The 72,089-nt window shown below is 40.2% G+C and overlaps 2 protein-coding genes across 4 annotated transcripts; both read right to left on the bottom strand.

The window, feature by feature from the left end:
* Window positions 1-35,672: 35,672 nt before the first annotated feature.
* Window positions 35,673-42,884, bottom strand: LOC133800831 (potassium transporter 11-like). Of its 3 annotated transcripts, none has more exons than XM_062238897.1 (8): window positions 41,793-42,884; window positions 41,241-41,466; window positions 40,351-40,596; window positions 38,698-38,748; window positions 38,320-38,580; window positions 38,042-38,209; window positions 37,381-37,596; window positions 35,673-36,766 (listed from the first exon to the last, which is right to left on the bottom strand). In XM_062238897.1, exons 1-8 carry the CDS (start codon window positions 41,916-41,918, stop codon window positions 35,721-35,723), a joined length of 2,340 nt encoding a protein of 779 aa, XP_062094881.1. In that variant the 5' UTR covers window positions 41,919-42,884; the 3' UTR covers window positions 35,673-35,720. The 3 variants fall into 3 exon arrangements, with proteins under 3 accessions (XP_062094881.1, XP_062094880.1, XP_062094882.1); XM_062238896.1 differs by having other exon boundaries at window positions 37,381-37,635; window positions 41,793-42,882; XM_062238898.1 differs by lacking the exons at window positions 40,351-40,596; window positions 41,241-41,466; window positions 41,793-42,884 and adding an exon at window positions 40,028-40,091 and having other exon boundaries at window positions 37,381-37,635.
* Window positions 42,885-46,051: 3,167 nt separating this feature from the next.
* LOC133799877 (uncharacterized) lies at window positions 46,052-46,897 on the bottom strand. Its single transcript, XM_062237863.1, has one exon. The coding sequence runs from the start codon at window positions 46,895-46,897 to the stop codon at window positions 46,052-46,054; it is 846 nt and encodes a 281-aa protein (XP_062093847.1).
* Window positions 46,898-72,089: the final 25,192 nt, after the last annotated feature.

Here is a 72,089-nt window from a genome sequence, read left to right as displayed (position 1 = left end):
GGGCCTTGATTAGTGTGCCAGAAGGGCGTAATTGGTATTTATGTGAATAAATGATTAAATGCATGATTATGTGACATGCATGATCCTATGATTATATGGATATGTTAAACACATGTTTATGAGTATTAAATATGCATGTGGGCCTTGTTTAGCTTGTACGGGCATATTTGTCATTTTGGCCTGCTGAGGGCATAAATGTAATTATATGTGAAAAATTGTTGAGACCACATTATTATGTGGATATATTTGCAGCATGAGGCTCGAGACGGTCTTAGTGAGCAGTTTGGCAAAATAGTCACAGCGGGGATTTATACCCGGCTCGGGGGAGCCTAGGGGTATTTCTGGGAATTTGGGTAATATATTGGACATTTTAAGACATTAGGGGAATTAATTGGTGATTAATTGGCTGACAGGATTTAAGTGGTAAAGGTTAGGGACACTCGAGGAATTAGCTAAAATTTGGAGCAAATGACCAAAATGCCCTTAGAATGATTCATAGGCTTAGAATTCATTGGGAGGGCAAAAGGGTCTTTTGCTTACTAAGGGAATGACTGATATATTAGACACATTTAGATTTTAGTGGAAGTGGTAGAAAGGGGCTAGAAGTTGGGAAAGGAAAGAAGGAAAAGCAGAACACTCAATTCACCTCTTTTTCTTTCTTTCTCTCACGATTTGCTCTCTCTCACTTTGCCTTGAGGAATTTTAAACTATGAACTCAAGAGGAAGCTTGGGCTAGGTTTGGGACTTTGATCCCTGGAGTAACTAAAGAATTCAGCTGGAACTAGTTCTAAATTAAGTTAAAGTGTAACGTGTTATCTGAGTTTCTCTGGGCTTTGTTATATATGGTTTCTGACTTTGGTTTTGGGATGGAAGTTTAAGGATGTAAACTTGGCAATTGGAGGAATCAAAGCTGGGGGGAAACAGTGAAGGCAACCTAGGGTCAGATTCAATAATCAGAGGTAACAATATCTGTCTTTTATTTTTTGGGTATTTGGTTTTCAGATGATGTTCTTGAGCTTTAGAGCTCAAGTGTGATTTATGTGTTTGATAATGTTTTTAGCTGAGCTTTTGATGTTGTTGGGTTGTTTGGTTGAACTATAGGGAATTTTAGTTTCAATTTTGAGTTTAGTTGAGGTTTGGAGTGGGTTTGTGGAGTTATGTCTCGGGAGAATTCCAAGGAAGAAAACCCAGAATTTGTCAGCTCTGGTGCTAGCGTTGTAGCGCTAGCCTGCATTTCTGGGAGGCTTAGATCTCTGTTTGTAGCTCTGTAGTGCCCCTCTGGTGGCGCTGTAGCGCTACCCTGCTTCCAGAACTGGGTTTTTAGGTACTTTTTAGGGTTTTTCTTGGGGGCTCGGGGGGACGGTTTCATCGCTTTGTTTTGTGGAATTAGAGGTCCCGAGAGCGTGAGTTTGGTCCCTGAATAGTCCTTTGGAATTTAAACTCATCAAAGTACTATTTATGGATTGTGACTAGGTTTATCGCCAAGGCTCGAAGCTAAGGACCGTATTCGGAATCAGTTTATCTCCTCCGCTTGAAATCAAAGGTAAGAGAACTATACCCAGTTATGCGGTTATGTTGGGACCAAGAGTTCCCTATACTTGCATGTGATGTCATATGAAGGTATTATGCCATGGGGACATGAGATAAACGGCCTAAGAGTGCCTGAATCTATATTTGCGCACAGGACGCGGCTCGACCACTAGTAGCAGAGGTTAACTAAATAATCAATAAGCTTGGCCTAAGCGAGCCAGAGTTAGTGGGTTGAACACTGGGCTCGGCCTAATTGAGCCAAAGACAGTGACTTAAACAGAGAGTGTGGCCTAAGGGCGTCGACCTTAGATATTGTGTGATATGTTTAGTGATGTTAATCTAATGAATATGGCATGCTTATTATCTAAATGGTTAATCATTTGTTTGTTGACTGATATCAATGATTGTGTGAACAATGTGGTCTATTGAGTATTTGATTAATGATCTATGAGCTATCTGATTACTATTGTTGATTATGCTATGCATTATAGCTTTCTTGCTGGGCCTCGGCTCACGGGTGCTACGTGGAGCAGGTATTGGCAAGGATTTGATGGTTCAACCATGAGTTGGAGAGCTCTGAGGGCGAGGTGTACATTGTCAACTGCTTGGCCGCCATGGTTGAGGGTTTGTACAGGGATCGAAACCTAAAATGTATATTTTTCCATTAGAATGGCCTTGTTTATTTATGACTTTTGGAATTTTATTAAATATGTCCTTTAAACCCTGTTTTGGGATCCCATGTACTAAACAATTATTTTTATGAAAATTATTTGCTTATGACCAAAATCTTCTAAACTTAACCTATTTATGACTATAGGATCACGTTTTCATTTGAAAAACTTGATTAGCAAGCCCTGCACTATTTTAAACACACAGTGTAACGAATTTGGTTATCTAGGGTGTTACAACTTGGTATCAAAGCGGTCTAGGTTTAAAGGTTCCTGAAGACTAGCTGTACATTTACACTTGCCCCTAAAGACAAGCTCGACTCGGGGTTTTGTAATTGAATACATGAGATTATATCCTTAAGTGCTTGAATGAAATATGAATGCATTAATTTGTATGTTTAATAGGAAGCATGAGATTCTGATAGGGTCTGGCCCTTGACTGCTGTATGATGATATTGAGGCGTGCTGATTAGCATTGCTATTGCATGTGGATGAATATTTGGATAATGGTTTGTATACTGATTGCATGTGGTGAATTGTTCAAATTGAACTTATATGTTGTATCTGTTTATTGGTATATGGAAGGCATGGTAAGAGTGAATGTACTTGGTAGCAATGAAACTTGACAAATAAATGCATAGTACTGTTGGTTGGCATTTATTATGCTTTATCTGTGCATGATTATTGTGGTTGTTTGTGCCTGGCCGTGGGATTGTTCTGCGTATGAACATCAGGGCTAGGGAGTTTAGTCGGTGATGGCAGATGAATTCAGATTGTTTGTGCATAAGATGGTTAAGTGGACCTAGTATGGTTATAGTAAGGGTTGAAGATGGTAGCTAGGGTTGGAATCCTCCATCTGCCCCTGAAATTCACAACAGACACTCGCTGGTGTGTGGGAGAAGCTATGAGGTCTGATAGAGAAGATCGGATGGGTAAAACAATGGGTCTTGCTGGGGAAGAGTTCCCTTGTGTATATTGATAGTAGAGGCACCAGTGTTGGGTTAACTTGAAGATATAGACAGATAAGAGTACTATATGGAAGACTTAGAAGGTATTATCCTCTGGTTTGAGGAGGGTTTGGATTTGCCTAAGAATTGGTCAGTGGATGGGCATAGCCAATCTCATTCTTGATTATATGAAGATGATAGGTAGTGACAGAGTGGTTGCGTTAAGTAGTTGTGGTAGAAGGATAGTCGGAAGTGGTACTCAGACCAAAAAGGTTGTCATAACGGGTTGAGAGGAATTCAGGCACTGATTTAATAAAGGGGTTATAACGACGTAGTCTGAGCTGCGGAGACTAATGAGTTGGTAAATTTGGTTTAGAATGGTAAAGCAATGATAGAGTATGTCAACAAGTTTGGAGAGTTAGTCAATCCGCTTTGGAAGTGGATACAAGCAGATGTAGCCAGGAATGATGGCTCATTCAAGGATTAAACTCTGGGATGGCCAAGAGCATCAGGGCCGCTCTAGTGCATGAGATGTTTATTTGTGCTTGGACAGCAGGGAGGGCCATGTTACTTAAGGTATACGGGATGAGGTGTGGAGCGTATATGTCGTAGGGCAAGTGATGCAGATAACAGTATTCCCATGGGTGGAAATTAGTAAGGACAGATTCTTGGTAATTTGAATAAAAGGACCCCTGATAGTTTTAAGGCTCCTGATTCAGACAGGAAGGGGTCATGTTTACAGGTTAGCCGTCAGGGCAGTGTTAAGACCTAGTAAAGTTATTTAGTATGCATCAAAAGCAGGAGACACCATCTAGAAAGACACCAGGTAAGGGCACGATTTCTACATGGAATGGTTTAGTATGTCAGGTTGGACTAAGGGTGATTCAGGATCAGAGAATGGAAGATTTGAATGCCTTGTTTCACTTGAAGTCGAGGCTTGTTCCTTGGAGGAAACCAATTGACTTATAATCTTCGTTCTTGGTTATATAAGAGTTGAAAGAGGTTAGTGTTGCGTACCTCTCAGGAGAGGTTCAGATATGAAGTTTATGTCTTAAGGCTATTGTATGAGGGACTTGAGATGATAGTTCTTGTTAAGGATGAATTAGAAACTTCTAGAGAAGCATTGGAACACAAGTAGTAGAAGAGAGTTTGTAGTGAAAGTAATTGAGTTCGTCTTATGAGTGCCTTGATAAGGGCTTGAGTGAGAGCTAATATGTTAGATAAGGGACAACTCTAGATTATAAGGGATATCATTTAAATTATTTTAATTGGACTGATGGAAATTGAATTGGTCAGTAAAGATTCAGATGAGTGTGTAAGGAGTGGTTGGGTTTGCTTCAGGTTTCGACTATGGATAGACTCGGTATCAGGGACACTACGAAGAATGGTATTAGTTAGGCAGAAAGAATTACTGATTCAGTTGAAGAAGTTTTGATTTAAGGATGGCTTACACGGAGCATTGTATCTTGGGAATCGTTGACATCGCTTGTAAAGGATAAAGAGTTCAAATACTCAGTTACAAGACAGGATAATGCCTCCAGAAATTAATCTTCGATCTGGTTATTATCAGCTGAGGATCAAGGAAAGAGACATTTTAAGAGTTATTACTTGTACCCAGTGGGGTGTGGTGGATTATTAGTAAAGGTTCTTAACAGAGAGTGTAGGAACAGTTCAACAACCAGAGAGTGCAGGAACAGTTTGGATGACGCACCTTCAGGTTTGTTAGAGATGCGTTGATCTAGTTCACAGTTAGAAGCAGAATATGGACGACTATTACACTGATGATACTAAGACTGAAGCAGTAGGGTCATAGGTAAGGTTCCAGAAGATATTAGTTTCATTTCCTCAAGGGTATTCAAGGCTATGCTATAGGAAGAGAAGGGGTCAAGTAAGGAGAAACTCAATCAGAAGCCACTAAGAAATTACTGAAGAACGTCTGAAGGATAGGAAGCACAGCAAGACCGGTGAACACGACATCTGCTACATAAGTATCTTTGAAGGCAGTTACACCAGCGATTGGAATAACAGAAAAACTTGAAGTTAGACTGAATGGACAACTTTGGATCAGATCTCTAGAAGACAAAATAAAGGATCGGTTAGCACCCTGTTGTATAGGAGTTCACATGTAATGGATGGATACCAGAGGAGTACCGTGAAGGACCTTGTCTTTGTTAAGACATGAAACTATGAGCAGTGCATCGAAGGCTTAGACGCGCCCAGTTATAGATTGATGGGATGATGGTTTGTGCCTCGCGGGAGTTGAAAGAATGGGAACATGACCAATATACATGGAACATTAAGTTAACAATGAATGCATAGCATAAGGGATTTGAGCGCTCAGTCAATTGTAAGAAAGATAACCCTAAGACCAAGATTTAGTGAGACTCAATGGGTGATTCGTATTAGAAACCCTTGACTGCACAAGGGGAAAAGTTATTTGGAAGCTTACCTTCTACTTGGGAAGATTTTTGTCAATGGATAGGATGCCATCGGTTACAGTAAGGTCGGACAGGGTAATGATTGAGATTGGTATAGTACCTATAATTGGTTATGGACATATACATATCTCTTTGGACAATGGAATCCAGAGTGAGGATCTTGTGGAAATGGGGAAGAACCCCATTAGTGTACTATGAGTTAAGATACAAAGATCGAATGAGTGGTCCGATGGAGTTTGGTATGGAGATGAAAGTTCCAAATGAAGATGGTACTACCTTCTTAATTATATGATAGTTAAGAAGTTTAAATGGATGATAAGGTTTAAAATTTACGTATGGAAAGGTAAAATGGTATAGTCTGGAATGTAGGAATGGACCACATTAGACAATACATGAGATGATTGGACAAAGACGGTTGCAACTCAATAGATCGGGTTAACACAGTTTGGTTTGTGTGAGCGAGTGACGTGGCATGATAATTGATAGTGCTGGGTTGAGACCCTTTAGTTTTCCAAGTTTTTGGAAGAAATTAGAGAACGAAGGGAATAAGATTGGAACCTGGAATTATTTGTTGATTACAAATAGTATAGCAATCTGAAGACTTAATGATTATTCTAATGGATTATGCATTGAAGGTGTTAATGCTTGAGATATTAAGGAGCGTATAAATCCTTGTTGAATTAGTCACAGTAATGAATGCCGGATTACAGCTAAGGTAATACAGCATAAGATATGGTAAAATAGAAAGCGAGAGGTGCTAGTTCTAGGTGAAGGAATGGAAGGCAGTGGATATTATGGTTTGGTATTGGTTTGGGGGGAAAACCAATGAAGCTGCTAGAATTATTAGGGTAGAAGTATCTACCTATCTGAAAGGACATAAGAGTTTGCAAATTGTACACTTCGGATCACGAAGATCCAAAATAAAAGACAAACAAGAAAGAGTATAATATTATGTGGAAGAAAGGGGAGTTTCGGCTCCCGATTCGGTAAGAGTTCTGAGATAGTACCAAGGTTTAGGCCAAGGGCCTACAAGTTAACCTTACCATAGTATGGGTGATGGCTTATAAGTATTACTAGCATCAATGACAAGATAGAAAAATGGCCGCTGATGAGATAAACAGACCCTAAGGTTTCAGCAGAGTTGTTATACCGGGAAGGGTTAATGAGATTATAGTTGTAAGAAGAGATCTTATAGAGCAAGATTGTTACTCTAGCAAGGGTGTTATTAAAGGACAAAAGATAAAGAGTTGGACTTTGGAGTTATGGTCAGAGGTATGAGTTTTATCACCTGATTTGTTCGCATAAATTTCAAGGACGAAATTGTTATAAGGAGGGGATAGTTGTAACGACCCAAAATCGCTAATAAGTCTTAAGGGCCTTGATTAGTGTGCCAGGAGGGCGTAATTGGTATTTATGTGAATAAATGATTAAATGCATGATTATGTGACATGCATGATCCTATGATTATATGGATATGTTAAACACATGTTTATGAGTATTAAATATGCATGTGGGCCCTGTTTAGCTTGTAAGGGCATATTTGTAATTTTGGCCCATTGAGGGAAAATGTAATTATATGTGAAAAATTGTTGAGACCACATTATTATGTGGATATATTTGGAGCGTGAGGCTCGAGACGATCTTAGTGAGTGGTTTGGCGAAATAGTCACAGCAGGAATTTATACCCGGCTCGGGGGAGCCTAGGGGTATTTCTGGGAATTTGGGTAATATATTGGAGATTTTTAGGCAATGGGGGAAATAATTGGTGTTATACCCAAAAATTGGAGAATGCATCCTAGGAGGCTAAGGAGAATGCATTCTAGGAGAGCTAAGGGGAGTGGTCCTGGGAGACCCCAAGGAGGATGTGGTCCTAGGAGACCCCAAGGGAGTGGTCTTAGGAGACCCCAAGGAGAAAGTGGTCTTAGGAGACCCCAAGGAGGATGTGGTCCTAAGAGACCCCAAGGGTGTGTAGGAGGCAAGCCTCCCAAGGTTTTCTAAGTGTTGGCTCGAACGTGTCCAAGGTAAGTAGCTAAGGAGGAGGAGTCTCATGCAAGAGGATGGAGACTTAGATTTTGATAAGGAGAGCCTATACAATGTTCGATCGAACATGTTTGGGAGATGCTAAAGGAGAATGCCTTGAACTTGTCCAAGGTGAGATTTCATGGAGGAGGTTGCCTCAATGTTGTCCAAGGTGAGATGTCATGGAGGAGGTTGCCTCAATGTTGTCCAAGGTGAGGTGCCAAGGAGGTTGCCTCGGACCACCTTGGTCCGAGGAGAAGCCAAGGAGATTGGTTCAAGGAGGAACATGGCATGCTAGAGGAGAGTGCCATGTTAGAGGAGAGAAGTGCATGTCCTACCACCATGCACGTTCAACCCACGAAAACATGTCCTACCACCATGCACGCCGACCAACACTTGCATGGGTGGTCAGTAGGAGGTGGATCAACTAGCTAGAGGAGACTAAGTCAAGATTCCCAGAGACAGCTTCAACAACATACGCGGGAATCTCTCATTCTTCCCACAAATGGGGGGTTTGTTACATTTCGAATTTTGAATGTTTAAATGTAATAAATATAATAAAATATCCCTATCATAAGGGGATATTAGTTGAGGATCCCAGGCCTATAAATAGAGAGCTGATGGGATGAGAGAAGGGTCTTCTTCTGCTTCTTCATTCTAGAGAGAGAAAATTGGGACTGTGTATTCTAGAAAGAGAAAGTTGGGTCTGAGTATTCTAGAGAGAGAATTCTTGTATTTTTGCAATTTTTACTGAAGAAACTCAGTTGGCTCAGTCCATCTGATCTTGAGTACAGGTTTATAAATCACAACTCTAAGTGGATTAGGCTATTACCGACAATCGGGGCTGAACCACTATAAAATCTCTTGTGTTATTTACTTTTTGTTCATTAAACCGTCTGTGTCGTTTTTTATTTCTCTTGAAGGCTTGTCGTAATTGACGTTCTCACGTCGTTGGCTAAAAACGCAGTCAACAATTGGTGATTAATTAGATGAAGGGATTTAAGTGGTAAATGTTGCGTACACTCGAGGAATTAGCGAGAATTTGGAGAAAATGACAAAAATGCCCTTAGAATGATTAATAGGCTTGGAATTAATTGGGAGGGCAAAAGGGTCTTTTGCTTACTAAGGGAATGACTGATATATTAGACTCATTTAGATTTTAGTGGAAGTGGTAGAAAGGGGTTAGAAGCTGGGAAAGGAAAGAAGGAAAAACAGAACACTCAATTCACCTCTTTTTCTCTCTTTCTCTCACGATTTGCTCTCTCTCACTATGCCTTGAGGAATTTTACACTAAGAACTCAAGAGGAAGCTTGGGCTAGGTTTGGGAATTTGATTCCTGGAGTAACTAAAGAATTCAGCTAGAACTAGTTCTAAATCAAGTTAAAGTTTAAGGTGTTATCTGATTTTTCCTGGGCTTTGTTATATATGGCATCTGACTTTGGTTTTGGGATGGAAGTTTAAGGATGTAAACTTGGAAATTGGAGGAATCAAAGCTGGGGGGAAATAGTGAAGGAAACCTAGGGTCGGATTCAATAATCAGAGGTAACAATTTCTGTCTTTTATTTTCTGGGTATCTAGTTTTCAGATGATGTTCTTAAGCTTTAGGGCTCAAGTGTGATTTCTATGTTTGATGATGTTTTAACTGAGCTTTTGATGTTGTTGGTTTGTTTGGTTGAACTATAGGGAATTGTAGGTTCAATTTTGATTATAGTTGAGGTTTGGAGTGGGTTTATGGAGTTTTGGCTCGGGAGAATTCGAAGGAAGAAAACCTAGAATTTGTCAGTTCTAGGCTTAGAGCGCTACATCGCTAACCTGCATTTCTGGGAGGCTTAGGTCTCTATTTGTAGCGTTGTAGCGCCCCTTTGGTGGTGCTATAGCGCTACCCTGCTTCCAGAATTGGGTTTTTAGGTACTTTTTACGGGTTTTCTTTGGGGCTCGGGGGGACGGTTTCACTGCTTTGTTTAGTGGAATTAGAGTCCCGAGAGCGTGAGTTTGGTCCCTGAATTGTCCTTTGGAATTTAAACTCATCAATGTACTATTTATGGATTGTGACTAGGTTTATTGCCAAGGCTCGAAGCTAAGGATCGTGCTCGGAATAAGTTTATCTCCGCGGCTTGAAATCAAAGGTAAGAGAACTGCACCCGGTTATGTGGTTATGTTTGGACTAAGAGTTCCCTATACTTGCATGTGATGTCATATGATGGTATTATGCCATGGGGACATGAGATAAACGGTCTTAGAGTGCCGAAATTTATATTTGCACACAGGACACGGCTCAGCCATTGGTAGCTGAGGTTAACTAAATAATCACTGAGCTTGGCCTCAGTGAGCCAGAGTCAGTGGGTTGAACACTGGGCTTGGCCTAAGTGAGCCGAAGACAATGACTTAAACAGAGAGGGCGGCCTAAGGGCGTCAACCTTAGATATTGTGTGATATGTCTAGTGAGTTAATCTGATGAATATGGCATGCTTAATTATTGGTTTGTTGACTGATATCACTGATTGTGTGAATGATGTGCTCTATTGAGTATTTGATTAAAGATCTGTGAGTTATCTGATTACTATTGTTGATTATGCTATGCATTATAGTTTTCTTGCTGGGCCTCGGCTCACGGGTGCTACGTGGTGCAAGTAAGGGCAAGGATTTGATAATTCAACCATGAGTTGGAGAGCTCTGGGGGTGAGGTGTACATTTCCAGCTGCTTGGCCACCACGGTCGAGGGTTTGGACAGGGACGGAAACCTAAAATGTATATTTTTCTATTAGAGCGGCCTTGTTTATTTATAACTTTTGGAATTTTTGTAAATATGTCATTTAAACCCTGTTTTGGGAACCCATGTACTAAACAAGTATTTTAATGAAAATTATTTGCTTATGACCAAAATCTTCTAAACTTAACCTGTTTATGACTATAGGATCACGTTTTCATTTGAAAAACTTGATTAGCAAGTCCTGCACTATTTTAAACACACAGTGTAACGGCTTTGGTTATCCAGGGCATTACATAAGTGTTCCTCGTTCGACTTCGTCCTTGGAGTATACCAATATATCTTCAATCAATACCACAACAAATTTTTCTAGGTAATCCTTGAAGACCCTTAAGTCCATAAATGTGGCTGGAGCGTTGATATGACCAAAATACATAAATAGGAACATGTAATGTCCGTATGGAGTCCTAAAAGTTGTCTTTGGTATATCTTCTTTCTTTACCATGAGGTTGTGATAACTGGAATGTAGATCGATTTTTGAGAATATAATCACTCCTCATAGTTGATCAAATATGTCATCAATCCGAGGTAGCGAGTACTTGTTCTTAATTGTACCCTTGTTCAGCTCATAATAATCGATACACATCCGCATGCTTCCATCCTTCTTCTACACAAATAGAGCATGTGCCCCCCATGGCGAATGGCTTGGTCTGATAAATCCCATGTCTAATGGCTCTTATAACTGTGTTTTCTGGACACGCCACAACATTTGGTAGAAAACAACACCAAAACCTCGACGGAGTAAATGGAGACTAAGGAGGTGGAGAGGCAAGTGAATCCACGATAACATATTTTAACATAGAGGACAATGACAAGCTACGAACCGATGCAACAATGAGGATAAGTAATGAGTTGTAACATCACAATATAAGACAAAGGATAACTAGTACAAGCGAAGGTTTTCTAGGGACAACAAGATAATTAGCAATCTTAAAGATGGATGCTAGAATTTGGTGGGATGTGGGCTGACTTTGTACAAGTTTTTAGCAAAAAGTACTACAACACTACAGTACTAGCAACAAGAGTTAATGAGTTTGTGACACGGACATAAGGTAGTCTTCCAGTCACAGAGTATGCCCAGAAGTTTGACAGAATGGCAAGGTTTGCATCTAAGATATTCCTAACAAAGGTCATGAGAGTTCAAAGATTCATAAAGGGACTGAAGCCTATGATTTCCAGGGATGTCAAAATGACCAGTACAGAGCTAGTTAGCTATGGTGAGATTCTGGACAAAGCTTTACACACTGAGTACATGTAGAGTTGTATATGGAAGGATTGTGCTGCAACGAGAGAGGCTAATAAGAGTAAAGTCTTTCAAGAGAGTAACAAGAGGAGGCCTAATAAGGTCAAAACCATGGCACTAACAAAAGGCCCAAGGTCGCAACTCCCAATGGAAACCACAACAATAATCATAATCGTGGAAACCATCAGAACTATAAGACCAAGTTCCCCAATTATCCCAAGTGTTCGCGTAGACATTTAGGATAATGTCAGGTAGGCACACACAAATGCTACGAGTGCGGTCAAGCATGCCACTTGAAGGAAGATTGCCCACAGTGGAGGGCAGAAGCTGAACAAGGAAACAATGGTAATCTAGTTCTAGCTAGAGTGTTTTCTTTAACCCAGGGAGAGGCAGCCAACAATAACACGATTGTCATAGGAGAGATTTTCTTGTCATCTAGGTGGTTATAATTAGCCTCTATAGTAGTTGAGGGTAGAGAGTGCCCAGCAGACCTCATAGAGCTAGACATACCAGATTATGATGTTATACTTGGCATGGACTGGTTAGCAAAATACAGAGCAACGATAGACTGTCGGAGAAAGATAGTAGAGTTCAAACCTGAATAATGGGAACTTTTCTTTCAAAGGAAAAGTAACGAAATTTCGCACACCTATCATATCTGCATTAGAAGCTCGGAACATGATGCAAGATGGGTGTTCATCGTTTTTGTCAAATGTTGTAGATAATTCTAGAGAGACTGAGTTGTTGAAAGTGTTTTCGAGGAATTACCCCTGGACAGAGAAATTAAATTTGTTATTGAACTTGCACCAGAAACAACACCAATATCTAAAGCACCCTATCGAATAGCACCTGCAGAGTTGAAGGAACTCAAGACCGAGCTATAGGAATTGTTGGATAAGGGGCTCATAAGACCTAGTCATTCGCCATGGGGGCATCAGTCCTATTTGTGAAAAAGAAGGATGGAAGCATGAGAATGTGCATCGATTTTCGAGAACTCAATAAGGTTTCCATTAAGAACAAATATCATTTGCCTTGGATAGATGACCTTTTTGATCAACTGCAAGGGACAGCAGTATTCTCAAAGATTGATCTACAATTCGGGTACCATCAATTGAAAGTAAAGGAGGGAGACATTCCTAAAATGGTTTTCAAAACTCGCTACGGGCACTATGAGTTCCTAGTGATGTCTTTTAAACTCGCTAATGCCCCAGCATCATTCATGGACACGATGAACAGCGTATTTAAGGACTACTTGGATAAGTTTGTAGTAGTGTTTATAGATGATATCCTTATCTACTCAAAGACCAAGGAGGATCATGAGGAGCACTTGAGGATGACCCTAAACAGACTACGCGAGCATCAGTTATACGCTAAGTTCTCTAAGTGTGAGTTTTGGTTGAAACAAGTGACTTTCCTAGGGCATATAGTGTCCAATAATGGAATAGTAGTGGATCCGGCAAAGATCGAGGCCATTAGAGACTGGCCCCAGCCAAAGAATGCCTTAGAGGTTCGAAGCTTCTTAGGGTTAGCGGGTTATTACCAAATTTTTGTCGAAGGTTTTCCAAAGATTTCCACATCCTTGAACAACTTGACCTGCAAACATCAGAAGTTCACATGGACTGAGAAATGTGAAGAAAGCTTTCAGACTATGAAGGATAAGTTGATCTATGCACCTATCCTTTATGTTCAAACATAGGACGGGAAATTCGTGGTGTATTGTGATGCATCAAAGAATGATTTAGGGTGTGTATTAATGTAGGATAAGAATGTGGTAGCTTATGCTTCTAGACAACTCAAGGACTATGAGCAACGGTATCCCACCCATGATCTTGAGTTAGCAGTAGTGGTGTTTGAACTAAAGATATGGAGACATGACCTTTATAGGGATAAGTGTGAAATTTACGCTGATCACAAGAGTCTGAAATACTTCTTCACTCATAAATAACTAAATATGATACAACGGAGGTGGTTATAACTAGTGAAAGACTATAATTGCAAAATTCTATACCACCCAGATAAGGCCAATGTCATGGCAAATGCATTAAGTAGGCGAGGACATGGAAGTGTCTCAGCTCTAAGCACAATAGAGGTGCCTCTGCAGACAGAGATTATAAACGTCGGTATTTAGTTGTGACAGGGGGCCTAGCAAACCTCATGTCACAATCCTCCCCACTGAAACAGATTAGAGAAGGACAGAAAGTGGATAAGCCCTAATAAAGCAAGAGGCCTTGGTACAAAAAGGTGATAGCGGCGACTTCACTATGTCTACTGGTGGATTGTTGCGATATAAGGATAGGATATGTGTGCCTAACAATGATGAGATTAGGAAAAGTATTATGAAAGAGGAGCATACAACACCCTATTCCTTACATCCAAGGTCGACAAAGATGTATAAAGAACTTAAGGCGTTGTACTGGTGGCATGGAATGAAGAAGGACGTTGCTGAATTCATTTCCAGATGTTTGACATGTCAACAAATCAAGGAAGAACACCAAAGGCCTGCAGGGTTACTTCAATCGCTTTATGTTCCAAAATGGAAATGAGAAGATATAGCAATGGATTTTGTAGTAGGGTTACCTAGGACCACAAAACAACATGATTATGCTTGGGTAATAGTGGATAGACTCACTAAGTCCGCTCATTTTCTACTAGTTAAGCCACCTACTCAGTGGATCAGTATGCAAAGTTGTATGTGAGCGAGATAGTGAGGCTTCATGGGGTTTCAATGTGACAGTCAGAATCCCATGATCTGCAGGGAGAAAGACCAGGTAAAAGTTGTGCAATATCACATCGCCTCGGGAAGGTCAAGTGTGATGATTCTTAGACTATGTAGGTATGAGACTACATAGTTGAAGAAGGGTTAAATGGATTTATGAGTACTACCTATGCTAACAAGATGCATCTTCTTTTCGGTAGCCCATCACTTGAGAACTCCAAAGTTAAGCGTGCTTGACCTGGAGTAGTCTCATGATGGGTGACCAACTGGGAAGTTTTACCAGGAAGCGTGCGAGTGAGGACAAAGCACGCTAGAAAGACTCGTGTTGATTTGCAGGGCCACTCGTCATTCCAGGATGCAGCCATAGTGACGTGGGGCGTTACAAATGGTATCAGAGTTTTTACTGAGTTGGAAGTATGGCCGAGGGGGGCATTGGACCCCTAAGCGGGGGTGATTGTGATAGTCAGAATCCCGTGCTTTGCGGGGGGAAAGACCGGGTAAAAGTTGTGCAATCCCACATCGCCTGGGGAAGGTCAAGCGTGGTTATTCTAAGACTGTGTAGGTATGGGACTACATAATTGAAGAGGGCTTAAATGGATTGATGTGTACTACCTATGCAAACAAGATGCATCTTCTTTTCGGTAACCCATCACTTGAGAACTCCAAAGTTATGCGTCCTTGACCTAGAGTAGTCTCATGATGGGTGACCTACTGGGAGGTTTTCCCAAGAAGCATGTGAGTGAGGACAAAGCACGCTGGAATGTTGGTTTGCAAGGCCAGTCGTCATTCCAGGAAGGAGCCATAGTGATGTGGGGCATTACATTCAAAGTCGATTATTTATGATCAAGGGTCAATATTCACATCGAACTTTTGGAAGGGATTACAGAAATCCATGGGTACATGGTTAAAGTTTAGTACCACTTTCCATTCCCAGACCGATGGGCAGTCTGAGAGGACTATACAGATTCTAGAGGACATGTTGAGATGTTGTGCATTGGACTTTTCATAATCTGGGAGTCGATATCTACCCCTGGTGGAGTTCTCCTATAACAATAGCTATCAATCCACTATTGGGATGCCTCCCTATGAGATGCTTTATGGGCGCAAATGTAGATCTCCCTTACACTAGGATGAGGTTGGGGAGAAACAAATATTAGGCCCCGAGGCAATTAGGGAAGCCAACGAGTCGATTGAGAAAATTCGCCAAAGAATGCTTACCGCTAAAAGTAGGCAAAGAGTTACGCGGACCTTAAGAGAAGGGACACCGAGTTTTTAGTGGGCGAGTTTGTGTTCTTGAGAGTCTCACTAATGAAAGGTGTTATGCATTTTGGGAAGAAAGGGAAGCAGAGCCCAAGATACATAGGTCCATTTGATATTTTGCACAGAGTATGGCAAGTTGCGTACCGTTTAGCACTGCCCCTAGCACTAAATGAAACACATAACGTCTTTCACATCTCGATGTTGCATAAGTATGTGTCAGGTCATTCTCATGTTCTGAGTTATGAGCCGTTACAACTGAAGCAAGACCTGAGCTACGATGAACAGGCTTAGTGTGTTATCGAAAGGGGAATCAAGGAACTGAGATCCAAAAGGATTCCTTTATTTAAGGTCCTGTGGAAGAATAGCAAGGAAAGAGAAGCAACACGGGAGCTGGAGCAAGACATGAGAGAAAGATACCCTGAATTATTTGGTAAGAAATAATTTCAGGATGAAATTCCTTTTAAAGAGGGGTATATTGTAGCGCACTAATTTTTTTTTTAGTTTAATTAATTTTGTGCTTTAATTTTTTTTAATTGTTAAGTGTTAGGAAAAAAAAAACTTTAAGTTTGAATTGTTTGGTAGAAATTATGTGAATTTATTTTTGTTAATTGTTTATTTAATTTTTTTTAATTTGTAAGTGAATGGGTGTTGGTTGTATACACCAAAGTGCATGGTTAGTAGAAATGCACCTTAGCACTTGTGTGTGTGCACAACATGATTGCATGGTGAGCATGCAATAGTTTTCCCATACATTATTTTAGATATTTCCTTTTATTATTAAAAGGTAAATAATGGGAATAATAAAGAGAGAAGGCTCTATAAGGCTTGTGTTCACACAAGAAAGAAGTGGGAAACAAATGGTAAGAAGTTATAGAGTTGTCATATTTGAATTCCCGTAACCCTGAAACCAGCCTCAGTAAAATAGGCATAACTTGGGCTGCGTATATCTGATTTAGACACAATTGTTACCGTTAGAAAGCTAATTAAATTTCTACAAATTTTGTGAAATAATGTTTTCCCTAAAACACAACGAAAACGGGTCAAAACCCAGCTCCAAATTGCAGGACCCTAGAGGTACGAGAATAACATAAATTCCTTTATTAGCCATGGACAGTTAAGGAAGGAAAGAGATAAATTAGTGTGTTGTCAATTATCAAAGGTATTGATTGGCTGAGTACAATTATTATTTGATTTTATTTTGTTGATTTAGGGGAAAATAAAGGAAAATGATAATTACCTTTATCCTTAGCTAGGTTTCGGTGATTATGGCATTTAAATAGAAAATAAGAAAAAGCTCGAAGGCTCATTTGGCTTGGTGGCTTCCGTGTGCTTAGAGAGAAGGGGGAGGGAGAGCCCGTGAGTTCTAGAGAGAGGGAGAGAAGAAAAACGTGAAGGAGAAGAGAAAAGAGGAGAAGGCCAAGGCTAGTGATCTTAAGGTATGGGTTGAGTTTCATAGTTTTATTTTTCTTTGATTTTCTCTCTTCTTCTTGATTCTAAGCAAGGAAAATTATGGTGATGATAGGTTTGATTGTTGTAACGACCCAAAATCACTAATAAGGCTTAAGGGCCTTGATTAGTGTGCCAGGAGGGCAGGTTGGGATTTATGTGTGACTTTAATGAGTTAAATGCATGGTTATGATTTAAAGCATGTTATATGACTATTTGTTTATCTGAGATGCATGACTATGTATATTAGTATGCATGTAGGCCCGGATCGTGTTAGAAGGGCATAATTGTAATTTTGGCCATGTTGGGCATAACTGTTTTGATATGTGATGATTGTTGAGATCACAGTGGTATGTGGGTGCATCTGCGATTTGTGACTCGAGACGATCCCAGTGAGCAGGCTAGCGGAAAAGTCATGGCGGGAATTTATACCCGGCTCGGGGCGAGCCTGGGGGTATAAGCAGGAATTCAGAGAATAGATTGAGGTTTATTTTGATATCGAGGATTATAATTTGGTGATTTATCAGGTGTTGGAAAGCAACGGGAAAATATTAGAGACACTTGAGGATTAGCGGGAATTGGGTAAAATGACTAAAATGGCCTGTTTGGACAAAAGGATTTAGAGTTAATAGGAAGGGCATTTTGGTCATTTGGCTTTTAGAGATAGGTTTTTATAAGGCTTTATATAGTGAGTGGGATTGTTAGAGAGTGAGAGTGCTGAAGAAAAGAAAGAAAAAGGAAAGAAAGAAAAGAGAGAAAACAGGGGGGTTTTCCAAAGGATCGGTTTGTGCATTTTGCACCATTCCTCTCCATTTTTCTTGGGGCAAAGCTTAGTGGAGAGCAAGGATAGGCTGAGCATCAAGGATCTTGGATTAGACTTGAAGATTTGGCAAGAACACATCAACTTTTGAGGTAAGTTTTAGAGATTTCAGTTTTAAGGGTTTTTGATGGTTTGAGCTGTATTTTGAGCTAAGTTGATGGGAATTTTAGGGAATTTCTGGGCAAGCTTTGATGATGAACAAGCTAAGGAGGCCTAGGGTTGAATCAAGGTCGAAATTTGCATTAATGGTAAGAATTCTAAGCCTTTAACTTGTTGTTGATTGAATTTTGAGTTTAGGGTTGATCATGGTAGATTTTGAGATTTGGGATAAATGTTCTTGGGATTTGAGGATTTGGGATGCTTGGGATGAATGGAGAGTGTTCATAAGCTTGATTTTGAGTTTGGTAAAGATTTGGGGAAGTTTGGTTTGAGATTGGTTGAAAGAAATGGCAGAAATGCGATTTTGGGTTTTCTGGGCTGCAACTAGCGCTACAGCCCTAGTCAGTGGGCGCTGTAGCCCCTGTTCTTGGGGGGGGGGGGGGGGGGGGGGTGTTTTGCTTGTAGCGCTACAGCGCCCTCTTTTGAGCGCTGTAGCGCTGCACTGTTCACAGAGGTGGATTTTTGGGTTTTTGATGAGGGATTTTGACCTAGGGTTCGGGGTTCGATTCCGCCACTTTGTTTTGGGGATTTAGGACTTCCCGGGGGCTCGGGATTGGTCCCGAGGCTAGGTATTCGGACTTGGGGTTCGGTGTTGACTTTGGCCTATGTTTGTGCCTAGGTGTGCGCTAAGGTTCGAGTGGGATCGTGCTCAAGGAGTCAGGTAATCTAAGCTATTGATTGGAAAGGTAAGAAAACTATAACACCCGTAGGATAGGGCATGGGCCCATAGTGTGATTGCGGGGCACGACCCTATGTTGCATGTTGCATGATGAGATGATTGCCGGGCATGGCCCTATATTGCATGACATGTTAGGATGCAGACTTAAATGAATTATTATTCGTTGGAATGTTGTTGTGTTATACTATATGTGTGATTATAATAAAATGAACGGCAAGGGCCGAGAGCGGCGTAGGCCGGGTGCGGCAGCAGGGCTGGAAGTAACACTTAGCACATGGGATGCTATAGTCAGAGCAGGGCCCGGTGGATACATGTGTTATCCTTACGGTGTGAACCGATACCCCAGGCTTCGGTAAGGCTTCTGAGGCGGCATGGCCGTGTTTGCTTAGTCTAATGGTTGACTTGTTTATCTGTGGACTATCTAATATGATTAACTGTATATTTGCATATGTTATGTTCTGCATGAGTTTTCTTGCTGGGCTTCGGCTCACGGGTGCTCCGTGTTGCAGGTAAGGGCAAAGACTGAGTCAACCAACCATGAGTACGGAGAGCGTGAAGCGACGCGTACATGTTTGGCCTGCCCGACTGCTTTGGTTGGGGGTTTGATTGAAAATGGCTGTAATAATCTATGATTTTTATAACTGATCAATTGTAAACTTATTTTAAGATGTAAATAGTTTTCAAACCTTATTTTGGGATCCCAAATGTTAAATACTAGAAGTTTTATTGAAACAACGCATTTTTCTAAGATTACAGCCTGAACTTTTAATTAGTCACACTTTTGTTTCAAAACCTCGGTTAGCGAGTTCATTGCACACTGTTTTGTCTTAAAACTAACTTGGTAACGGCTCTAAGGTAGTAGGGCGTTACAATTGTGTTTCAAAAAAACTCAGAAGGTTGGTGGCTAGGGTTCGAATCCCTAGGGTAAGTATTTGGTTTATGGTGTTTTGTTAGTTTCTACTTACTCTTGAATCCAAGATTCATGATTTTTTCTCTTCTTTGTGTGGGTTTCGAAACCCTAGGGGTAATCAAGTGGTTGCTGAATTTTGAGTCCTTGATTTCTAACAAGGAAGGTAATGGATTTCTCTAGCTATGTTGATTGGATGAGTTTATTCTTGGTTATGATTTTGTGGTGTTTAATGGTTTGGTAAATATAAGTTGACGATGGAAGGCTGTTGTTATGATTTCTTTGGTTGTGATGTTTGTGTATTGTTTATTGCTTGAATGGGTTTGTCCTTTCATGTATTTTGTTGATTGTTCTCCATTGGGTAAATTCATAGAAACATCAAAAGGGTACACATGTGGTTTATGTATGAGTAGTTTTCTATGAATAAAATTGCTATAAGTATGTGTATTCATGTATATGGCCTAGGTGTGTGGGTGTGTTTGGGCGTGTGTGTGTGTTTGGGCAAACATGAAGAATTAAAGAAATAAACATTTAAATGTGAGTAAAGTATGTAAGAAAATATGGATATGAGTTGCTATGTATATATATATATATGTGTGTGTGTGTGTGTTAGAATTTGATGCCTTGGTAATAAAGATTTATAATGGAATATTGTTGTTCTTTAAATCATGATGTCTTGGGTAATCAAAATGCAAGAATGCTATTAGACACATGCTAGGGCATAAGTTTGGCTTGGTATTATGATAATGTTGTCTTATAAATATTCTTGTAAAAATGCAAAAGAAACCTGAAATGTTGATCATGAGGGTTTCAAGGTCTTATTTGATGTTTGATTTTATGTTGATTAAATTTCATGCTAGATGTTTATCCATAAATCAGCTACTGATGACGTGGCAAGGATTTTCGACACGTGGCGGACACATAGCAGAGATACGGCTCGCCTATCGACCAGAATTATTTCCACATGGAAATGTCACGATTTATATACGACCAGACTGGTCGTATACTTCGTTCATTTATGTAAAGATCTGTACAGTTGTAATGATATCCGAGAATATCTCCTCATTATGACCTGCAGATCCGATCATTAAGGATAGATATTATTTCCTAATTCATGTAACTCTTCCTGAGCCTATAAATACACAAGAGATAGCTCAGGGAAGGGGATCGATCTTTTTCTTTCAGCATTATATTACTATTATCCATCATTGTATTGTTTTCTTCTTCCAAGGTTTGTGAAACTCAAGAACCCTAGTTCTTTGATCACACCTTTGGAGCTCAGTACTAATAATAGTATCAAGTGGACGTAGGTCATTACCAATCACTGGGGCCGAACCACTATAAATATGTGTTCTTTATCTTTCCATTAGATCATTTTCTCAAGCTCTATATTACTTTCCTGTCGTTTTCTAGACTCCATGTCGTTGACCAAAATCAGGGTCAACATTCTGGTGCTTTCATTGAGAGCCTTGAATCCAAGAAAATCTAATGGCAAAGACTACCAAGAAGACTGGACAGGCTGCTGCTGCACCATCCCAGCCTCCTCCTCCAAATATGGTTGAAGACGAACCTCATTTGGAGTTCTATGAGGAGGAAGTGGACTCTAAGGCCCTGAAGACAACACTGGGGGTGTTGCAAGATGAGTTGGCTGCTCTGAGGGCCAATCAAGAGAGTGCCGCCGAGATAATGGCGTCACAACAGAGGGAGATAGAGCGCCAGTGCCAAGAGCTGAGTGAAAGATAGGCGGAGATGGACCGTCGTCAGAGGGATGCCATGGAAGCCCTTGAAGCAGCCCTCCAGTTGGCTAGGAATCAGGCTGCGCCTGCCTCGCAGCCTGATCAACCCCCAAGCGGGCCACCTCAAAGAGGTCCCAATCCTAGCCCTCCACTCCAGCCAACAAGCCCTCAAAGGCCGGAGCAGCCATCAATGCCTCAGGATGATATCCCACCTAGGGATCCTGAGGCACAGCCTCCGTCCCAGGCTGTTTGAGGCAATCCCCCGCGCCCGAGGCAGAATAGGGCCGGGCAACAGCCCCGCAGCCCTAGATGCCCGGGGGGTGAAGAGTTCCATCCATCGAGCAGGGGGCAGCGTCCTTCTGCCAATAAAAGGAACTCAGAGACAGGCTCTGGGGTCAGGGGCCCCCCATGGCATGACAATGCACGGGGACCCACCAACCAACGCAGGCCTCCCCCTAATGCCTGGGAAATGTCAGCCCAAGGAGGCAACAGAGGAAACAGTCAGTCCCACCATAGCCAGTCAAGGTTCAGAGATGGCCACGACTACAATGAGGCCGACTCAAGAAGAGGGAATTCTAGTCGGAGGAATGAGGAGAGAGGTGGAGGCAGAAGCCCCCCACCTAGAGAAAACCGACAAGCAGGACATAATGCTGGGGGCACCCTAGAAAAAATAACGTCTTTAGCCAGCTCGGAGCCAGCAAGCAGCGGTGAAGAGACGATGACTTAAGGGATGTACTCAACGACTACCGAGAAAGGCACGATGAGTACATTCCCCCGGCACCAGAGGCCCCAGAAATTCCTGAGGCCGTTCAGGCTCAAATCGATGCCCTGAACCAGGCTGTGCAGCAGCTGGTCGGGGGGCGGACATCGCATATCGAGTATGATCAGAGGAGAGGCACTCCTTTCGTACAAAGGATTGTTGTGGCAGAAACCCCCAGCAAGTTCAAAATGCCGACTCTGCCAAATTTTGACGGGTATGGAGACCCGGTATCTCATGTGAACAAATTTGAGATACAGATGGACATTCAGAAAGTCTCTGAAGATGCTCGCTGCAGGATCTTCCCAGCGACCCTTTCTGATGCTGCTCAGGAGTGGTTCTTTAAGTTCCCTCCTGCAAGTATAGTATCCTGGGAGATGTTCGTGAATGAGTTTTACGGATAGTTCTACGCGGGTCGTGTGCACCCCACCAAGGCGAACCAACTGGTCGAGATACGCCAGAAAGAGGGGGGCCCTTTGAAGGAATACGTTCAGCGCTTCATGCGATCCACAGCAGGAGCCAAGACTGTGGGTGATGAAGGCAAGATGATGGCCCTAACCGCTGGGGTTAGGCACCATTCTCCTCTCTGGAGTAGCCTCAGGAAGCATGGGGTTAGAAGTACCCAGGATTTTTTAGATCGAGCTGATCGGTACATCAAGCTCGAGGACGTGATTGCCAATGAAGGAAAATCGCCAGCTAAAGACAAGGGGCCCAAGGAAGAACCTGCCAAAGCCACCAATGGGTCTAAGCCCAATGGCAATGACAAAGGCAACGGGAATGGCAACGGAAAGAATGGTGGAAAGCAGGCGAATGGCGAGCCCTCGGCCTCCGAGGGTAAGCGCCCCAAAAATAATCAGTATGAACCGAAATTCACCAATTACACTGCCCTTGTTGAAAGCTGAGCCGAAGTTTTCCAAGCGACCAGCTCGAGCGTGCCCTACAGACGACCCGCACCCATAAGAAAAGATATCTCCAAGAGAGATTCAACAAAGTTCTGTTGTTACCATAACGACTACGGGCATGACACCAATGAGTGTAACCAGCTGAAGGACGATATTGAGTTCCTGATAAGACAGGGACACTTAAGAAGATACGTATGAGCTGCGGGAGGTTCTCAGTGAGAAGCTCAAGGTGGAAACGAGTCAGTGCCTGCACGCCAACACTCACTACCTTTACAGCCAGCTCCCATGGCAGGTACCCTACTCACCATATGCGGAGGCCCGCATCTTGCAGGAGATAGTGGAAAAGCGAGGGAACGATACGCTCGAACCCTACGCCACGACTAGGACATCGAGATGATGAGTGTCGAGGATCGCGCACCAAAAAAGGCTCAAACAGAGGAGGAACCGATCACCTTCTCTGACGACGACGCCCAGCATGTGCGATTCCCACACTCCGATCCGCTGGTCGTGGATGTCCAAATCACAAATATGATGGTGAAGAGGGTGTTGGTCGATACAGGAAGTTCGGTCAACATCCTATGTAAGTCCTCGCTAGAAAGGATGAAATTTTCAGTTAAGGACCTACAGCCATGCAACCAAACCATTTATGGTTTTTCCGGAGAAGGGCTCGCCCCAGTGGGGTTAATTAGACTCCCAGTCACAGCAGGTACAGCGCCTACCAACAGGACATTACTCACTACTTTTATAGTAGTTGATTGTCCTTCGGCGTATAATGCTGTGATAGGGAGACCAATTCTAGTTGACCTTCGAGCCGTCACTTCTGTATGGCACCTCGCCATGAAATTCCCAATGGACGCAGGAGTAGGATGCATGTTGGGAAACCAACGGGAGGCGAGAGAATGCTACAATGCCTCGATCACCAAGGCAAAAAAGGGTGTATCGAGGGATGCTGCCGGGAATGAGTTACAAATGGCAACTGATGTTCAAGCCCGCTCAGGTGATAATCTCACCAAATAGGGTGTTGCCCAAAGTGAGGATAGAGACTTAGATCCTCTCTTTGGGGATTTCGAAGAAGAAGTAGGCCCCATCTAGGACCTTGAAGAGGTCCAACTCGATGAGAAAAATCCGACCAGAGTTGTGAAAGTTGGTAAAAACTTAAAGAAAACAACAAAACAAGCACTAGTGGAGTTCTTAAAGAGGAACCAGAATGTCTTTGCCTGGTCGCATAAAGACATGGTTGGGATAGATCCAACAATCATCAGCCATGTCCTGAACATTGACAAAATCTTTCCACCTGTGCAGCAGAAAAGAAGGCTGCTCGACAAAGACCGATCAAAAGCTTTGAAGGAAGAAGTCGAGAAGTTAATAAGAGAATGGGTTCATCAGGGTGGCGTTTTATCCATCGTGGGTCTCCTATCCCATACTCGTGCCCAAGGTGAATGGCAAGTGGCTTACGTGCGTGGATTTTACAGACCTCAATAAAGCCTGCCCCAAAGACTGTTTCCCACTCCTGAGGATCGACCAGCTGGTCGATGCCACTGCAGGACACAAGATCCTCTCATTCATGGATGCATACTCTGGTTATAATCAGATCAATATGCATCCCCCTGATGAGGATCACCCTAGCTTTCGAACCGATACAGGGCTCTACTGTTACAAAGTGATGCCCTTTGGTTTGAAAAACGCTGGTGCGACTTACCAGAGACTCGGCAATCACATGTTTAAGGAGCTGATCGGTGCAAACATGGAGGTTTACGTCGACGACATGCTGGTTAAGTCAAAAAAGGCAGAAGGACATGTAAGGGATTTGCAGGAATGCTTCAACGTCCTGAATAAATATAAAATGAAGCTAAATCCCCTTAAATGTTCCTTCGGAGTTGGATTAGGGAAGTTCTTGGGATTCATAGTGAACTCAAGAGGAATTGAAGATAATCTCGAGAAGATAAAAGCCCTGATCAAGATGAAGTCGCCAGTGAATATTAAGGATGTCCAAAGCCTGACCGGGAAAATTGCTACTCTCAGTAGATTTATTTCAAAATCAATGGACAAGTGCGTCCCATTTTTCAATATACTCAGAGGCAATAAGAAATTTGAATGGACAGATGAGTGCGAACAGGCCTTTCAAACTAAAAATGCATATGGCGCAGCCACCCATCCTGTCAAAGCCGGTCAATAAAGAGACTTTGTTCGTCTACCTGGCAATCATGGATTACGCTGCTAGTGTTGTTCTGGTGAGACAAGAAGAAGGTGTGCAGAAGGTTGTCTATTACGTAAGCAAAAGGCTGAGCAGAGCAGAATTAAGATATCCCCCCATTGAAAAGTTAGCCTACTGCTTAGTATTGACCTCTAGGAAGCTACGGCCTTACTTCCAAGCCCATCCGATTACGGTATTAACCGACCAGCCTCTTCGGCAAGTCCTGCAAAAGCCAGAGGCTGCCGGAAGATTACTAAAGTGGGCAGTCGAACTCAGGCAATTCGACATATCTTACCTGCCGCGAGCAGCGATAAAGGGACAAGCCTTAGCTGACTTCATCGCCGATTTCACCTAGGTCGCGGGTGGCGAGAAAATCGAGGAGCCTAGCGAACCTGAATGTCAAATCCAAGCACCCTCGTGGAAATTGTTCACAGATGGATCACCTAACGAATCCCACGCAGGAGTAGGAGTGATATTGATAATGCCGGAAGGGCATCGATTTCACTGTGCCATAAGATTTGACTTCACTGCCTCTAGCAATGAGGCTGAATATGAAGCATTGCTCGCTGGACTGCGGTTAGCCAAGGATATGAACATAAAAGTGCTTGACGTCTATAGTGATTCTCAGCTAGTCGTGAATCAAATCCTGGGAGAGTATCAGGCGCGAGGATTGAAGATGGTCACCTATCTCAACAAAGCAAAGGATCAGTTAGCCCAGTTCAACAGATACACTCTCCAGCAAGTGCCTCGTGATCAGAATTCCAACGCAGACGCTTTGGAAAAGTTGGCAAGTGCAAAGGACGCTGACACTCTGAACATAGTGACAGTCGAGCGATGATCCGTGCCCAGCATCCAAGCAGCAGAAACCACTCTGGTCATCCAGATGACGGATACATGGATGGCGTCATATGTAGAGTATCTATCAAGCGGCATGCTACCAGCGGACAGAAACAAAGCTAGGACCCTTCAGTGGCAAGCTGCTAGGTATATCCTGGTCAATGGAATCTTGTACCGAAGGGGATACTCACTGCCACTCCTGAGATGTATTACAAAGGAGAAAGCCAAAGAGTTGATGAAGGAGGTACACGAAGGCTTTTGCAGGGACCACGCTGGGGGGCAAGCCTGTCAAAAAAGATCCTAAGGCAGGGATATTTCTGGCCAACCATGAATGAAGACTCCATGGAGTTCGTGCGAAAATGTGACAAGTGTCAAAGATTTTCTAAAATCCCGCGAGCAGCTCCCAACGAGTTAAAACAGATGCAGAGTTTGTGGCCCTTTGCAGTTTGGGGAATAGATCTAATTGGATCGTTGCCTATAGGAAAGGGTGGTGTAAAGCATGCAATGGTTGTTGTCGGCTACTTCACCAAATGGGCCGAAGCTGAGCCACTCGCGACCATAACGACGAAGAAAGTGCTTGACTTCGTAGTCAAAAACCTCATCTTTCACTATGGATTTCCAAAGAAGATAGTCTCAGATAATGGCACCCAGTTTGACAGTGATCTATTCACAGACTTCTGCAAATGTCACGATATTATCAAAAGTTTTTCTTCAGTTGCTCATCCCGAGGCGAACGGGAAAGTCGAAGCAGTTAACAAAACGCTGAAGGATACACTAAAGAAAAGACTTGGAGAAGCTAAGGGAGCATGGCCAGAACAGTTGCGTGAAGTCCTCTGGTCATACAGAAATTCCCACCGAACAGCAATAGGTCATACCCCATTTTCCTTGGCATACGAGTATGAAGCCATGTTGCCTGTCGAGTTGGATCCACCCTCGCACCGCAGATTAACATACGACCAGGATTCTAACAGCCAGCTACTGATGGAATCCTTGGACTCGATTGATGAAAGGCGTGAACAAGCCCAGCTCCGAGTAGCTGCATAACAGTAGAAGGTCGCTCGTTATTTCAACTCTAAAGTACGAGAAAGAAAATTCAATGTTGGAGACCTTATGCTCCGAAGAGTTTTCCTTAACACCCGCGACCAAGCTGCTGGAGTACTCGGGCCAAATTGGGAAGGGCCATACTATATTGATGAAGTCCTTCACCCAGGCACTTATAAACTTGCACGCTTAAACAGAGATCTCGTTCCTCGATATTGGAATGGAGAACACCTGCGCAAGTATTATCAATGAACAATTCTTCTTAAAGAATTGGCTTGTACAAATTTTACTTTTTACAAGTTTTGTGTAAGATCTTATTGATCACTCGTAAAGACATGTTTAGTCCATTTACTACGAGAATAAAAGGGATTGTGCTTAGCCAGTCATTTCTTGCCAACTATTGTATTTATTACAAGTATTTGCTCATTACGTGTGTTGTTTTGCCGTATTATAATTTTAATTATATTTCTACGAGCAGTAACATTCGGGCAGGTTCTAGTCAAGGCAAGTGACCAAGGACCTAAAGCTCCCCGATCACTTGGGGGGCATACAGGGTACAAGTAAGCAAAGAATATCGTTAAAAGATATGTAAACACATGAGCAAAATAAGTGAAAGCATGCTAGGGCACTTAGAGTATTTTTCAAAATTTTGATATTTTGTTATATCAAACCAAAGTTATATGCTAAGTTCGGTCATGCGAACAAATAGATGTCATAATAATATGAAAATATATTATAATATCAAAGCGATCCTTTTACACCACAAGCAGTAACTGCTTGGATGTAATTGTCCAAAATGAAAGTAGCAGCTGCCCGTGCAGCAAACCAAAAAACCATTGTCTTTACATCATAACCCGTAGGTCGTGTAGTTAAAAAAAAGGGAAAGAAATATAAAAAGAAAAGACTAAGGAGCTTGAGGAGCTGGAGGATCCTGGGGAAGGTTCTGGTAGATAGCTTCATTGTCTGCACCCTCCATCCCGGCGGCCAGCGAGATTTCGAGGGAAGCAGGGACCCTCGATCTTTCTTCTTCAGCCAACTGAGTCGTGCAGCGAGCCAGCTCAACTTCCCTCGCGTTCTCAGGAACTTAGTCAAAATTGGCACCCTGATTGTGCTTCCAGAAATCATAGAAGCACCTCAGGGTGGCATTTTTGTACCTCTCCAAGTTGGCAGCGTTGGACTTCTCCAAGTTCTCAACTCGACCCTCCAAATCTCTGGTTTCTTGCCTGCTCGCGATTAAGTCTAGCTCGAGCTACTTAGCCACTTTATAGTTAGAGCGGTTGGACTCCTTGTATTGGTCCCTCTGCTCGCGGGCTTTTTCCAGAGACTTCATCTTCTCCTCCAACTCCTTAGCCAGTTGAGCATTTTCCGCAGTCACTACTGCCAGCTGATCAACATGTCTGGCCTCAACAGCTTTGAGTTCGTCCTCGTGCCGTTGCTCTGAGGTACTGGCCTGCTCGGTGACAGTACCCAGGCAGATGCGTCCGACAGTAAGGGTTAGTATGGCCTGCAGTCAGAACAAAAATTAAACAAACAATAAACTAACGAAGACCTGTTTTCACAAAAGGAGATGACTTACACTAGTGAACTCGTTCAGGGCACGGTTCAGAATTGGGTTAACACCCATTGTCTCCGTAGCCGCCATTGCCTCTTAGCAGCGTTCGTGCTTCACGATTTTGGTGACCCTCTCCTTGATCAGCTTGAAGGCGCGACCAACCATCAAGTTCCTGGTTGAGGCAAGATCCTCCTGCTGAGGTTGGTCAGATGGGGCATCGGGAGAAGGAGTCGACCTGGCCACAGCAGATGGAGTCTGCTGTTCATGGGGAGAAGGTGGATTCACGGTGGCAGAGGGCATGTCCTCCGAAGGGCATGCGTTCTGAGCCTTCTTCGCCTGAGGCTCTTTGCTGCTCTCCCCAGTATTTCTCTTACTGGTTTTCTTCTTGCTTGGAGGGGCCACAGCAGCCTCTGGGGTGCTGTAAAGATCGAACACGTTGGAAGAGTCCATGTCTGAAAAGCAAGAGAAAAGTCAAACAATAAGATAGCATGAATAGCCAAACACATTACATCAGAAAAAAAAAAACAAAACAAAACAAAAAAGGATTGCAAAGCCCAATACTCGAGCTATTATTACGGGTCGCTACACTACAGACTCTACTAGTCTTACACTCATTCTTTGACACGAAGAAGTCTGGCCCTAAGTGTGGAGCATATTTAAAATTGTCGTCCCCATCAAATAGATCACAGGGAATTGGCAAATTGTCTAAAAGCGAAATAACTATACCGTTGTCATCCGAAGAATCATCAGAGAGGTCGACAGGCTCGGTGGCCTTCTGCTTTCCTTTCCTTATGGGGGCCAAGGGCCTCTCTGCTCGGGGAGCGCCAGCAGGTTCCCTGATCGTGACCCCAGTCGGTCTCCTCCGTGGAGGTGACGCTTGAGGTTGCTGCTCGGGTTCCTCTTCGGCGCAAGCACTCCCTACCGAAGGCCCCCTCGTGTCTGATTGAGTGGCCCAGAGGCTAGCCAACCTAAGGTTAGCCATCGTAACCAGATTCTTGACACTCTTTTCAGTATCAGACATGCTGGCTAAGAGTGCCGATCTCGACTCCTTGCCCGAAGTTGGGTTTGGTCGCAGCCACGGGCCTGGAAGACATCAAAAGTTTAAGACATTGTGGAGGAAAATACTAAGTGAAGAAGTCAACCAGAAATATGAAAGTTTTACCTCCTCATGCAAAAGCCAGGTTGTACGCGACCAGGTTAGCCGTAAGGAAGTACTCCTGGTAGTACCTCCCCACGTTTGAGATGTGGGTCTTTTCAGTCAAGAAAGTGCGCCCAGTTTCATGATGACAAAGGTGGAAGAACCCCATGCCTTCATGGTTGGGGTTAGATTTGAGGTTGAACAGGTAGTTGACCTCATGAGGCGATGGCACGGGCCATTTTTTCTGGCTATATAGAATATATAGTGCAGCAAGCATCCTATATCCATTCGGGGTTATTTGAAAGGGGGCAACTCCAAAATAGTTGGCTACCCCCTAAAAGAATGGGTGAAGAGGCAAGGTGGCCTCTGCCTCAATATGATACCGCGACCAGGTGCTATAGGCACCCCCAGGCAGATTAGCCCTTTGGTCTGGGTTGGGCTTGACTAGAGTCACCCCTGGCAGGCCATATTTCCTTAAGTGGTTGGCGATCATTCTGATCGTCACCCTACTTTCAGAGACTACATGCCACTCAACATCTGGCTGAATGGCGTGTCGAGGGTGGGCATGCCTTTGGATATTTGGATCGGGAGCATTTTCATCTCGACCACTGATCGAGGGAACATCAGCCGAAGCAGCAGGCTGATGAGAAGGGTCAAAGTTTTTCCTTTTCTGGGCCTTGGTTTTGGTGCGAGCCATGTTTCGGGTCAAGACTGGGGAAGTGTTTGGATTGGTACGAGAAAAGGGAATATTGGGTATCAATGTCGAGGGTTGTTCTTCGTCCTCGAGCAGTTGAGCTAGCAGATCGCGTCGATGGGTCTTTCTCCTCCCCACAGGTCTTGCATATAAACTGCAAACAGACAAAGGAGGAGATAAGACACACAGCCTGGGAGCTTATGTTGAAAGTTGGAATAACGTTGCTCACGTCTACGCCCAGCAGCATTCTAACCGAAATACTATGTTTTATGCGAGCAGTTTGAAAAACGGATCAAAAAGTGAAAGTAAAAAGTTATACTGAAAAAAAGCTTTTTCAACTCCGAAGGGGCGGGAAAAACCCATTTTTTCAGCTAGTCTAAAAATCAAATTTTTACTTCGATTTTACGCCCTAAACCCATGATCCTGACTATCAAATTGATTCCTAACTTCTATAGAGCAAAACTACACTACCCTATCAAGCATCAAACGGTGTATACAAAATCTTCACAAATTTCTACCCAAGAACACAAAAAGTTTTAGAGCACAGAAGCAGTATGCATGGCATCTCAAAGGGTTAAACGTCAAATTTTTTTACCTGAATGAAGATTGGAGATTCTGAAAAGGAGTAGCTTTAGGATTGCAGGAGAAAGATCCTTAGCAAAGCAACTGAAAAACTTGAAGTTCCGGGCTCTGAAATATAGTTCTTGAGAGTTCTTGGAAAAGAGATGGTGTGTAAAGAGTTAAAAGAAGAATGTGGGGATTATTTATAGAAGTTGAGGTATGCCGAAAAGGGGTAATCATGAGCTACCTTTTTCAAGGCATGGGGGAGTGTAACAGCTGTCGGAAAGGTTTCTTGAAAACTGAAAAGGCATGATTGGACGTGATTAGGTCACAGTTTTCAAGAACGCACGAGAGGCTCTGACAGATTTCGTGGGGCATACGAAAAGTTAGTTTCCTAAGTTTACTTATTGCTGGTCGCAATGAATAAACTTGGGGGGCAATGTTTATCCATAAATCAGCTACTGATGATGTGGCAAGGATTTTCAACACGTGGCGGACACGTAGCAGAGATACGGCTCGCCTATCGACCAGAATTATTTCCACATGGAAATGTCACGTTTTATATACGACCAGACTGGTCGCATACTTCGTTCATTTATGTAAAGATCTGTACAGTTGTAATGATATCCGAGAATATCTCCTCATTATGACCTGCAGATCCGATCATTAAGGATATATATTATTTCCTAATTCATGTAACTCTTCCTGAGCCTATAAATACACAAGGGATAGCTCAGGGAAGGGGATCAATCTTTTTCTTTCAGCATTATATTACTATTATCCATCATTGTATTGTTTTCTTCTTCCAAGGTTTGTGAAACTCAAGAACCCTAGTTCTTTGATCACACCTTTGGAGCTCAGTATTGATAATAGTATCAAGTGTACGTAGGTCATTATCAAGTGGACGTAGGTCATTATCACTCAATAGCAAGCATTGAACATGATAAATATTTGAATGAATAAACATCAATATAAAAGTGTCAATACAATCACATATTAGGGTTCTAATTATCCTAGCTATTTAGAGTTTAGCTCATACTCATAATCTCAAAAATACCCAAATAAATATAATACATAATCTAAAAGTTTAGAGAATAAACTGAATGGAAATAGAAATAAAGGTAAGAATTCAAGCTAAAGTGATGTCCCAAGTGGCTTTGTCCTCTTGCTTTTCCCTCTTTTCTCCTTCCTCTCCCCTCTTCCTTCACATTAATGGCTGCCAAAAATGGGTTTATTGATTGCACCAGGCGGCTGGGTATTTTTCTTCTCTGCCAGCCGTATATCCTCCAGCAAGAAAGAAGACTATCAATACCTTTAGGTCATCCCCTCCCTTGGGTCACGTGGGCCTTTTTGCTTTATCTTTTAATTTCTTTTTGTCTTCTTTACCACAAATGGACCAAGTACAATAAAAGCCCCAATATCCTTGTATCAATTGCTTTCATCCCAATTAAGATAATTACAACAAAATGAGTTAAAGACCATAAATTTGAAACTTCACCCGTGGACCCTCAAAATAGAGCATCTGCCAGGATGCGATGCTGCAGCAATGCCACAGCATTCCTCAAATTCTGATTCCACTTCACACTTCAATTCTTTCTCAAATTGCTCTATATTCAAAGACCACCTATCAAGATAATGAACGAACATATTTTTTAGAGGTTTTCCCAGCATTACTATACTATTTAATATTATCCTACTTTAATTATTATTTAATGAAAACACAATAAAACTACTACAAAACATCACAAATCACTCTTCCTTGATAAAAAAAGTTTAAAAGCATAAAAATAACTCTAATTCCTAGAGTTATCACCTATCTTTGTTGCCTTCATCGCTAGCCTTGCATTTCCTCAATGCTAATCTGTTGTGAGAGCTTCGTTCACCAATACCTTCGCCTACGACCCCAGATCTAAGGCCGAGCGCTTCCATCTGCAACATGGAGCTGTCGTTGAGCACCCCCATCCATAACCCAGTGCCAAGTCACTAGATCCCCCACCCCCAAGTTGCCCCAACCTCTACCCCAGTCGTGTCAAATCCAACACCCCCAGTCGCCCAGCCTTGTCGTCGAGCACCCCCATCCACGTCCTAGAGCCAAGTCGCCAGATCGCCCACCCCCAAGTCGCCCCAACCTCTGCCCTAGCCGCATCAAATCCATCACCCCCAGCCTTGTTTTTTAATTTTAATTCATTTTAGTTTTAGTTAAGTTTTATTGATGATTTTTGTTTAAGATTTATTTATTCTTAATTCTTTTAAGTTTTATTTAAGATTTCCATTATGTTTTGTTTAAAGTTTTTATTTTTTTTTTCAAATAAAATATAATATTTTTGTACTATTAGTTCAATTATGTACCTTTAAAATTAATTAAATATAATTAATATTAAATCTTTAATAAAAGTGGGGTTATTTTGGTCATATTTAAACCAAATTGACCAAAATCTAGTCTAGGGTACTCTTTTGTTCTATTTTGTAAAACCCAGGGTCCAAATTATCATTTAACAAAATAGAGGGTCCGATCAGTAATTTTTGCAAAACACAGGGGCCAAAATAGTATTTACCCATGTTATAATTTAATTATTGAATTTAGGTTTAAATTTTATTTTTTGTTTATGATAATTATTTTAAAGTTGTAATTTATTGAAATATGTTTTTTTTTATTTTATATTATTTTTTATTAATTAATTATAAAAAGTAGGGGCATTTTAGTCATATTGAAAAATTAGTTGACCGAAATCGAGCGCAATATATCATTTTGTTCCATTTTACAAAACACAGAGTATGTTTTGTCATTTAACAAAACATAAGGGCCGATCAAGTATTCGGAGAAAACACAGGGGCCAAACTGATATTTTCCCTAATAATTATGTCAAGATCTAAAATTCATTTTTTATGGTCCTAAATATTACCAAGTTTATTTAATCAAGATTAATTGATTAGAAACATTAAACACCAATAACATATTTATTAAACTATAGTCAGAATCATAATAAATTAATGGAAAAATGAATAAGAATAAAATTTGGAATAATTAGAATCATTATTTTATATTATATTATTTACTTTTTGAATAGAAAGAGAATCAAAATCAGTTTATCTTATTTACATAAACATAAAACGTATCAGACTGCTTAAATTGACTAAATTGTCATTTTTAATAAAAATATATATAAAGTAGTACTTTGGTGAAATATAATTTTAAATTGTCTTTTCTTTTTTAATTTTTTAAAAACAAAATAAAAAAATTAAAATTCATTACCTTTAATGACATTTCTTAAGTGATTGAGGGAGAATCATTTTCATTATTTTCTTCCTTATCCCACCAAATTCTCCCATTCTTTATTTTAGTAAACATGTGATTGAAAATTATTATCACACAAATAGTTCTCATTCGCCTTAAGTAAACATGTCACAAGGATTCAAGCTTTAATTTTGTGGGTAAAAAAGAGAGAGCGAATCTCATCTCATGTTTAATAATGGGCAAACTCACCATGCATTGTTTAACACAAGGAAAAACTTACCTTAAATTACTACGAAAACTGCTCTTATGGGACAAATTTAAAAAACATAATTGTAAGGCTCCCAAACCCATGTTTAGGGGATATATGCCACATATTAATCTTAAATATTAAATTGACAGCTCTATAAAACAACATATAAGACCATCTTCAATGAATGGTGCAAATTTTATACCAAATTTGGCCCAAAAAATAAGCTAATATTATATGTGGACCAATTTTTATAATTGTACTCCACTGCACAAGATGCAAATTTACTCAAAAAGTCAACAAAATCATTTAATTTTGATTGAAAATGTATAAAAAGATATTTAAATAAATAAATAAAAGTAAAAAAACTTTTAATTAACAAACGAGATTAATTAGTGGTAAAATGGTAAATAATAAAGGTAAACTTATTAATTAGTGGCAAAAGAGTAAAAAAAAAGTAAAATTTATTATGTGTCAAATTTGGCTCATGCTTTATTTTGTATTTGGCACAAATTTTAGCATTTCCCGAATTCGACACACATTTCGCAACACCATTGGAGTTACATTTTTTTAATATGTGCAAAATTCAGCAATACACCTCCAATGTAGTGCTATAAAAGTGGTGCATGACTTTTTTAGCACATCTTAAAAAAAAATGTAGCTCCAATGTTGCAAAATGTGTGCCAAATTTAGCATAGACCAACTTTGGCACATAATAAATATTACCTTTTTTATTTACATTTTTGTCAGTAATTGATGTCTTTTATATTAATTGAAAGCTTTTTAACCTTTTATTTTGTTTATTTAATAATTTTTTGATATATTTTCTATAAAAAAAACTATATGACTTTGTTGAGTTTTTTGAGTTAATTTGCACCTTATACATTAGATGGCACAAAATTTATACCATCCATTGAAGATAGTTGAAAAAAAAATCTACATTTTATTGATTATAGACTCAGAGTGCATTAGAATTAAATGTTTTGTCCTCGTTACATTCCCCTAGTAAAATAATAACACTAAATTTAAAAATACACATTTCTCTTGTCTCGAGACTAATATTATGTACAATTTCAAGCATAGTTTCCTAATAAAATCGAAATTTCCAAAATTTATGAAGTGCATTATGGTAGCCGAGACGAGGAAATATAAATTTACATTTGTGAGTAGTACAAGGAATGAGATTGTAAAATATATTATTGAAGGATGATAGTGCAAAAATAAAAGTTAGACAAAGAAAACTTGACCAACATTTAATAGGCTCTCATGGGGAACATTGAATATCACACTATTCTCCCTGCATATCTTCCTAAGAAATGCATATATATAATCAACAGCTATTTTCTTATAGAACCTTGACTCCCTCCTTGCTCTGACTACTGTATTCCCCAGTATGTGCACCACTCCAGCATCTCTACAACTATTCAAAAATTCTAGCTCATCAACCTCGGTGTGGCTGCTCACTTGACCTGAAGACCCGACTGTATTGTAGTTCCCATGCGTTGGAGACTTAACAGGTACAATTGAATCCACTGAAGAGATGGTAAGGTCAACACTGGAGCGAGTTGTGTTACAACCGTTGTTAATGAAGCCCTCTCGTGACTGCTGAGTTTGCTGGCCGTAAATGCTGTAATCATCAGAGTCGGAACAACCTTCCATCATGGCTTCAAGCCGTACAAACATGAAAAGGTTATCAAAGAGCTTTCTCTCGAAATCATCATCTTTCTTGTGAAGGTCTTTATAGCCGTATCTTGCAACACAGCGAAACATGTGGAAGTTCTTTGGTCCAATTCGCTTTACCAGGAATCTTTCTTCCTCTGGGACTGTGTACACTGGAAGATACTTCACACAAACAAATACAACAACTGAATGGATGGCTGGTAGGTTTGTGATGAAGTGAGAGAATATGTGAGGAACGCCACTTGCGAGTTCGGTGTACACAAGTCCTATACCAGGAACCCGAACAAGTCCTAAACTTGGACCAAGTCCAAGAATCCATGCCATCGAAACCTTACTATGCATTTCAAATTCATAACGTTTCACAGTTCCATAATGCCAAACAAACATAATGAGAAGAAAAGCAGCAGCAATCACAAGTGGAACCCATCCACCTTGATCCACTTTGAAAAGTACAGCAGAAAAGTAAGTGCACTCCACAAGCAGTGATAAACCAGTGAAGATCACCACAATAATCCAATGGCAGCGCCAAACTAGGATCATGATTAGAGTCATAAGCAATGTGGTGACCAACATGACTATCACGACCGCGGTCCCTGTTTTACAAAAAATATTATATTAGAAGAATGAAAAAACCCAATTCTTACTGCAAGCAAGTCATTTTAACTTATAAAAGTACCAAAAGTTTTGTATCTAGTATTAAAATCTCTACACATGTATTTTAGTTTATATAAAAATCTCTCTCCACTCAAGTGTATACACTATTCAAAAAGGTAACAATTGCAACCCAAACAAACTGTGTAAACACCATACCAAATGGTAACGATTCCAACCCGACCAAACTCTATGTATACACTATTCCAAAAGACAGACAGTATATTGACAAGTAAAGTTTCAGCCCCTATGAGTGTATGGGGACCCGGGGAGGTGGATCTGGAAGGTCAACATCTTGTTCAATAGAACTGTCCAACTTAATTTTAATTTTATTTTTTACGTTTTGGGTTTCTTCCAACAGACCTCTAGTTGTGCAAGTCAATCACAATATTACAGTTAGAAAGAATGTTTACAGTATTAACATATTCTTTTAAGTAGAAATACATATAGCTGCATGGACCGGTACAGAAACAGCAAAAATCTATGCACACACAGTTCAAATATTTACAAGATTGATAACTTACAGATAACAAAATTTAGCTGATGAAAAGCTTACCATAAGCATTTCCAATTTGGTTTTGATTTTTAAATCCAGCAGTCACAGCAATACAAAGAATCATGAGGATCCAATTGATATCTGGCACATATATTTGGCCAAGAAAGTTCTTTGATGTATGCACAACTTTGACTCTGGGAAAACATCCATGAGCAAGTGCCTGCTTAATGATTGAAAAGGTAGCAGATATAGTGGCCTGACTTGCGACAATAGCTGCTGCAGTTGCAACAAGGAATACAGGCCAATATATGCTTACTGGCGCGTAAGTTGAAATAAGAATTGGTAAGACACAAATGATAATAGTAAATTCAAGATATTTGTACTATTTCCCCTCTATCCTAATCTCCCCCAAGTAAGAATGAGAGTGAACTGAACAAGAGAATCCAAATTTAGTGAGCTCATAAGATTAATGATTCTCATGTCATCAGTATCTTTTAGGAGATTCATTAACGTATATGCTAGCATAAGAAAATTAATGTTTGGATAACTTTGGCTGTCCCTGAGAATTTTTTTTAGTTTTCCTTTTATCAATCCACTATGATACAAGTCACCCATTTTTTTTTTTCATTTATATAAGATAGTATCCATAATTGTGAGCAGAATTACATGGGTTCATATTGCAATAAAATGCATTCAGTGCAAAGCAAAGATCAAAACAAACCTGGAATAGAACGATAAAATGCATCACTTGCGTGATCATGGTTTTGCATAAGGTATGCAGCTTGTCCGGAATAAGCTAAAAGAAGGCAAGGAAAGACAACTAGAACGAAAGCAATCTGAACAGCTAGAACTGGAAAATGGGCAAGGTCTGCAAAGAGTGCCTCTGTTCCTGCAAGAGATATAATTCCCAATATGTCATCAGGACAAAAATGACCAAATTATAATAGTTTTTAAAGAATTAAGAGAACCCAAAGTAAAAATTAGATGTGGAAAATTTACCTGTTATGCTAAGCATTATACCACCAAGGGAGGTCCATCCATCTTTTCCATTCCTTCTAAAATACCGGTATATATACACAGGCGAGAAAGCTTTGAGAACACTGCTATCATATTTCCAAATGTTGTATATGCCTATACCTCCAATTATGAGAAACCATAGGAGAACAATCGGAGCAAAGAGCCACCCAACCTTGTCTGTGCCATAGTGCTGCATACTGAACAGTCCTACTAATATTACAGCCGCAACGAGTATAACAACATCTGTTCCGCAACAGAAAGGAAACAATTAAATAATTTATGAACATAAAAACAGTGGATGGCGAAGCAGAAGAAACAAGTGAACAAACACAGTTTTTGCAGTTCAAATAGTGATCTTACCAGAGTTCATACTGGGGCCTCTTACTTTGATCCCACCAACAGCTGATAAGACTGCAAAGGAAAGCCATCGTTAACCACTGTAATAGAAAATGACAGGGTCCTTAAGCACTAAAATGATGTAGCTTCTAACGAAAGTGAGTGGCAGAAAGAATTCATGTTTAGAAATCCTCTGCAACTTCACTCTTGCCACTACTTTTATCTCCCCATACACCCCCACCATTAAAGCTTTATTAGAATTGAGCAATTCAAAAATTTGTGAATACATTTCATCACGAACAATGGGGCCTTACATTACTCATAGAAATGCATGCAAGACTGGAGAAAAATATCAGAAAATAGATGTTTCGGAAGAGAATTGCATTTGATGATCGACAGTCAAATCTGGAAAACCGAGCATGCACTTTCATTGATAAAACATTGAAATACTTGTGCATAGGACCATGAAAATAATGTACACAAATGGAAATTGAGATAGAGAAAAAAATAATTATAGAAGACATGCTGTGTGGTTGAGAGCCTTTATAGCTTAATCTTCAACATCAGAAAACCCATTTGCACACAATGCCGCAGAATGTTTTTGCATACAAAGGAAAAGTGAACATCTCCAATTACCCTAAATTGTATTTGGACTCAAGTACTGTCTTTAGTAATGAGATTCAGAGTAAATTAAAAAAACATAGATATACAAATTGTAATCACTACCCTGAAGGACATCAGTCACGTCCAAGCAACTAGGCATAGGTTGGTAAGAGAAATTTCATCTAATGAATGATAAATCTAGTCTTCAAAAACCAAAGCTTCCAATCTGACTGATGGACTGGACTTCTTTTAATTTCAGAAGTTTTTTGTGCACAAGACTCAAACTTCTGAGCACAAAAATGGAATTTAAATAATAGAGAGAAACAGAATGAAAAGTAAGTACACTCTGTCGTCACAGATTTCAAGTTTGTCCTCAACATTAGAAATACTTATTTTCAGTAAGCAATATAGAACACAAACACAAGATAGAAAATTCACTAATTAAGCCCTCTGGTATTAGGACTAGGGAGTTTATGTGCTCCTTATTAACATTTTCTCTCTATCCAAATCGACCAAGTAACTGTGCCACCAAAATTGTGAGGTATTTCTTGACCCATTGTAATTCTACTACAGGTGAATTAAATGTACCACTATAAAATATGGACCAAAAATGTGTAAGTTGGAAAAGGGGAAGCCTTCCCTATCGCATCCCTGCCAGGAGTTGCAGCAGGGATTTGGGTTAACATTTACATTTATAATGGGGAAAAAGAAGATAGACCAGTTCGCAGGTTCTCAGGGAAGTAAAGTTTACCCCATCTGTGCTTAGGGGTAGCAGGTCCCTCAGGGTCACATCCACAAGAAGCAATCTAAACTCCCTGAGAAACATGACAGTCATATTCTATGATCATTGATTGGTGTTTATTTTCCCTGCTATGTAGAAATACAAATCTGTGAAGTTTATAAGAGTTTACTCCTGTTCTAAATATCAAAACTACTTGCAGGATAATATTAAATTATCTCTTATATGTACCTTGAGCTACATTTTTTTTAGATGGATTTAAAGATAGGATGTGGGAACTTATTTATAATCCAATATTTTTAGGATCTTAGACTTTAAGATGAATAAATGTGTACCAGATATAGCTGGAGTAAGAATCCCATCACCAATCACCATACAAGTGCCAACAAGAACAAGAAGAAGAAGGGAAGTCTTCCTGTATGCATGCTCTTCCAGCCATCTCTTGGTTTTTGCAGCATAAGACTGTTCACGAAAAGTAGAACGACTATATGTAGTTAGCTCTTCATCAGTCCGGTGTTGGTTAGGAATAATTTTAACTTTTGCATGTCGACATAGCAAGGAATAAAGAGCAAATGTTCCACCTGCACAACATAAACAATAAGTTCTGTCTTCTGTGTATGTAAACAGCAAATGAAAGAACCGAAAACTACAGAAGGCATTCCGCAAGAAAATGAATATTTTCAACCTACACTACCCACTTGTTATGTATTTCAACCAGATATTCACCTTAGTCTAGAGGTAACATGGAGCATGTAGGACATGAAAACCTAAAGTCTTTTTTCATCTTTTTTTAGAGATAGCAGTCAGTTGATAAGTGCAGAGCAATCAATATCTGATCTCTCCAGCCCACACTACTAAAAGGGTATCACACCCCTTTTCTTTTCTGTCTTTGAAATGAAATATTATTAAAACACACACAAACATCATCAAGTAGTTATCTAAGTAAACCATTACCAGTTTTATTTTTAAAAAAATGCATGGTGAAAAAGAAATAAGGAAGTGGTGTACTTGTCACAGACGGGTGAACTACACTTTGAAATAGTGGTGAAAAAGGGGAGAAAAAGATCAACAACATTCTAGTATTTATTGTTCACACCATTACAAAAGTAGTCAACAATACCAGCATAAATGGATAAAAGCAACAACAATTTCTTCTATTCAACATATAATTCCACTAATAGTCAGGCAGCGCATGATTTAAAAAGATAGTGAGAGTTTAATTTACCTTGACCATTGTCATTCGCCTTGCAAACAACGATAACATACTTGAGAAGAGGGACAAGAGTGAGAGAGTATATAATCAAAGACAGAGCACCAATCACATCCTCTGTATCTTCAATTTTTCCAGGAAATGTATTGTAGAAGACATATAAGGGAGAAGTACCCAAATCTCCAAAAACCACTCCAAGACTTTGGAATGCAAGCCTCAGAAGCAATAACACTGAGAATTTCTGGAGAAATCACAATTCACAACTGTGTTAGACAACAAGACAGAATTACTACTAACTGTACAGCAATAAATTTACTCATCTACCATACTACCATACTACCATTATTTTAATTAGCAAATCAAGTTATAAACTCACCAAAAATACATAATTATTTACACCAACATATCATAGCCAAGATCCATCAAGGTTTTATATTTATAGAAATTCAAATCCTATTATTGAACATATACCTATAAGAATTTTGTATTTAGTTTGACAGATGTTAAAATCATTTGAAATCAATAAAATTAAGGGGGAAGAGAGACCGAGAAAATTTAATGACATACCTTTTCTCTGTACATATTCCTGAGCCTCCCAGCTTCCTCATCCATAGGTTGATCAAGCTTCTGATCTAAAACCCACATACTGCCTCTGTCGTCTGTTTCTTGATCATCCTCAACTCTTGAAGCCATTTTAATATTATGTATACTGCTGATTGACTTTGAAGCTTCAATAAGGCTAAAGAAGTTCTTCCCAGTTTCTGTGTAGTAGCTTCTCTTATCAGTTTTTCACTCCACAAACCAAACCAAATCTCAGAAATCCTCAAAATCTATCAATAAAAATTAAATATAGATAGATACAGTCAAATCTAGATCTTCAAATTAGCACTTCACTCGAAATCCATGTTCCGTACAACCCACAATAAAACTCTCGGAAAAGGTTGATAAGTCCAAAAAGCTTATAGCTCTGTAACTACAGAAGAAGACAATTGAAATTCAACCTCTAAAGAAGAAAGAAGAACCAAAACTCCAAGCTTAAAGAAACCCAGCAAGAAAGGCTGAAAATTGAACAAAAACTACAACTAGATAAATCAATCCAGTCTCAAACAAAAAAACCCATACACCAAAGTTTGAGCACCAAGAGTCCCACTTATGGATATAACAGCTCAAAAACACCTCACACGTCCAAAAATAATGGGTAAAGAGACAAAGAGCTCATATTTGATTAATTTGCTTCTCAAAGAAAACAAAACAGAAAAAGAAAAGAAATTGAATTCTGGCAAGTGGGGTCAACCAAGTGAAGTGATGTATAGAGACTCAGTATCAGCCACGACATCAATAAATCCCAGGAATAATCTCACACCCATCTGCCCAAAACGGCAGAAAACGAACCCAAAAACATGAAATAAAAAAAGAAGAAAGAGAAAAAGCCCAACAGCTTAAGTCGGTTTCTCAGAGCAAAAATGAGTGAAAGAGAGGATGCTGAGTCTGTTTTTTTTTGGCTGGTATTAACCAAAAAGGGACAGAGCTTTTCCTCAGCTGAGCTTTTGAAGCTACAGAGTTGAAAAATGAGATTATAAGAGAGACGTAAGAAAGAGAAACAGAAACAAAATTACGAGGGAATGAGAGAGAAGAAACTAAAGCAAGATGGTTGAACCCGGAAGTTAATATTTTTATTATTATTATATTTTTAGTGCACGTTTGTCAGATAGGCAGGTCAGATTGGCAGATCTCTAAAAGAGAGGCAAAACGGTAATGTGAAATTATCCTCAAATAATATTTAATATATATTATTTCTACGAGCATTGCTATGTGCACAACATCACGAAAAGTAGCCGTCTCGCGAGTAGTGAGCACTTTTTTATAATAGTTCTTAAATTAAAATGAATGAGATTTAAATTGCATCATAGCACTATAGGATGATGTTGAGCACTATTAGTACCCTTTAGTATTTTTCTATTTTTAGTGATAATACAAAATAATAGGACAAATACCCCCATAATAATTTCTCTTTTGTTAAGAGTTATCACTTACCCCATGATTTTTGCATTTTTCCCCACTTACCTCATTATTTACAAATTAATATATGAACTAAATTTTTCCTAATTTGATTTTTTTATATAATTAAACAATTAATTATACATATATATAAATATACATATACTTGTATCATCCTTATAAAATTACCAATCTAAGTTTTCATTTTCACCATTTTTGCTTAGCAAAATATACAAGTATATATTTTATAAATTAATATATTATAAGCATATATTATATTTTTTTAAATGAATATTGTTGACTTTTTTTTCACTATCAACTTAATAAAACATAATTATAAACAAATATAGTAAAGAGCAAGAGATTTTATGTAGTTCATGTTATTAATTAACTCGTGGAGAGGCTATTGTATTAGGATTGGTGAAGCTTGGTTGGCCAAGCTTCTATGGACTTTCAGGCAACGTTTTTGTAATGCTCTGAATACAAAAGTTGGGAACTCCTTTACAATGGTACTAGCCCTATTTATAGAGACAGAGAAATTAACTTTCTTAATGAGTAGTTATTACAAAAATATTCCCACATAAGTTAGATTAAAAGCCTAATTAAAACACTTTTTGTGATAGAGATAATGGTTGCAGCTCACCATCTTCTGGGGAGACACACTCCTGGCAGTGTTAGAGAGCGGCCGCCCGTTTTTCCACGCCAGGTGGCACATTGGGACATGCTGTTTGTCGCCTGTACGAGCTCGACACCACGTTTTGTAGGACAGCAGCTTTGTCAAAAAATTACCTATTGGTTAGTGTAACGCCCTACCACCCTAGAGTCATTACCATGTGATTTGAAAACGTGTAATTAACTTGCTAATCAAGGTGTTAGGCCAAAAAGTGTGATTAATTTAAAGTAAAGACTCATTTAAATAAGAATTCAGTAAAAAAAATTTGGGCATTCACTTAAATAGTAAAAGTGTTACATTGGGATCCAAAAATATTGTTTAAAACATATTTACAACTCAAAAGTCTTTACACAGTCGACTTAGGCAACAAAATCGATCATTTACACAACGTTTCTCAAAACTACCCCAGTCGTGGCAACCAAGTAGGCCAAACATGTACGCGTCACTCCATGCCCTCCAACTCACGCTTGGTCGTCATTTCCATTGCCTTTACCTGCACCATGGAGCACCCGTGAGCCAAGGCCCAATGAGAAAACTCCAAAAACATAGCATATAATAGTTTATCTCAGTAAACACATAACTCAAACAGATATAGTAGACAATTCACATAGCGGCCTAAGCCAATCAAGATGTGTTTCCAGGCAGCAGGTTCACGGTCTTCACCAAGCGGGTGAATACAACACCCTAGATGCCATGCCACAGTGGCCTGCATTCAACATGCTTATTACCGTTTCCGGCCCTTGTCGATCCCGGCCTTCGCCGATCAGTCATAAACACATAGATATGACATAAAAATTATAGACATTCAGACATAATACTAAGCATAGATAATTGGGCCATGCCCTGCTCTACATGCACAAATAGTTTTCTCACCTTTGGTTTGAGTGCAAACAATTAGGCAAGCAAGCACGACTCCCAAGAATGATCCTCTCCCAAGCCCTAGCGGTAACGTAGTCATAACCCATAAATAACATTCTCATTACTATTTTATTCCATAATTGAACCTCGGGACCAATCCCATGCTCACGGGACCTCCAGTTCCCCCACACGGGGTGATGAAATCGTCCCCTGAACACCAAGGACTATGCCCTAAAAATACAAAATTAAGGCCCCTGAAAAATGGCCTAGCATCATGGCACAGCCATACATGCGCTTTGGTACCTAGCCAGAGCCCCATGCCCTGGAACATCCAACGCCGTGAACCTTGAAAAACTAGGTTTTTCCACCATTTTTCCCCCAGCCAAAACTAAAAAATTCTTTCCCAAACTTGCATCAAAGTCCCAAATGAGTCTAAAATCCTAAGCAACACATCATAAGCAGTACAAAAACCTCAAAAAATTTCAATCTATAACCCAAATCAAAACCCAACCCTTGGATTAAAACTCTGCTAAAATTTAAACCACTGTAATATTCCATCATAAAACAGAGCATAACCTTTCCTAAGTTGTATGATTCAAGCTTTAAGTTGCTCCTAACCAAATCCCTAGCTTCAAGCCTCAATTTCCAAGCTAACTCCCTTAAAAAATGATCCACCTCCTCCAAAGCTCCAAGTGATAGAGAGAGAAACGAGAGAGAGAGGGTGTGGGGTGCTGCTGAGTTTCCTTTGGTTTCCTAAGTGATCTAAGAAGTTCCCAGCTAAGTAAGTTACTCACTTGGCCTGAAAAGTCCAAAATTCCCCTAGATAAATCCCTAGCCCTTTAATGCCACCAAGGCAAACCCATCATTTGCCCTATTCCCGCTAATTCCTCGAGTACTCCTATAAATCCCCAATTAATCTTGACATACCCAAATAACTACTCGGTAAATCTCGTACACGCACTAACTCCCCAAAATGACTGGGTCTTATAAAATTCTTTTCCAAAAGTTCCTCCAATTAAGTCTTTAGTTCCTTCAGTTCGGTAGGTGCCATGCGGTAAGGGGCCTTTGAAATTGGAGTTGTACCAGGTAACAACTCGATCTCAAACTCAATTTCACGATCGAGAGGAATTCCAGAAAGATCTTCTGGAAATACTTCCATAAATTCGTGTACAATATGAACGTCTTCAAGTCTCACAAGCTTCTCTTTCGAGACATCACAAATCGTTGCTAGAAATCTGATGCATCCATTTGCTAATAATTTCCTTGCCTTTGCTGCAGAAATCATTGGTGAAGGGGTTCATTTCACTTTCCCCCAAAAATGAACTTCGTCTTCTCCTACCGGTGCAAAAATGACTTCTTTCTTACTACAGTTGATTATAGCGTTATACGTTGTTAGGAAATCCATTCCTAAAATGACGTCATAGTCCTTCATGTCGATAATGATCAGGTTAACATATAGCTCCCTATCATTGATTGTAATTGGTTTAGTCTTATACCAATGAGTTGAGTATAGCACTTCCCCAGAGGGCAGTGCTATACTAAAAATTGTATCCATCTTAACAGGTAATCCATTCAATCTACCAACAAAATGCACTGATGCGAATGAGTGTGTAGCTCTAGAATCAACTAATACTGATGCAGGGATGTTATTGAAAAGGAGGTGACCTGAGATTATTGTGGATGGACTTGCTTTCGCTTCTTCCCGAGTCAAAGCAAAGACTATGGGATTTGTTTTCTTTTCTTCTCCTCCTTTATACTGTTCGTTACGGCTGGAACATTCCCTTGCAAAGTGCCCCAGCTTCCCACATATGTAACAAGTGTTAGTCCCAACCCGACATTCACCAGGATGATATTTGTTACATTTTGGACATTGAGGAAATCCTGGCTTTTCTTGGGATTGATCCTTTCCTCTCTTGTAGTTGTTGTTAGGCCGCTTCCTGTCACTATTCCTCTGACTTGGACCACCTTTCATGAAATGGTTATTGTACGCCCTAAATATCCGCGCACTTCGGCGAGCTAGAGAAGGGCCTAATTCGATCTGCCACGTGTCAATCGTCCACCCAGAGCTGTTTGTTACGGGCTTCCATCTATCCAGCCCAAGCTGGTTATAGAGAATTGCTACTTGGAGCCACTGTGTCGGCATGATGAGAACTACGAGCTAGCGCCACATTAAGCTCGGAGCGCATCAGAGGACTGACACCCCCGAACCCTTGTGAAGTCAACCACGCAATATAAACGTGCATATATAAGACGTCACGTGTCTATTCTATTCCTGAATTCTCAGACATGCAGTATAAACGTGCGTATTCAGACATCCCACGCCTAATTTGGGCCATGCGGCCCGTTATCCCTCCTTACCTATTGATTAGACCACACTTCACTGGCAGGTTTAGGAATTAATCAATAGTGTCACATAAATGATTTGATGGATGAGGAGATCACGGGATGACCCCAATACCTACCTAGGTATCATCTTCCTATAAATACCAAGACCCTGGGTAGTGCAAGGGGTTGGGAGATTTTTGTAACAAGGCACTTTGTAAGAAAATAGTTAAGAGATATCAATAATATCAATTGGTGGACTAGAGGGATTTTAACCTTCGAACCACCTAAAAAGAAAGGGAGTGACCATCTTTCTAGTTCTATTAGTTTCCCAAAGTCTAAATTACGATTCTTTTCATATTAAAGTTTACCAATTTGCATTAATCCATCCTACTCATTCGTATAATTACCTGTTGGCGAAAAACCACGTCAACAGTTTGGTGCTTTCATTGAGAGGATTTAGATTGGTGCTATCACAAAAACCTGATCATGGTGGTTACTCGGTCGAGGCATGGTAACGAGGTGGATCAACATGATGGACAGGAAGCCCACCATGCCACCATATCCAATGAACCAAACCCCGAGGTCCAGCAGCGATCGGGAAAGCAGCCGATGGGCCAGGACAACACTGGGAGTTCGGCGCCCCGACCGCCAAATTCGAACCCGGGTTACCTGACGGCAATAGAGATGGATAACATACAGTTGAGGGGTCAACTATGCAGAACAAGTAAGCAAATCGAATAAGTCTTGGCCCGGCTACCCCCTCTTGCAACCGACGTTAACGTCGGAAAGAGGCAAAGTGGGACTTGCAAGTCCCGCAAGGATAATCGTCCCAGACCCAGTCGATCAGTCAGAACCTTAACCCCGAGTTCTGCACCTATGTCACACCATAACCAGGAAGCTATGTTTGAGAAGATTCCCAGGGTCAATCAACAATTCAACCGATCAGTTAGAACCTCAACTCCTAGCTCGACTCCACCGTCGAACGCGCCTAGAAGGGCTCGTGGCAGCTCACTGAGTAGATCCGGGGAAGGCTCGCGCAGACAACCTGCTCTAGCCAGCCCTCCCGTGCCGCAGTCAGACCGCCGGGCGCAGGATGCTGGAGATGGTAGAGTAGAACGGTCGCGAGCTAATTTGATCCGCCTGGATGGGACTAGGATCGGTTCGCCAGTTAGGCATCCCCCGTTGCCGATAAGATACCCATCTCCTCCCCGTCCAGTTCGAGACATTCCAACACACGGGAGCAACAGAAGAAATCCTCCTCCCGCTGATCCTTCCCATCGCCCCCGAGCACGCGGGGAGGTCTCGGATCCTCACCCCCAGCAGTGGGCTCCAAGCTATTCCAACGGGAGCTATTGGACCGAGAGCCACCAAAGTGGAAGATCTGGTGGAGACCTGCATAATCGCTTAAGTTCGGCGCAAAGCCCTCGGGCCACCTCGAGGGCCGACCTTCGAGATCGCCTCAACTCGCAGAGGGGGAATCCGACCAGAAATGGAAGTCATGCTCACTGAGAGGATGATCTTTCCGAAGTACGTGACAGTGGGAATGTCCCACCTAACCAAGCTTAAGCTTGGAGGGACAATAACCCGCCTACCGCGTACAATGGAATTGGAGCTATTGAACAGCCCCAGAACAACCAAGGGATTAAGGACCAGACCCTAGAACATCTAGCTGAGATGGAGGAGCTAGTGAAGAAGCTCTTGTCAGAAAAGGAGAAGGACGAGTATGACTCGGGGGGCGAACTAGAGCTTTTTTCCTCCAATATAGCAGCCACAACGTACCCGCCGGGTTTCCGGATGCCCCACCTGTCTAAATTCGATGGAGACGGAGACCCGTCGGATCATTTGGGTATGTTCAATACCTTGATGATGGCCCATAATATTGGCCCTGAGCTGAGGTGTTTGATATTCCCTTCCACCTTGATCGGGCCAGCTAGGAAGTGGTTCAAGCAATGTAAAAAGCATTCCATTAGCTCGTGGAAGAATTTTTCTGCCGACTTCAAGAGGGCATTCCAAGCTTCTCAAGCTGCCCGCGTCAAAGCTGACACTCTGGCGAACGTGAAGCAACAGCCCGGGGAACCTTTGTTGGTTTTTATTGATCAAATCAGAGATTATACACAGCGGAACAACAATCAAATTGTTAGATAATCCCATAAGATTTCTAGATCTACTTCTTCACATGCATATATATATATATTGAATCAAGGACATGAATAGAAAAATTACCTCAGGTCCTTCCTTGCTGCTATCTTTTCGTATGGCTAAATCCTCGAGATCTCACACCAAGATCTTCCAAAATGTTATCAGGCACACAAAGAACGAGTGTGGGCTCGCTATACAAATAATAGGCAATAAACTATTTATCAGATGTTCTCAACACATGAGATCTGATAAAGTTTTGGACCTAGGTTTTGTGAAGAACAATGACTTTTGTTTATGTCACTGTTCTCTTTCTTTGAGAGAGATTCCTAGATATTTTTCTATCCCTGAAAAATTACATTCTATCAAAAAACTGATATCCTATATTTAATATATCCTATATATTAAAATATTTGTTATTTTAAACAAATTCAAAATAATTGATCAGTTATCAGATTTTTGTTTAAATAATAATATTTTAATCATATTAAAATATCTCATTATTTATTTAATATTTAAATAACTAAAATTGTGGAATCAAGAGACTGAGTACACTCTCTTATGCGTGTAGCACAGTGCCTGTGCACTATGCCACACGTGTACCACATGCCTGTGATGGCATGTGATTTTTCCCAATTTTTATTATTATTTAAATACAAAAAATCCCAAAAATAAATTAATTCAAAATTAATTATATTTTTGTTAAATCAAATAATTAATTAATTCTTAATTAATTAATTACACATAATTAAGCAATAATTATGTTTGATACATAGAAAAATATTTTACTTATCACATAAGTCATTTTTGCCCATTTTTGTATTTACCTTTGTCAATGTTTGTTTGAGCCATTTCAGGGACCATGGACCTATAACATTAAGCTCGAATAAATTGAAACTAAATAATTAAACTCTTTAATTATAATAGTTGATTTATTAATTCTGATATTACTCCACTATAAATTCAGAATTGCACTCTTTATGTTATAAATATACTTTTACAGAAATCTTTTTCTTAAGTCGTCCATTGATATAACCATCTTACAATAGTTCAACCCTCTAATTAATTAGTTCATAAATTAGAATGGAAGAATTACCATTTTACCTTTCTAATTTACTTCTTATTCCTTAAGTGCCATTAATTCACTAGTGAATAATTAATCTATAATCTAATTATAGATTTTAGCTCAAAATCATTAAGTTCCAGAATTAACCCTTAAGGGAACTAATATACGATCTGTTAGGAAAGATTAGATTCCGTATTGTTGATACATGTTCCCAGCCATCCATGATATTAAATCTCCAAAATAAAAGTCATTAGCCTCATTCTTTAAAGAGACCATAACGAATGAATCAAAAGATTTAATAAACATGAACAAGAGTTCATGAACACTCAGGATTTAGGTTAATCTATAAATGATCATCAGTTATGATATGAATTACAAGTCTTTATTGTTAAATGGTTTTTGGATAAAGACTTTATTTCATATCGGTCCATGTCATATATAATCATATTATATAAAGCACATTTACCGAGATGTCTTTCCACATCAATAATCCGAATCTAGATTATTTGTATCATTATGATACTCAGTAAACCGTACTTACAACTCCAATTAAAGAATTCCTTAACTTTAATTTGTTGTTGTTGACTATTTTTATTCATTCATGTGATCTTAATTCTCTCGTACTAATACTAGATCACATCCTCAATAATGAATATGGAATTTTTTCTGATATTTACAAAATTATTCAAACAATAATTTAACAATCTAAATATGACAATAATAATAAACTATTGTATTTATTTATTCACAGAAAAAACAAATGTCCTTACATGCTTTTAGGACACACTCTTAACAACCTTTGAAAGCTTACCTAAGCAGGTTCGCAAACGTCGCGGCTCGAGCCAGGGACGCGGATGATAGTTCCAAGCTTATGGCCTTGAGGACTGGAATCCTCGTTGGAGGGGGGCTATGGAAAAAGATACAGAGAAGAGGTGTCAGCATCGTGGATGAATTCCTGAACAAGGCCCAAGAATGGATAAACCTGGAAGAGGCGTGAGCATCAGTCGCGGGAACCAGCCAAGTGTTTGCCATTCTATAACCTGCTTCGGGGAAATAAAAAATTTGAATGGACCGACGAGTGTGAACGCGCTTTCCTCGACCTAAAAGCACATTTAGCTGAGCTGCCCGTGTTATCTAAACCAACGGCAGGAGAGCCTCTTTTTCTTTACCTAGCCGTAACAGAAGATGCAGCCAACGCCATGCTAGTTCATGAAGAGGACCGATCTCAGAAGCTGGTCTACTACATTAGCAAGAGGCTCCTCGAAGCTGAATCTAGATATCCAATGATGGAAAAGATGGCTTTCTGCCTTATCATGGCCTCCAGAAAGCTCAGGCCGTATTTCCAATCCCATTCAATCCACGTCATAACCGATCAACCTTTAAGGCAGGTTTTGCAGAAACCTGAGGCATCAGGGCATCTTTTGAAGTGGGCTATCGAGCTCAGCCAATTCGAGATACTATACGTGCCGCGGATTGCGATCAAAATCCAAGCTCTGGATGATTTTGTGGCAGAGTGCACGGGATTCCAGGAGGAACTAGTGGAAGAACCAGCACGGACCTTGTGGACGGTTCATCTAATGAGAACAGGTCCGGAGCTGGAGTCATTCTGATATCCCCAGAGGGACATCGTTTCCACTCTGCATTACAGTTTAGATTCGAAGCGTCCAACAACGAGGCCAAGTACGAAGCTTTATTAGCTGGGCTAAGGGTGGCCCAAGAGTTGAAGGCCAGCTCCATCCAGTGCTATAGCGATTCGCATCTCGTGGTAAACTAGGTATCAGGAGAATACCAAGCGCGGGGAACCAAGATGGCGGCCTACCTAGGCAAGGTAAAGAAAGAGCTGTCCGCATTTGAGTACAACCTAGTTGAACAGATACCTCGGGGGCAAAACGCCAATGCTGACACCTTAGCAAAGCTCACCACCTCCGGGGAGGCCGAAACCTTGGGCCAAGTACCGGTGGAATTCTTGGAAAGGCCAAGCATAGAGGAAACCGCGAGAGAGGTCAAGATAATCGACGCCAGGCCGACCTGGATGACTCCCATAGTCGAGTACCTCACGACAGGAAAGTTACCTGAAGGGCGAAACGACGCGAGGAGGGTACTTTACCAAGCTCCAAGGTATGTAATGGTAGACGGGACATTGTATCGGCGTGGTCTTTCTTTACCTCTTCTGTGGTGTGTTCTGCCAGGCGAAGCCAAAACTATTCTGCAGGAGATGCATGAGGGATTTTGTGGAAATCACGTTGGGGAGCAAAACCTGGCCTTGAAGATATTAAGGCAAGGATATTATTGGCCCACTCTATCGAAGGACTCGATTTCTTATGTCCAAAAGTGCGACAAGTGCCAGCAGTTTGCCACGGTCGCCCGAGCCCCTCCAGTCGAGCTAAAGATGATCTCGTCCCCGTGGCCGTTTGCGGTCTGGGGAATTGATTTAGTTGGTGCCCTGCCCACGGGAAAAGGAGGAGTTTTCTATGCGGTGGTGGCTATTGACTACTTCACGAAATGGGCAGAAGCAGAGCCCCTGGCGACGATTACATCAAAGAGGGTCCTCGACTTTGTGGTTAAGAATATTGTCTACCGATTTGGGCTGCCAAAGAAGATCATGTCGGATAACGGAACCCAGTTCGATAGCGACCTCTTCACCGAATTCTGCGAGAGGCACGACATAATTAAAAGTTTTTCCTCCGTGGCCTGCCCCCAGGCTAATGGACAGGTCGAGGCTGTGAACAAGACACTAAAAGCGAGCCTTAAGAAGAGGTTGGATGAAGCCAAGGGAGTTTGGCCTGAATAGCTCCCCCAGGTGCTGTGGGCATACCGGACCTCACACCGAACTTTGACAGGGCACACTCCTTTCTCCCTGACTTTCGGAAGCGAGGCCGTCCTTCCTATCGAAACAAAAATAGCCTCGCATAGAGTCCGGGCGTTTGACCAAGACCAGAACGATAAATTGCTCAGCGCGTCCCTCAACCTAATTGATGAAAAATGAGAAGATTCACAGCTGAAACTCGCGCATTATCAACAAAAAATCACTCGGTATTTTAACTCAAGGGTCAAGAAACACATCTTTAATGTAGGCGACCTGGTGCTCCGAAGGCTCTTTTTAGCCGATAAGAATCCCAAGGACGGAGTTTTTGGACCAAACTGGGAACGACCCTATCAGATAATAGAGGTCGTGAAGGAAGGAACCTTTAAGCTCGCTCGGCTCAATGGGGAAACAATCCCACGGATATGGAACTCTATACACCTAAAGAAATATTATCAATAGTTGTGCTTTCGTAAGGCTTAATTATAAAAGCCACCCTATTTTATTAAAAAATGAGGAGTATATTTTGTGTTGAATGTTTCCATGTGCGTATAGGCTTAAAAGAGCGTGTTCGAAGTAACCAAGAAAGACCTCTTTCTGCTTACTTGGGGGGCATATATCCTGGATATAACCAGGTCCTAAAACTTAGAAGTTAGTTAAATTGATTAACCAGTGTTTTTCCTAAAGAGCATGAGGTATTGATAAAACTAACGTGAACTAAGTTTTTCAAAAATAAATATCATGGTTATGACCAGGTCCTAAAACTTAGAAGTTAGTTAAATTGATTAACTAGTGTTTTTCCTAAAGAGCACGAGGTATTGATAAAACTAACGTGAACTAAGTTTTTCAAAAATCAATGTCCTGGACACCGACCAAGTCCTAAAACTTAGAAGTTAGTTAAATTAATTAATCGGTGTTTTTCCTAAAAAGCACGAGGTATCAATAAAAATTAACGCGAACTAAGTTTTTAAAATTAAACGTCCTGGATACAACCAGGTCCTAAAACATAGAAGTTAGTTAAATTGATTAACCAGTGTTTTTCCCAAAGAGCACGAGGTATCGATAAAACTAACCTGAACTAAGTTTTTCAAAAACCAATGTCTTGGACACCGACCAGGTCCTAAAACTTAGAAGTTAGTTAAATTGATTAACCAGTGTTTTTCCCAAAGAGCACGAGGTATCGATAAAACTAACGTGAACTGAGTTTTTCAAAAATCAATGTCCTGGACACCGACCAGGTCCTAAAACTTAGAAGTTAGTTAAATTGATTAACCAGTGTTTTTCCTAAAGAGCACGAGGTATCGATAAATCTAACGTGAACTAAGTTTTTCAAAAATCAATGTCCTGGATATAACCAGGTCTGAAGACTTAGAAGTTAGTTAAATTGATTAACCAGTATTTTTCCTAAAGAGCACGTGGTATTGATAAAACTAGCGTGAACTAAGCCTTTCAAAAATCAATGTCCTGGATACCAACCAGGTCCAAAAACTTAGAAGTTGGTTAAAATTGACTGGTAGTGCTTTGTAGTTTCGAAGAAAAAGTCAATAAACTAACGCAAACTAAGTTTTTACCAAACACGTCAAAAAATAAATAATAATAGTAATAATAAATATAGATTGAAATGAAATTCAGGGTAACTGAAATCAATTATCTCGAGGAGGAAAAACCACGTGGTAGATTATTACAGGAAAATAAAATAAAAATACAAAAGTACTAGGCCCCCCAGGCCGCTCCGATGAGGTCACCCTCTTAGTCTCTTGCTCGCCAGCAGCGGAAGTCTCCCCAGTCTCAAAAGGCGGCTCCTGTTGAAGACGGGCTTTAAACTTCTCAAGGAATGGCTCCCACACCTCAGGCGCCAGGAAGGAGAAGTCACCATCCTGGTTGAAGGCCCAACAATGGTAGAGCATGGCCTCCATGGAGGAGCTGGAGGATGCCCTCTCTGCCACGGTGGCGATCTCGGCCTCCAACTGCTTAGCCTTGGCCTCCTCGAGCTTGGCCTTCACAGCGGCCTGTACGGCCTTTTCGCTTTCTTTGGCAGCCATCAAGGCGACCTTGGCACTTTGCTCTTGCTGTTGGGCAGACGCGAGAGCAGCCTGAGCAGTCTGGAGCTCGCCCCTGAGCTTGTCAATCCTGGCTCTGGACCGAGCTATGCTGCGGTGTAGAGCCAAAGCCGCCTGCAAAGACATAGATAGTAAGGCATGTGCTGGGAAGAAAGCAAAGAAATTTAACTAAGTAAACATACCGTGAGGTTCATCCCCAGCACGGACTCCATGACATTCTCGGGGCTCCTCGCCTCGATCTCCCTCAAGTCCCTTGGGGCGGCCTTGTAATAATGATCCACCGTATAGCTCGCGGTCTCATAGACCGTCCCTCGGAAGGTCTCGGGGATTTTCTCCAGATCCTAGGCGTTAACGGGAATGCGCACGATGGGAGGGGGGACTGGCGGGGTTCCAGCTGGTGCCTTCTGTTCCTGAGTAGGGGCTGGAGGTCACGGGGGAGGTGGGGGCATGTTCTCTGTGGCTGCAGGGACCTGGCCCCTCCCCTTGGCAGGAGACTTGGAGGTGGTCCCGGAGGGAAGAGTCTTCTTGGCCAGCCGGGGTCTCTTGACCAGTTGCCCGGACGATCCGGAGGGAGGATTCCCCCCTGGAAGATGGATCGCAAGGCGTTGTCTCTGGGCTGTGCCATCTCCTTGCTTGAAACAAAAAGAAAGGAACGTTAGTATACATGTAAGGTTACTTTATTACAAGAGAAATCTAAAGGTGTATTGAGAAAGTCCTACCCTTCGAGCTAGAGGAGGAATCTATTGCCACGACCTCCAGCCTCGGAGCTTCTCTAAGGGAGCTTAAGTTTATTACTTCACGGATAAGAGGGGGCTCTAGGTCCAGATCCGCCTCAATACTGGACTCCTCTACGTATTACCTAAGCCCTGGAGCGACTACACCCTCCAGAAGGGAGGGCCACGACCTAAGGTTGGTCCCGTACTCCTCAAAAAAGGCTGACCTAAAGGACAAGGTGTTGTCTAGTACTACGGTGCCCCTAGGATGGCCCATATCATGGCGTAACACTAGTTGATCTACACACTGGAGTAGGGTTATGTTAAGGTCTGGGTCATCTCGATGATGATGTACGAGCTAGCTGGGGTTAAACCTAGCAAGCCTTAGGTCTGCGGCAGCCCTGTCTAAGTCCCTAAATAGGTATGGGTTTCCTTGGCTGGAGGGGCCGGCTGCTGCCCCCGACTCAACCCGATCCACGTCGAGGCCCTGAGCAGCCTCGGGAGCCCGCCTTCACCCTTGGGGATAGGCACCAACTCGTGGGCTACTGGGTGGTTAGCCCACGTCCTCCTCAAGGCCAAAGTCTAGCCTGTAGAAATTAACTTACACGCCAGCATCGTCTCATCAGATACGAGCTGGCGATAGTCTTTCTCACTTAGTGGAAGCCCCGCCAAGGTATCGTATTGACCCCCAAGGGTCACTGATTTGGCCGTCCTCGCAAAAATGGCTGCACGATGATATTCAAGTCAATACGCGCGAAAATAAATAAAGCAATATGGTGATTTTGCGAGCTAATAATAGAAAGAACTTACGAGGATGGTTGAAGTAGTGGTACTCACAGTTGCGAAACCCCGTCGACATGAAAAACTGATCCTTGAAGTCGTTGGGATGGCTGGGCAGCTCGATGACTGCAGGAGAATTGGGGAAATGGGTCAAGTAGTAGAACCCGTCGCCTCGCCCCCGTTGATTCGGGCTGGCTTTGAGGCAGAAGTAGTAAAGGATGTCTGCTGGTATAGGGACCTCCCACTCGTGCTTCAAGAAGAGGTACCTCAGCCCCGCCAGCTGACGGTAGAAGTTAGGGGCAGTTGGAAGGGAGCCAGCTTCACATAATTCAGGAAATCCGCAAATTACTAGTCTAGAGGTAGGAAGGCCCCGGCCTTGAGTTGTTCGTCGCTCCAAGCCGCGAACTCCTCATCAAGAGGCATGCAGCTCCTCTTGCCCCCGAGGGGAGGTCGGACCACAAGGGTGCCTGTCCCAATTTCGATGTTAGAGGACAGCAGGATCTTATTGACCCTCCATTGGGTCGTAATCTTCGAGACTATCCTCTCTGCCTTGAAGAAAGCGCCAGGTCCCACCTCGACCTCCTTCTCCACCGAGGGACCGAATTGGGGGATGGGAGACTCCACTGCAATCTCTTTCCCCTTGCTGGACTGCTGGGACGACGAGCCAGCCATGCTTTTCTTGTGTATGTTCTTCCTGGGTCCCATCTGGTTGCCTAACGAACAAGAACGAAGAAAAGTTTAAATAGGCGACCTAAAAATAGAAAAGGGAATACAACGCGAGAATAAATGATTTTCGTACACGGGCTGAGGTAATCTCAGCCCGCGGTATGTTAAGCCACGCGTTGCCATGGTCACGCGCCCACATTTCCAACGGATCCCCGATTGCTCAAGATTTGTGTGTCAGAAGGGTCAGGATCGTGCTTGCCTTGGAGGGAAAGTTTTAAAAAGCAAAACTGTAACGCCCTAGATAGCCAAGACCGTTACACTGTGTGTTTATAAAGTGCTAGACTTGCTAATCAAGTCGTTTAATTAAGAACGTGTTATTGAAACTATAAAAGAACTAGGGTTAAAACGTTTTGGTCTCAAAAGTCACATTTTTCATAAAGAGACGTTTCCTGTTTACACGAGATCCCAAAAATATCAAGATTAAAGACCGTTTACAAAAGACATAAGGTTTAAATACAATATCAAGCCATATTAAGGAAAAACAGACAGTTAGGCAATCCCTGTCCTGATCCACTCCTCGACCATGGCGATTGAATAGCTAGCTATGTACATTCAACCCCGCAGCTCTCCATCTTAGGATTGGTCCAACTTTCCCTTGCCTTTACCTGCACCACGTAGCACCCGTGAGCCAAGGCCCAGCAAGAAAACATAACAACAGAGCATAAGCAATCAACAGACAACTCAATATCTCATATTGCATCACATATTCTCAACCATATCAACATTCAGAATAGTCAAGTATTCAACATACTAAGCATATCAATTTATAGCATACACCAAATCACATATGATAACTAGGGTTAGCGCCCTCAGGCTGCACCCTCCGTTATCCCACTAACTCTGGCCCGCTTAAACCGAGCTCAATGAATATTAAGCTGTCCTCAGCTACCAATGGCCAAGCCGCGCCCTGTGCGCAAATATTGTGTACGGCACCCTTAGGCCGCTATCACATGTCCCATGGCATAATACCATCATTTACATAATACAAATATCAGGAGCACTTAGTCCCATCACAAACATATAACCGGGTGTAGTTTTCTTACCTTTCGATTCGTTAGCTTTGATCACTTGACTCCTTGAGCACGATCCCTCTCGAGCCCTAGTGCTCACCGAAACACAACCATAGGTCAAAGTCATCACCAAACCTCAAGTCCAAAACCTAGCCTCAGGACCAATCCCGAGCCCCCGGGAAGTCCTAGTTCCACCAAACAGGGTGGTGGAATCGAACCCCGAACCCTTGGTCAAAAACCCTTGTAAATAACCCTAAAATCCCTTTCTTGAAATAGGGCAGCGCTAAAACGCTCTTAGGAGGGCGCTACAGTGCTATAAGCAGAAGAAAAATCCCCCAGGAAGCATGGCCTAGCGCTACAGTGCCCAAAGGCTAGCGCTGTAGCGCTAGTCACAGACAGCCAACCTCCCAATTTTCCTTCCTGTGATTTCCTCAAACCAAACTCAACCAAAAATTCTCCAAACCTTCACCAAACTCAAAAAACAACCTTATAAACACATTCCACTCGTCCCAAGCACCCCAAATACTCAAAACCCAAGCACATGCATCCCTAAACTCAAAATTCACCATAGCCACTTCTAAACCTCAGAACTCAGCAGAAACCAGTCAAAACATCAAAGTTAAAGCTCAGAGTTTATACCTTTGATGGAAATTCGACCTCAAGTTGCCTCTAGACTTCCTTAGCCAGCTCCTCCTCAACCCTTGGCTCCAAATTCCCTAGAATTCCCCATCAACTCAACTTAGATACCTTAGTTAAAAACCAAAACCAGAACTGAAGGAACTACAGAATTTTACCTCAAGTGATGGTGTGTTCTTGCTAAGCCCTTCCCACTCTTCAAGCCTAGCTTAGGATTTCTGTTGCTCAGCCTAACCCAGCTTCCCTCTGAGTTTTGCTCCAAGAAAACACCCAGAAACGATGAAGGAGATCACCAACCGACTCCTAGGAAAACAACTCTGTTTTCTCCCTTTCTCTTTTCTTTCTTTTCCTTATTTTCCTTCTTTCCTCAGACTTATGTAGTATTCTAGCACTTCCACTAACATAAAGCCTCAGTAATACCCTTCTTTAAAAATCCAAATGACCTTAATGCCCTCCCTTTTAATTCTAAACCCTTTAATCCACTTAGGGGCATTTTAGTCATTTTACCCAATTCCTGCTAATTCCTCGAGTGTCTCTAATATTTTTCGCTTACCTCCCGATTCCTAATTAATCACCAATTATATTCCTCGATATCAAAATAGACTCCAATATACTCACTAAATTCTCATTTATACCCCCAGGCTCACCTCGAGCCGGGTATAAATCCCTGCCGTGACTTTTTCGCTAATCTGCTCACTAGGATCGTCTCGAGTCATAGATCACAGATATATCCACATAATAATGTGGTATCGACAATTATCACATATATCAATACAGTTATGCCCATAATGGCCAAAATTACGATTATGCCCGTCTAACCTATTCAGGGCCTACATGCATACTAATACACATAGTCATGCATCTCGAATATTCAAATAGTCATATAACATGCTTTAAATCATAATCATGCAGTTTACTCATTAAAGTCACACATAATTCCCATTATGCCCTCCAGGCACACTTATCAAGGCCCTTAAGCCTTATTAGCGAATTTGGGTCGTTACAAAAACCGCGTAGGAAGCGTGACCCCTAAGCTACTCGGTTTTGTAACCTAGAAACCTCTCACCTTCCATTTTCCGAACAGGCATTCCCTAAAGCTACCCAGAAAAGCTACCCAGAAAAATTACCCATAAATTATCTAGTCATGCACATTGCATTCCTAGACATGTTCTTAAATAGTCAATATGCCTAAAATCAAAACCAGCCAAGAACAACCTATGGTGTGCGACTAAGAAAGAGGTTTGCCTAACAGAGAAACGGAAAAATCAAAACATGCAACAGGCAGAGGACTTACAGTGTATTTTCCGTATGAAAGTCACAAAAAGCGTAGGAATCGGAGTCCTGGTGGAGTCTTTAAAGCTGGACTAATGAAGAAACTCTTGTAACGAGAACGTGGGGATCTCTGGGATGATGACCGGAAGAAGAAAAGCTTCTGAGACTAAAAAGAGAGAAAATGAGGAAAAAAATTCCAAATGAAGGGTGGCTAATACAGAACATTACCAACCTTATATATACGTAAGAGGTATAAAGAAATGAGGACCGTTCGATCAAATTAATGCAAGATACGAGGGTCATAACTCGAGAGGCGAAACGATGGCTGAAAGCAGGCTAGGCCATTTAATGCAATTCTCAAAAACCAAACAGTCGCCAACCACGGCGCTCCACGTGTCCGATACCCACGCAGTGGGTGGGACATGAAGAGTCGAAAGGGAAACTTAAAAGCCCCCGCTATGAAGGTCACAGATGACGTCATGGGTCATGAGCAGGGGCTTGGGGGGCAAATGTACGCCCTAAATATCCGCGCACTTCGGTGAGCTAGAGAAGGGCCTAATTCGATCTTCCATGTGTCAATCGTCCACCCGGAGTTGTTTGTTACGGGCTTCCATCTATCCAGCCCGAGCTGGTTATAGAGAACTGCTACTTGGAGCCACTATGTCGACATGATAAGAACTATGAGCTAGCGCCACATTAAGCTCGGAGCACATCAGAGGCCTGACACCCCCGTACCCTTGTGAAGTCAACCACGCAATATAAACGTGCATATCTAAGACGTCACGTGTCTATTCTATTCATGAATTCTGGGACACGCAGTATAAACGTGGGTATTCAGACATCCCACGCCTGATTTGGGCCATGCGGTCCATTATCCCTCACCTATTGATTAGACCACACTTCACTGCCAGGTTTAGGAATTAATCAATAGTGTCACATAAATGATTTGATGGAAGAGGAGATCACGGGATGACCCCAATACCTACCCAGGTAGCATCTTCCTATAAATACCCAGACCCTGGGTAGTGCAAGGGGTTGAGAGATTTTTGTAACAAGGCACTTTGTAAGAAAATAGTCAAGATATATCAATAATATCGACTGGTGGACTAGAGGGATTTTAACCTTCGAACCACCTAAAAAGAAAGGGAGTGACCATCTTTCTACTGCTATTAGTTTCCCAAAGTCTAAATTATGATTCTTTTCATATTACGGTTTACCAATTTGCACTAATCCATCCTACTCATTCGTATAATTACCTGTTGGCGAAAAACCGCGTCAATAGTTATTTTGCCAATTTTTTATGTTCCTTGGGCCTTGTCTTTTGTGATCAGCTTCTTTCTCCCGTTCTTGCATCAATATCGCCCTTTCGATCTTCAAAGCTTTGTTAGCTACTTTGGAAAAAGAAGCTCCCTCCAAGTCTGCTACTTCGAGATCTTTACGAATGTCAGGATGAATAGCATTTTTGAAATGCTTGATTTTTCATTCATCAGTGCAGACCATATGTGGTGCATATCTTGAGAGTTCATTAAATTCTCTTGCTTTCTCATCTTTCAAGGCAGTTGTAAGGTATCTCTCTTCCAATAAGGTTTGAAAATTTTCCCAAGTCATCGTGTCAACTCCATGGATGGTCGCCATAGTATCCCACCAATAGCTAGCATCCTCCCTCAATAAGTATATTGCTAGACGAACTTTGTCTACTTGTCGGACTTGAGCTAGATCGAAAAGTCTTTCCATCGTGCGGATCCAATTCTCTGTTACTTTCGAATCAATGCTTCCATAGAATTCAGGAGGGTGGAATTTCATAAAGGTCTCTAGAGAGTAATTGGCTGTTGCATTTCTGACTTCTATTGGAGGAGTCGGAGGTGGTGCGTGTTGATGTGCTCCATTTGTTGGTGGGTGGTTTGCGCTATCTTGTGGTGATTCTTCATTACCTTGTGATCGCCCTTCATTTCTTTGTTGCCTTAGGAATTGTTCTAATATATCTTATAACCGTGGGTTTTTCTCTCTTTCCTCTTGAAATTTCCGCATTAGCTCAGCAACATTTGGAGCAGTTTGCTCTGCAGTAGGCTCTCCAGCTGCATGCCCTTCCATTCTTCAATTCTAAAAGGTCATGAATTGTGATGATTACCATGAATAAAACTTTCATGAAAGTAAATGACCATATCACATATTTACACGTCAAGTAGGGCTAGATATAACTTTGCTAAGGGATTAAATTTAACGCTAATATATATATATATATTTGAGGACTTACTTGATGAGTACCACGCTTACCATCATGCTTGTACATATGGGATTGTCTTCAAAACCGACCTGCTCTGATACCACTCTATAATGACCTCCTTTCTTAACATTACATATATATAGTGTAAACCAAAGTTTAATTTGAATACAACAATACTGAAATTCTGAATTTACAAAAAAAAAAACTTTATTGGACAATACATAAACTAATGTTCATAACTTCCAACCATACAATACTCACGACTAAATAAAAACTTTATTTTACATACAAATCTTAATACTTGTATAAATAATTTTCGTGGCGTTACTACACCTTCACGTAACACTATAGATGTATCCAACCGATAAATTTAAAAGCTTTATGTAAATTACAAAGTTCACGACATACTTTTAAAGCCTTATGTAAATTATAAAGTTCCCAAAATACCTTTTATGAAATATAAATATAAAATCAAGTTTCTCGTTTATTTATAATATAGCATAGCAGAACTCCACTCCCTTCAGGTCAGCCCCACATGTACAGTCATGTTGGCTCCACGTATACTCATCAACGATTTATATTTGGAGCCTCTTACCTACAATACAAAACATTATCTGATGAGCTAAGGCTCAGTAAGCAGAATAGCTACCTCATATGCCTTAAAATAAACGTGCAACATGTTATGTATTTTCTTTCTTTCACTTTCCTTTCTTTTGGGCCCTAGAGGATGCTCACTACAACAATTTTTAGTATATATTACATTAAAAAATGACACATATTTAAAAGTGTTATTAATAGATGATTAAAAAAACATAGAAGAAAACTTTTGGCGCCATATGAAATATACCTCTAGGCACCAAATGAAAAAAAATTTGGGTCTAATTTCTCTCAGCCAAAATTTAATCCCTAAACCTAAGATATCCAAACAGTTTCTCTCAGCCTCCATTGCCACCTCTCTGCCTCTCTTTCTTACATTCATTCTCTCTCACACACATATCCTCTCTCACTCTCATCTCGTCTCATCTATCTCTGCCTCACGACATCGGTACGAGCTTCCAGAGTTCTATCTCTGCCTCACGACAACACGCTGACTATCTCAAGTTCTATTCTCCTCTGCTTACATCTTTTTAAGGTACGATACCATTACTTTCACTCCCAAAAGTAAATATTTGATAATATAGATTGTTGGCTGAATTGCTTACTTTTGCTCCCACGACTCGTATTCTCCTCTCCTTTTCTTTTTCATAGCTGCAGTTGATTTGGTAATATAGAATGTTGGCTGATGTGAATTTTACTGTATTTAGTAATGTATTCTAATTTATGAAAAAAGAGGGTTGGTTTCATTCACCTGGGTTTTCATGTCTTGTCTGGTGAATTTGTAAAGGCTATAAATTTGTATGTAATGGTGATATTAACACTGTATATTTGGGTCACAGAAAAATGTAATTCATCAATTTTCTGAAATTTTTTTGATTCTTGTATTGATAATCGCCCTATATGATTGTCTATGTAAAGTTTAGAGGGAAAATGTTTCAAACTTTATTTTACTATAATCAATGATCAGTAAGAGTGGAGCTGGCTTCTCATCGAAAGAGTGGAGGTGGTGGCTTCAGAATTGTGAGGGTGAGGTTGGAGATGTGCGAGTGTGGCTGCAGGTTGGCTCTTCTTGGGGGAAGAGGGTCTCGGCAGAGGACGGGTGATTGGGGTGCCATGGGGTCTATTTGGTTGTTGTTTTTTTATTTTATTTTTCTGTTGTTTAGCTGTTTAATTTTTTTAATAATGGTGTTTATCACTGGCTGTCCCACTCCCACTATCCTTTTGATGGCGTAAATGATTTTTGGTGGTGGTGTTTCGCCTTGTTGGCTTAGTAAAGTTAGTCACTGCGCTTATTAAGGACAACTTTTGTTTGTATCTCTTTCATATTTGGATTTGGGGATTTTTCCAAAGTTTTTTAATCCCTTATTTTGTGAGCTAGCTACCGATGTGAAGTGTTGGTGTTCATGAAATTTGTGGATTATTGCTTTATTTATAATAGTGATTTTTTTGATTGATTTTAGGTCCTAGTTTTTATTGGGGTTGGTATATTTTGCAATTCGACTCGATATATACTTTGCTTGTTTGATCCTATAAACTTTATTGTCTATGGTATGAGGTTTTAGTAGCACAAGAATGTTGATATTTTTTTAATCAATGATCATTTGAGCATGTAAATTATATCTATGTCTTTGTTCATGTAATTTTTATTTTGATCTTATAAGCATGTTGTTCTTTCAATATGAGATAGTTGTGACATGACTTTTTGATTTATTGGGTTCTCTACACAAGTTTTTAAATTTCTTTCGGACTCTTGCAGAAATTCAGAAAAGAAGTAAAGCAAATTTAGGGAACTCAGGCATTTATAAAGGGATCTCATATTTTCATCTCAGCTAGGTTTGGTTCATTTGGCTATTTTTTCACTTTCAAGGTATTCATTATTGTAAAGAATATGCTCAAGATAGAACAAACTTTCATGGATCTATCATTTCCCTTATTTGTATTGATAATAAATCTGATTTTTTTCATCCTTTTAAATTGGAATACAAACTGTTTTTGGTTTTTTGTTCTTTCTATGTGTGTTGTGTCTGCTTTTCTTTTTATTGTTGGTTTAATTTCAAACTGTTGCATTATTGTTGGCCTTTGCTATTAGTTTTTCTACTGCTTTTGCTACCTCATGTCGTTGTATTTAAGAGTTTTGTTGTTCTTTTTATTTTGTGAGCTCTAGTTTCCAAGGATTCTATAGTGGGTTTGGATAGTTTCTTGGTTGTAAGAGTTGTAATTTTTTTTAATGATGACTCCTAATTAAAGGCCGAATGATGTTGATAGTGTTAGGAACGAGTTTCCTAATACGCAGCGGAAAAGTGGTTTGGTTGGCCCAGTGTACAACAAAAATTTTGTAACATATTTAAATTACCTTTAAATATGCGGATCCATTAATATACATACATTAATCATGAGCAAGATAGTGATAGAAATCATACCTCTTGAAGCCTATCAAGTGTCCTTGCTATCTTTTCGTATTTAGAACGATCTTCCTATCCAAGTCGCTCCCACGTACTCACACCAAGGTCTTCCAAAGCGTTCTCTACACCTCAAGAAATGTGTGGGCACTTAGAGAATGAAGGATAGTTTATTTGTGATTCTTCTTGATGTACTCAACTCATGAGATCAAGAGAATAGGCCTGACAATTGGTTCTTTATTTTCAGGGAGAGAGAAAACTATCGTTCTATTTTTCACAGAGCGAATCTTCTGAGATGTCACACACTCACTTCTCTTATTTTGAATAATTTTCTGATCAGTCATACTTAACAGAAAATATTCAAAATTTAAAAATAAATCTGTAACCATTTTACAATTTACTTTTTAATTAATTAATTATTCCATTAATGAAAAAATCCAAAAACCAATTTTTTGAATTATCCATTAATTAATTAATTAAATAAAATAAATTGAAAACCCCATCCCTGAAAAATACTGTCCTACACGCCACACAGTCCTGGACTGTGTGTGAACGTGTAGCTTCCTAATTTCTAGGGATATTGTTTTTTCATATTTTATTTAATTATTTATGCAAATTACTTTGTCAGATAAGTTCCAACAACCTGATAACTAATTCAAATTTGAATTCAAATTAATTATCTATTTAATTAATTATCAAATATAATTAATTATTTGAATAAATATTAATCTTTTAAATTCAAATCCAATTTGAACTTATCAGATTATTTTCTCCCACTCAAATAAAGATATTTAATTAATTCTACCAATTAATTAAATCCAAAATTTTCGAAAATAAATATTTAATTAATCATAATTTCAAAAATTACAATTAATTAATTATTTAATTAAATTTCAAAATTTAATTTAATTATTTAGTATAATTTCGAAAATTATATAATAATTAATTTTGTTAACTACAACTAATTTGTAATTAATTAATTAATCACTATTATCATATAATTGCATATTTGGCCTGAAGAACAAATTTCTTCCTAAATATGTCCTTAAACTATTTTCCCTTCATATCAACTCTTACCTTGAACAGTGTTGATAGAGCCGCTATGGAGACCTATGGACCTATAATTCCAAGCTCCAATAAATTTGAGATTATTAATTAAACTCTTTAATTAAATAATCTTAATTTATTAATCTCATGATTATTCCACTATAAATATGAGATTGAACTCTTGTAATTATAGACATTTCATTTACTGAGTACTTTATAATCATAAAGCGTTCATTGATTTAATCATTGCATACAACTTGACCCTCTAATAATGGTTCATAATTAATCGGGAATAAAATTAACGTTTTACCCTTTTAATTATGTCTTGTTTCCTTAAGTACCATTGACTCTACTAGTGAAGGTTAATTCATAACTAAATTATGAATTTGAGCTCAATAACCTTTCAGTCCCAAAAGTCAACCCTTAAGAGAACCATCATTCAATCTCTTGCGAGAAGGTATAGATTCCATATCTGTATACTATGTCCCCAGCCATCTATATTAATGAGTTCCCAAAACAAAAGTTTTTAGCCTGATCATTCTGACATACCCTAACAAGTGAATCAAAGAACTCATATAACATAAACAGGAGTTCATAGTAACCTCAGGATTAAGATCTATTTGTATATGATCATCAGTTGATATATTTAATTAATACTTCAAAACGGTATTTAACTAAGTATTAATAAACATATCTGGTCCAGTTCTATATATTCTCTAATATATAAAGCACCTCCACTAAAGTGTCCTACCACACTAGTGATCCGGATCTAGATCACATGTATTCATAATACTAGTGGACTGTACTTGCAGTAATTAATCTAAAGATCCCATAACTTTATTTTACTGCGAACTATTCAAGTTCATTTATCTCAAACACAATCCTCTCGTACTAATACGTGTTTGAGATTACATTCATGAACTTAGGAATTTTCCTGATATTTACATAATATTATCATAGAATAATATAGTCCATAAAATATATGCATAACAAATTCAATTTATTTATTTATTTCATAAAAACAATGTCTACTACATATGCTTTTAGGGCACATCTCCAACAATCTCCCACTTGCCCTAAAGAAAATGATGTATCTCTCTCATTCCCATATTTCTTACATGCTCCTTAAAAGATTTTATGGATAAAGTCTTTGTGAAAGGATCTGCAAGATTATGCTCTGAAGCTATCTTCATAACTGCAACATCTCCTCGATGAACTATCTCTCTTAGCAAGTGATACTTCCTCTCGATGTGCTTTCCCCTCTTGTGACTCCGTGGTTCCTTTGAGTTAGCTACTGCCCCACTGTTGTCACAGTATAGGACTAGTGGCTTATCCACATCTGGTACAACTTCCAGATCGGAATAGAACTTTTTGAGCCACATAGCCTCCTTAGCTGCTTCACAAGCCGCTATACACTCGGCTTCCATGGTGGAGTCTGCAATGCTGGTTTGTTTAATACTTCGCCAGACTACCGCTCCTCCTCCAAGAGTAAACACTGATCCAGAAGTCGATTTCCGACTATCTCTATCTGATTGAAAATCAGAATCAGTGTAACCAATGGGGTTCAGGTCTCCACCTGAATAAACAAGCATATAATCTCTAGTATTTCTAAGATACTTAAGAATATTCTTTACTGCAGTCCAATGACTCAATCCAGGATTGGATTGATAACGGCTGACTATCCCTACTGCATAACAAATGTCAGGTCTTGTACACAACATGGCGTACATTAGACTGCCTACTGCTGAGGCATAGGGATATTGTCTCATGTCTTCCTCTTCCTGAGGTGTTTTGGGACACTGCTCTTTGGAAAGGAATACTCCAGAACGGGTTGGCATATCACCCTTTTTGGAGTTTTGCATATTAAAGCGTTCTAGAACCTTATCAATATAAGTTGCTTGAGACAATGCCAAAGTTTTGTTCTGTCTATCTCTAAGAATCTTAATGCCCAGAACATACTTGGCTTCTCCCAAATCTTTCATTTGGAATTGTTCAGCTAACCAGTTCTTTACTTTTGATAATGTTGTTACGTCATTTCCAATCAGTAATATATCATCAACATAAAGAACGAGGAATACTACTACACCATCTTTGATTTGTTTATAGACACAAGGTTCGTCAACGTTTTGTTCAAAACCAAACGTTTTAATTGTGTCATCAAATCAAAGATTCCAAGATCTAGAAGCTTGTTTGAGTCCATAAATGGATCTAAGAAGCTTGCAAACCTTTTGCTCTTGACCTTTTAACTCGAATCCTTCTGGTTGAGACATGTAAATGGTTTCGTCAAGGTAGCCATTCAGAAAAGCTGTTTTAACATCCATTTGCCAAATCTCATAATCCATGCAAGCAGCTATGGATAAGAGTATACGAATGGATTTTAGCATGGCTACAGGAGAAAAGGTTTCTTCATAGTCAACCCCTTCTTTCTGTGTGTAACCTTTGGCTACAAGCCTTGCTTTGAAAGTCTCTACTTTCCCATCCGCTCCTCTTTTCTTCTTGAATATCCACTTGCAACCAATGGGTTTGATATTCTCAGGTGGATCTTCAAGAACCCAGACAGAATTGGAATACATCGATTCCATTTCTTGGTTCATGGCATCTTGCCATTTGTCCTTGTCAGAATCATTCATTGCATCTCTAAATGTCAATGGATCATCTTTGTTTGTGTTAGACACAAGCATTTGAACTTCGTGTTCATAGCGTGTGGGTTGCTTGCTAACCCTCCCACTACGACGAGGTTCATTACTATTCTGACTAGAATTAGTAGTTTCCTCTTGCCGTTTTTCATTGGTTGTTGCTGGTGACTTTGCAACTTCATTTGAGACCATCTCCTCCAGAACAACTTTACTGCGAGGTTTGTGGTTATTTACATAGTCATATTCAAGAAAAGTTGCATTTGTCGATACAAATATTTTGTTTTCTTTTGGACTATAGAAAATTCCACCTCTGGTCTCTTTGGAATAACCTACAAACATGCACACTTCAGAGCATGATTCCAACTTCCCGGTCTTTCCTTTAAGCACGTGTGCAGGACACCCCCAAATTCGAAAATGGTGTAAACTAGGTTTACAACCATTCCATAATTCTATGGGTGTCTTTTGGACAGACTTAGATGGAACAACATTTAATATGTATAATGCACATTGAATTGCATAGCCCCAGAATGACAGTGGTAATGATGAGAAACTCATCATTGATCTAACCATATCTAATAACGTTCTGTTCCGTCTTTCCGAAACACCATTTTGTTGTGGCGTTCCAGGTGCTGTGAGTTAGGATTGAATGCCATGCTCACACAGATGGTCTTTGAATTCAAAATCCAAGTACTCTCCTCCTCGATCAGATCGAAGAGCTTTTAGTGACTTACCTAATTGCTTTTCAGCTTCTGCTCGAAATTCTTTGAACTTTCCAAAAGTTTCAGATTTTCTTTGCATTAAATATAGGTAACCATATCTTGAATAATCGTCAATAAAGGTGACGAAGTATTCATAACCTCCTCTTGCTTGTACATTAAGTGGACCGCAAACATCCGTATGTACTAGCTGAAGTGGTTCTGTGGCTCTTGAACCTTTGTCAGAGAAAGGTCTCTTGGTCATTTTGCCTTCTAGACAGGATTCACAAACCGGGAGAGATCCAATAGATAGTTCTCGTAAAGGACCATTCTTTACAAGCCTATTTATTCTGTCTAGACCAATATGGCCCAATCTCAAGTGCCATAGATATGTATCACTATCGGAATCAGTCTTTTGGCGTTTAATAGATCTAGGATTGGCTGTTTTAAATAATTATGAATTATTAACAGATTTCTCTTTAGCTTGCAGTTTATAAAGCCCATCGATAGATTTTGCAGAACATATCTTAAAACCATATCTTGAAATAACAATCGAATTATTATTAAAAGATATTTTAAAATTTTGTTCATGCAACATAGAAACAGAAATTAAGTTTCTAGAAAATCCAAGAATATAATAAACATTTTCTAAAACAAGAAATTTATTATTATCAAATTCCAAACGGGCTGTTCCAACTGCTGCTGCAGAGACAATCTGTCCACTGCCTACCCTCATAGTCACCTCTCCATCAGCAAGCTTCCTCGTTGAACTAAGAATCAAAAGAGAAAAGCAGACATGGTTAGTGGCTCCTGAATCTACTATCCAAGTTGAGGAATTATCTTCCACTAAACAAGCTTCTAACACAAGTAAATCAAATTTGCTTGTATTATTCTCTTTGAGGTCATCGAGATACTTTGAACAGTTTCTTATCCAGTGACCATTTTCTCCACAATTAAAGCAAGTCCCTTTTGGGGTCTTCCTTTTTGAGGTTTTAGTGTTCTTGTTCTCTTTTCTTTTGGATGACTTTTTAGGCTTCTCACATATTAATGCAATGTTCAAGTTTGATTTCCATTTCATGTATTTTTCACCATTTAACTTTTCATTAGCAAGTAAAGAAGATACAGGATTTGAGCTAGACATTATTGCTGAAAATAAATAAATAAATAAAATTAATTTATGCATATAATAAATATCAGTTATTTTCGGAATAGTAAACGTGATGCATGAATGCAACAAAAAAACACATAAAAAATAATTACTTATTCCACGATTAATTAATTTGAATATTAATGGACCAGCCTTAGGGTAGGTCAGATTAATACCAAATTAATTTTGAGACAAGCTCTCAAATTTATAAGTTAAAACTTAAATCAATATTTCTCTTTTGACTTATAAACAACCGCTTATTTGGTCAAGAATACACTAGTCCGCTCGAAAGCCTAATGTACCTTGTAAGTGTAACCCATTATTTTAGATCAATGACTTAACTCAAGAGTGTGCCTTAGGGTTAGTCAAACTTGAAATACATCATTAAATCTTATTCTTGAAAAAGAAGTTTGCCTTAAGAATAACACAGTCGGAAGCCTTCCTTAGGGGGACACAAGCAATGGTGCCGCGAGGCCCTCTCCATGTTACCTCGGTGCTAACTAATAATGGAGACCATGGGATTTATTGTCATAACTCCCTCTCCCACTCACTATTTTAGAACATGTGTTTTCTCAAAACATCCTATGCTTTTTAATTGGTTGTAAAAATAAAGTGATCTATTTTTACCAAATGATATTCTAATAATTACTAATCAAATTAAGCAAAATTAAAATTATAGAACTATGCCCTAATTAGTTCAATTTTATTTTGCTATAATTACTAAGAATATCATTTATAATTTAATAAAACAATTTTATTAAATACTAGAAATTAATCCACTTTTAAAATCTGTTTCCGCTCTTGAACTAGTTAAAAACTAGATTTATTATTATATGGACCCGCATATAATCACATAGGACAATCCTAAGGCATGTTTCTACTCATATGAGATGCATGCACAATTTTAAATACTGTGTGGGTTATATGTATGGCATGTCAAAAAATGCATGATAAAGTATTAAATAATTTAATCACATTCAAACATTTAAATAAATAAATACTAGCTAAATAAATAAATAAATGCGGGCCGAGTGTCTTGGGTATTTCTAGAAAAATTACAACA

This window comes from Humulus lupulus, chromosome 9, assembly GCF_963169125.1.
Source record: "Humulus lupulus chromosome 9, drHumLupu1.1, whole genome shotgun sequence".
Lineage (NCBI taxonomy): Eukaryota > Viridiplantae > Streptophyta > Magnoliopsida > Rosales > Cannabaceae > Humulus > Humulus lupulus.
Note: the sequence above shows the minus strand (reverse complement) of the source record. Positions and strands in the feature narration are given on the sequence as shown.

Coding starts and splice junctions, on each gene's coding strand:
- LOC133800831 (XM_062238896.1), bottom strand. CDS start 41,918: ATGGCTTCAAGAGTTGAGGATGATCAAGAAACAGACGACAGAGGCAGT. Junction 38,210..38,319: donor TATAATGCTTAGCATAACAG/GTAAATTTTCCA, acceptor TATCTCTTGCAG/GAACAGAGGCACTCTTTGCA. Junction 36,767..37,380: donor CCAAATTGGAAATGCTTATG/GTAAGCTTTTCA, acceptor TTTGTAAAACAG/GGACCGCGGTCGTGATAGTC.
- LOC133799877 (XM_062237863.1), bottom strand. CDS start 46,897: ATGCCGACACAGTGGCTCCAAGTAGCAATTCTCTATAACCAGCTTGGG.